The following is a 72,089-nucleotide window of genomic DNA, read 5'->3' as shown; positions in this document are numbered from 1 at the left end:
TCTCGCCCGAGCAAGAGTCGAAACTTAATTTAAAATTGATATATCTCTGTTCTCGAACATGATATATTTCATTTGGTGCAATCATAATAATGTTCATATCTCGGTCTTTCTGGAGGCATATAAGATTTTAGGCTTTATTAGCGAATCTTTGTTAATTACACAATATATCGGCAAGTGCGTAGGCGTCTGCACTCCATGCCCGACAAGCTACTGAGCGCTACTATAAAAACATATGTATCTTCACTTGAGCTATAAATATGTATATTGTAATGTATTTAAAATGAAGCTCTTATTTCTATCTTGCTTAAGACATATAAAACATTTGTGTTTATTAACGAATTTACGTGAAATAAACATTGATCTGAGAGAGAGTTGCTCTGTCGTTCAGTCTGTACGGGGTGGGAGCTCCGTAATTTTTAAAATACATGTATCTTCATTAGAACTTTAAATATGTCTGTTGTAAAGTGTTTAAAGTGAAGCTTATATGTCTGCCTTTCTTGAGACATATAAAACATATATGTTTATTAACGAATTCACGTGAAATAAACATTGTTCTGAGAGAGAGTTGCTCGGTCGATCGATCTGTCCGGGGTCGGAGCTCGGCTATTATAAAAGTACACGTATCTTCGCTTTAAATTTAAATATGCCCATGGTAAGGTATTTAGAATAAAGCTTATATTTCTATCTTTCTTGTGACATATAAAACTCTTACGTTTATTAAGGAATCTGCGTGAAATAGGCATGGTTCTGAGATGAATGCTGCGGTTTTCGAGCTCGACGCGCGGCAATGGACGCCATACACATCCAGTGGGTGCATGTTATTGGATCCCATACCCATTCTTTGGGTGGTTGGAGCCCCATACCCATTCTATGGGTGGTTGGAGCCCCATACCCATCATGTGGGTTGTAGTGGACGCCATACTCATCCTGTGGGTGGTATTGGACCCCATACCCTTCCTGTGGGTGGATGTGATCCCCATACTCATCCTCTGGGTGGATGTGACCCTCATACCCATCCTGTAGGTGGTATTGCACCCCTTACTCACCTAACAGGTGGTAGTGGACAATATACCGATCCTGTAGTTGGTATAGTAGACACAATACCATCCTGTTTATAGTAGTTTACCCCATAGACATTCCAATGTACCATCGTTTTCTGTTAGCGTTCCTACAAAACATCCTTTAAAGATTTGTAAAGCAGAAACTATGGTATATAATATTGATTGCTGAAGGACTGTTATTCTATGTAATCATTTTTAGTGCTTATTATAATTTACTGAGAACAACTAATATTTTTCAAAACAAAACTACGAGCCTTCAATAGGAAGTAGCTGATCTATAATGTATGAATGTATGAATGTATGTACGCATGTATGTATGTATGTATGTATGTATGTATGTATGTATGTATGTATGTATGTATGTATGTATGTATGTATGTATGTATGTATGTATGTATGTATGTATGTATGTATGTATGTATGTATGTATGTATGTATGTATGTATGTATGTATGTATGTATGTATGTATTCCCAATCACGTTAAAGACTCCTCCTCTATCATCCAATTAAAAAGAAAAACAACTATGTACTAAATAATCAACTCCTTGTAACTTTAATTATGCTGACCTTCCTATCTGCATTCAGACTGTGCCTACCATCATTATAGGTGATTATAACGCTAGGCATAGGAATATTGGTAATTCGCAGTTCAATAATCGTAACGGCAACCAACTGGTGTCACTATTAGGTAGCCACGATGATGCACAGATTGTGGGTGACCTTGAACCGACGAATATCTACGGGGGTATTCTTGATCTATGTCTGGGTGTCAACGTCTCCCACACCGTGTGCGCCTCGTCAATAGTGCCAGATATGGCGTCTGATCATCTGGCCATATTAGCCACTGTAAGCATTGGCAGCTCTATCCTCCCTGGTGGAGTGTTCAAGCGGAAGAGGCTGGCTCTGCCCATCGATCAACGAGACAATTTTGTTGCCCATGTGTCAGATTGGTGCAGTTCATCTGAGCCTTCATCAGTTGAAGATTTTAACAATGAGCTCACAGATACTATCGACCAGTTTATAGAAACACTTGATCCATCGTCCAGGCCACGTAACCCAAATTACACTGGTCATAGCACTTATGCTTATTATAATGATTCTAAATTGCATGCACTAAAACGCACTGCCAGAATAATTGGACCAGCTTATAGAAGGACCCGCACTGCTGAAATGCTTCGGCTCTTTCAAGCGGCTCTGGCTAAGGCCAGGGAACGTATGGTGGAGCTGAGGCAGACAGACTGGGAAACTTTTGTCCGTGGTCTCAATTCTCACACGCCACTAAGTCGAGCATGGAAGGATATCAACAAGATCAAAGGGAAAAATGCTGCAGAGATCTCGTACCCTAATTCTCTGCACAGAGCAAATGAGCTTGTTGATGCTTGGGCCACGACTTCCAGCTTTGACAGTCTTCCTCTACCCTCACAGAATGAATTAAATAATAGATATACTGATAGAGCAAGGCTCCTTGACTTTATGCGTCATCAAGAGGATGACTGTGACATGGTTTTTTACTGAATACGAACTAGATTCTGCTCTACATAAAGGCAAAGCTACATCGCCCGGGGAGAATGGAGTTACTTACGGCATACTGCATATGCTTCTGTTAGTTCCAGGGAATCCCTTGCTTCAATTGTATAATATGAGCTATGTAACTGGGGAGCTTCCTAAGTCATGGACCAACAGTGTCATTATTCCCATTCCTAAACCTCACCAGCCGAGTGCTTTTCGCCCAATCTCCCTCACTAGTTGTCTCTATAAGTGTCTTGAGAGGATGTTCTCAACCGTCTCCTTTACAAAATTAATAATATGTTGTCTCCCCAGATATATGGCTTTACGCATGGAAAAAGTGTACATCACTGTATTACCACATTCCTCACCCTGCATACTGATAGGTCATATACCACTTTCCTAGATCTTAAGTCAGCCTTTGACATTGCTAACCCACACGTCATTCTGAGAGAACTTGCTAAAATGAATGTAGGAGGATGGCTTCTACGGTGGATAAGAGGCTATCTATCCAACAGGAAGTCATCTGTACTGTTCCAAGGGCATAGGCGTGTAACGAGAGATTTTGAACTTGGCACTCCACAGGGAGGTGTCCTCAGTCGTACTCTGTTCAATGTGTTAATCAATGCACTTTTAAACTTAGTAACTAGAAGGTCCAGCGAACACATCATTAGCTATGTGGATGATATATTGATCCACACCAATGAGTATACCAACACCCAAAATGTTCTGAACTCTGTATTGTACACATGTCAGGAACTATGATTAGTCATCTCAGTAGAGAAAACAAAGATCTTGAACCGACACCCACCCAGACGAGGTGGGGCCGTTCGCAAAATGCAGTTGGATGATGGCTCTCTGCTCGACTATGTTACCAGATACAAATACCTTGGTCTTGAGGTTCTACTGTACCGCAATGTTTTAGCCAGACTGGGTCGCCAATGTAGAGAGAGGCTCCGTGCTCTCAAGGCTGTGGCAGGCAAACACAACTGTACCGTACAGTGTTATATATTTATTTCAGTTTGAACAATTTTTAACATTAAAGGATAAATCCTTTAATTGGTTGAAATTGGTTTTAACATTCGAAATCTAATTTGTTGATGTTAAATAATATAAGGTTCAAATTTATTGAACCATTGGAGAAGCCGTTATTGACTAGGACCTGCCTTACCCTACAGAGTTCTTCGTCGACTTGCTTCCATTCTGAGCTGTGGCTGAGAGCACGGTCGACGTATGCGTTAACAACACTCCTCTTGTACCTGTCGGGGCAGTCGCTGTTGGCATTTAGGCACATTCCTATGTTTGTTTCCTTAGTGTAGACTGCAGTGTGGAAACCTCCGCCCTTTTCCATGACTGTTACATCTAGAAAAGGCAGCTTCCCATCCTTTTCCGTCTCGTAAGTGAAACGCAGCACGGAACTCTGCTCAAATGCCTCCTTCAGCTCCTGCAGATGTCTGACATCAGGTACCTGTGTAAAAATATCGTCAACATACCTGCAGTATATGGCCGGTTTCAAGTTCATGTCGACTAAGACTTTTTGCTCGATGGTACCCATGTAGAAGTTTGCAAACAGGACACCTAGGGGAGAACCCATGGCGACCCCATCTACTTGCTTATACATGTGCCCATCCGGGCTCAAGAAGGGTGCCTCTTTAGTACAAGCTTGGAGTAGTTCCCTCAGAATACTTTCTGGCATGTCAAGAGGAGTACAGGCTGGATCACGATACACTCTGTCGGCTATCATTCCGATTGTCTCGTCCACAGGTACGTTGGTAAATAGCGATTCTACGTCCAACGAGGCTCTTATCCCTGTGGCCCGTGTGCCCCGCAGTAAGTCCACAAATTCCTTTGGAGACTTCAGGCTGAAGGCGCAAGGAACATAAGGAGTCAGCAGGCCGTTGAGTCGCTTCGCCAGTCTGTACGTGGGTGTGGGTATCTGGCTAATGATTGGCCGAAGTGGGTTTCCAGGCTTGTGCGTCTTGACATTTCCATACGCATATCCAGGTTTATATTCCCCAATGATCTTTGGCAGGTGGAGTCCGGATTTCTTGGCGTTCACAGTTTCGATCAGTTTGTTGACCTTTGCTTTTAATTCGGCTGTAGTGTCCTTCGTTACCCTTTGGAACTTAGTTTGGTCAGAGAGTATGATGTTCATTTTCGCCAGATATTCGTCTTTTTTAAGAATGACATATATTGGCGACTTGTCACCTCTCCTGACAACTATCTCCTTGTTCTCACGATGGCTTTTAGCTGCCGCTTTAAGCTCGGGGGACAGTATGGTGCTTCTGTAGTTGCCTCGATTCTTTCCTCCTTCTGCAATAAGTTCTGCTTGTAAGGTATCTTTGGTAGTGACCTTCTTTTGTGTCTCGAGGTCGAATATGTCGTCCAACAGAATTTCCAACTCTACTTTCCGGGCCATTTCACTCGGTCTGGACATAACATGACAGTTTATGCCCAGATTTAGGAGAGTGACTTGGTCCTCAGTGAGGTCAATTCTGCAAGGTTCAGGAAGCCATCTCTTGGTCGTGGAATTGCCATAGGTCCTCCATATAATGTTGTTAGTTTCTTGATAATCCTTGTTTCAGTGCTGAGGCGGAAAAGGATGGGAAGCTGCCTTTTCTAGATGTAACAGTCATGGAAAAGGGCGGAGGTTTCCACACTGCAGTCTACACTAAGGAAACAAACATAGGAATGTGCCTAAATGCCAACAGCGACTGCCCCGACAGGTACAAGAGGAGTGTTGTTAACGCATACGTCGACCGTGCTCTCAGCCACAGCTCCGAATGGAAGCAAGTCGACGAAGAACTCTGTAGGGTAAGGCAGGTCCTAGTCAATAACGGCTTCTCCAATGGTTTCATCGAAGACATCATAAGAAGGAAAGTGAAAAGCCATGCAACCTCTGAAGAGACAACTAACACAACACCTATACCCCCTATTAGACTATTTTACAGGAACTTCTTTTCCACAGCTCATAAAACGGAGGAAAGGGTCCTGAAAGATATTGTTAATAGAAACGTTATCCCTACAGACAAAAATCAGAAGATACAACTGACGATTTACTATAAAACCAGAAAAACGGCCAGCCTACTCATGAGAAACTCTCCAGACACAAAACAGAACGCTTTAAAAGAGACTAACGTCGTCTATGCCTTCAAATGCCCACTTGGGGACTGTAAGCTCCAAAAAACCCAGTATATAGGCAAGACAACAACATCTCTTTCCAGGCGTTTAACGATGCATAAGCAACAGGGCTCCATTAAGGAACATATAATCTCTTCCCATAACCAAACCATCGCCAGAGAAATCCTAGTAAACAACACAGAAATCATCGATAGATACAGCGATAGCAGGCGGCTTGACGTTTGCGAGGCACTACACATCAAGAAGTCAACACCAGCAATCAACAGCCAATTATTGCACAACTATATTCTACCCACCTCAAGACTCCGCCCCAATATAGAAGCATCAAGAAATATGGACCAATAGGCTTTCTACAAACACTTCTATTCAATACCCATTGTTTCTGTTCTGTCTTGTGTTGATACTTTTAATACCCTATTAATATCCCCTCCTGTTCGGTCTTGTGTTGATAATGCCACATCATCCTTCCCACCTCACTCAAATGTAGATATAATATCAGAGAGACGTAAGTTCTAATCAGTTGTGTATTTGTGAAGTCTTTGAAAATGTAATAAGTTTTACGAAACGCGCCCGTGTCGCGTCAGACTAGAAATAAAAAATGAATTTTGGAGAAGTGATTTTTGATTTACCTCCAACAGTGAAGCGTAATGTACGAAAGACTGAGAAAATTCGTGTTAGAATTATTAATCTTACTTTTTCGGTCATATTTAATAATATATATATATATATATATATATATATATATATATATATATATATATATATATATATATATATATATATATATATATATATATATATATATATATATACATGTATGTATGAGGGTGTGTACATGTGTATACAACATTGATAATTTTCTAACTAGCGTCATATATTGTTATTTGCTTAGCTAAACGAACTAGAGGGTTCAGTTCCTGAACCGATTATGTGCCTCTGTAATCCTGTACACCACCGCCCACGGGATGGGTATGGGGTGCATAATAAAGAAAGAAATTGAATATGAAGTCGATTTAACTTCCAAACATATATTTTTTATTTATTTATTTATTTATTTATTTATTTATGCATATACAAGAATGTACATAAGGAATGTGAGGATACAATTATGGTAATTACAGTCTTGTAAAGCCACTAGCACGCGCAGCGTTTCGGGCAGGTCCTTAATCTAAGAAAATTTTAAGGAGGTAAATACTTGCAAAATTTATAGACAAAAAAATGATAACAGATTACACGGAATGAAAAAAAAAAAAAAAGATGAGAGAAAATTATAGGTACAGTATATTAAAGCACATAGGTAGCTATGATTGATTGTAATGACAGCTTAAAATGGAAGTTGACAACAAATTGGTAGGCACAATACAGCAGAAACAATATAAGATTGATTGCAATGACAGCTTGAATGGTAGTTGACAAAAATTGGTAGTCACAATACAGCATATGGCTAGCACATAAAAGAAGACAGCAATGAACACAATGATAAGGTTGTTTGATATTACATAAAAATTAGGAGATTGGGTACCACTAGGTACAGAGCAAATTTAAAGCTCAGTGAAGGAAACTAAATAGATGAAGTTAGGTACTTTTTGGTTTTGCTTTTAAATAAGGCAAAAGTTTTACAGTTTTTCAATTCACTAGGGAGTGAGTTCCATAGACTAGGTCCCTTAATTTGCATAGTGTTTACACAGATTAAGTTTGACCCTGGGGATATCAAAGAGATATTTATTTCTGGTGTGGTGAGAATGGGTCCTATTACATCTGTCCAGGGAGAGTTTCAGAGCATGGTTTGCATTTAAGAACAGGGTTTTGTAAATGTAGTTGACACAAGAGAATGTGTGGAGGGAGTTAATATTTAGCAAGTTTAGAGATTTAAACAAGGGAGCAGAGTGTTGTCTGAAAGCAGAGTTAGTTATTATTCTGATAGCAGATTTTTGCTGTGTGATGATGGGCTTAAGGTGGTTTGCAGTGGTAGACCCCCATGCACAGATACCATAATTAAGATAGGGGTAGATTAGTGCATAATATAGTGAGAGGAGAGCAGAGTTAGGAACATAATATCTGATTTTGGAGAGTATACCAACTGTCTTAGAGACTTTCTTAGTTATGTGTTGAATGTGGGTGCTGAAGTTGAGTCTCTTGTCTAGGAATAGGCCAAGAAACTTGCCATCATTTTTCTTACTGATGTTAATGTTGTCTATCTGTAGCTGAATTGCATTTGATGATTTGCTTCCAAATAAGATGTAGTAAGTCTTTTCGATGTTTAATGTTAGTTTGTTCGTTGACATCCATAAGTGGACTTTTTTTAATTCATTATTCACAACATTATTTAGTGTATGTGGGTTGAGGTTTGAGTAGATAAGGGTAGTATCGTCAGCAAACAATATAGGTTTGAGAATATTAGAGACATTAGACAGATCGTTTATATATATAAGAAATAGAAGAGGTCCTAAGATGCTGCCCTGTGGCACTCCAACGGTAATTGGTAGAGTGGAAGAAGTTGTATCATTGATGGTTACATATTGGTGTCTGTCACTAAGATAGGATCGGATGTAGTCAAGGGCAAGGCCTCGGATTCCATAATGCTGGAGTTTAAGTAAGAGGTAGTTGTGATTAACAGTATCAAAGGCTTTTCTTAGGTCAATGAAGAGTCCAATCGGAAACTCATTTTTGTCAAGGGCTGAATAGATAATGTCAAGGAGACTAATGATTGCATCATTGGTACTCTTTTGGGACCGGAAGCCAAACTGGCAGGGGCTGAGTATGTCGAATTTTACGAGGTAGGAATAGAGCTGTTTGTAAATAATTTTTTCAAATATTTTTGATAGAATGGGTAGATTTGATATTGGTCTATAATTGTTTATGTCCGCCGGATTGCCTCCTTTATGGACTGGCGTTACTCTTGCTTTTTTGAGGATATCAGGGAAGGTGTGACACTATAGATTTGTTGAACAGTAGTGCTATGGGTGGGGCAAGGGCATGGGAGGCTCTCTTGTACACAATGGACGGAATTTCACTGGTGTTCCCTGCCTTGGTTTTTAGAGAGTGTATGATGGACACAACATCTGCCGGGCTGATTGGTGAAAGGAGAAGAGAGTTTGAATAGCTGCCTGAGAGATATGTGTTAATATGTGTCTGAGTCTGTGGGATTTTACTGGCAAGATTAGCACCAACCGATGAAAAGAAACTATTAAATTCATTTGCCATTTCTAAATCAGTTGACGGTATATCCCCATCCTTGTAGAGTTTTATTTGGTTATGTGAGTGTTGTTTAGTTCCTAGGATACTAGAGATAGTTTTCCAAGTGTTTTTCATGTTGCCTTTTGCTTCATTGAATCTATTCACATAATATGCAAGTTTTGCCTTTCTTATGATACTGGTAAGCATTGATGAGTACCTTTTAGCTACTTCCTTTGAAACTAGGCCAATCCTAACTTTTTCATATTCATGTTTCTTGTTGATTGAGTTGAGAATGCCACTTGTGAGCCATGGATTGTTTAATCTTTTGTCAGTTACTTGCTTTGTAAGAAGGGGACAATGAAGGTTGTAGAGGCTTAGAGTTTTGGAGAGGAAGAGGTTAGCTAATGAATTTATATCATGGGTATTATTGAATTCAGAATCCCAGTTAATATTGTGAAGTGCCTCTGTAAGATTGTCTAAAGCTGATTCACTGTGTAGCCTAAATGAAAGTTTCTTGCTTTTTGGTGGTGTTATGTCCATGTTCGCTATGAGGAAGGTAGGATAGTGGTCAGTTGTTCTGTCGTAGATTATACCAGTGTGACGGTAACGCGTTGGTGTTCGGCTGTTTAAGGCTAGGGGTATGGCCTCGTCACATAGTTATAAAAAAAAATAGAAAAACTGGAACTTCGTCTGTGGTAAGGTAAGGAGAAGACACACAAAACACAAGTAAACTTTAACAATAAAATTTTAATGACGTTAAATAAATCAAAACATGAAAATAATGCACAAACAAATTCTTATAATAAAATCAATGAATCAAAATAATAAGAATACTTAAATGACACAATGAAAAGTTACGTTAAGGCAAAATAACAAGAAGTGCAATACAAAAGTAAATGGGAGGTGTTGGAATATTGGCTTAAAGCCACCACTTCTCTCAGTACACGCTAGAGTCTAGCTGGGAGGAGTGGTGACAACGAGAGCACTGAACATTCTGAGGTCCGAGGTCGAGGCGACCCCAGACATCAAGTAGTATGGGGGGCGAGAGCAGGTGCAGCCAGACCGGCGACCAATCAGCGCAGCCGGTAGCGATCAACATGTAGTTTGGTGGTTGGAGTTCGAACAGGTGGCTGGCTGCATACGTTTTGCTCACCCTGGCAAGCCTTGCTGGTGTTGTTGTCGTTGTTGGACATTTCTTCCATAGTCGTTTTATATAATTGTGACGACGTAATTATGGAGGGAAGAGCAGGCTCAATCTCTTGAAGGAGATTATCGTCACAACTCTCCCCCGAAGCCTGCGGTTCTGGAAGAAGTACGTCGTTATGTGGTGGAGTAATGGATGGAGTTGCTTCTACTTCATAAACTCTGGAGAGGGCATCGGCTATGGTGTTGTCAGAACCCTTGATATAGCGGATCTCCAGGTTGAAGTCTTGTAAATACAGAGCCCATCGTAGAAGACGCTGGTTGGTGAATTGGGCTTGATGTAGGAAGCGGAGAGGGTTGTGGTCTGAGAAGATGGTGGTAGACCTGGCGCCTTGTAGGTACGGAGCGAAGTGTTGGAGGTTCAGGACGATGGATAGTAGCTCCTTTTCAATAGTGCTGTAGTTCCTCTGGTGTGGTTTCAGTTTGTAGCTGTAGTAGCTGACAGGTAGAACCTCCTCGCCTCGTTGTTGCATCAGGACACCACCAACGCCGGTACCACTGGCGTCGACATGAAGGACGAAAGGCTTGGTGATATCTGGAGAGGCGAGAATGGGGTTAGAACAGAGGAGGAATTTGAGTTGTTCGAAAGCAACGGTTTGCTGCATGGTCCAATTATACCGTTGCTTAGGACTGGTTAATAGAATTAGAGGTGTGGCGACTGTACTGAAATTCCTCACAAACCTACGGTAGTAAGAGGCAAGACCAAGGAAGCGCAGGAGCTGCTTCCTGGTGGTAGGCTGTGGATACTGTAGGATGGCTTGAGTGTGTGAGTCTAACGGAGCTATGCTGCCACTCCCAATAACATGACCCAGATAACGCACTTTACCTTTCGCGAAAGTGGACTTGCCCAGGTTGATGGTGAGGCCGGCTGTCAGGAGCTTGGAGAACAGACGTCGCAGCTGGAGCAGATGTTCACTCCAGGAGTTGGAGGCTACGACGATATCGTCCAGGTAGGCGTATGTGTTATCCAAGCCCTGGATGACACGGTTGACAGCTCTTTGAAAGGTGGCCGGGGCATTACATAGTCCGAAAGGAAGGCGTTCATATCTGAAAAGTCCAAAAGGAGTGATGAAAGCAGATATCTCTTTAGCGCGCTCCGTTAGACACACTTGATAGTACCCCTTAAGCAAGTCCACTTGGGACAAGTACTGGGCACTACCAATGGCATCAAGGATGTCATCTATCCTTGGCAAGGGGTAAGCATCCTTGACAGTGACAGAGTTCAGTTTACGATAGTCAGTGCATAACCGCACCTTACCTTGGGGTTTGGGCACCAAGATACAAGGTGAGGCCCAGGGGGACTCACAAGGTGTAGCCAGTCCATGATCCAAGAGGTATTGCACCTCAGCACGCATGACTTCCTTCTTGCTCGGGCTGATTCGGTAGAAGGGTTGACGAATCGGCCGGGTGTCGGGGAGCAGTTGGATGTCGTGCTGGGTAACATTACACTCTTGGGGATCATCTCGGAACAACTCTTGATGTTCTCTGAAGATCTTGACGAGAGGTGCACTATGATTATCCTGAAAGTATTTGGGAAGATCATTAAGGATTTCGGAATTAGAAAGCGCTGACTCTTTGTCAGTGCTTTCGGGAGGAGAAGCCGGGAAGGTCTCACTGTGGATGTAGGGTTCTGTGAAAGTAGAATAGTTAATCAAGACAGTGGGAGGAGTACCATTATATTGCTTCAGGAGGTTGACGTGGCACAGCTGGGTCTTCCGCCGCCTATCTGGAGTCTCTATCACATAATTGTTATTATTCCTGCACTCTTTGACGCAGTAGGGTCCTGAAAACCTGTTTTGTAAAGGTGAACCTGGGATAGGGAAATAGGCAAGGACGAAGTCTCCCGGCTTGAATTTTCTTACTTTGCTGGTCTGGTCGTAATGAGTCTTCATTCTCACCTGGGCTTTCAATAGATTATCATGGGCAAAGCGGTGGACTCTCTCTAGAATGTGCTGAAGGTTTTGAAGAAACTGGGGCACATTCTGATGCTCACTGAAGGTGGCATCTCTGAGAGAGTCTTTGAAAGCCTTAAGGGGAGTACGGCACTTACGGCCGTAGAGCATCTCATAAGGAGATACTCCTAGGGACTCATTGGGGAGACTTCTGAAAATACACATTATTAGGTCAATCTGCTTATCCCAATCCTTCGAGGTTTCACTACAAAACTTTTTCAAGAGTGCTTTGATGGTCTGATGACTACGTTCACGAGAACCCTGTGAAGCAGGATGATAGGGGCTGGACAATACCTGTTTGATGTTGAACTCCTCCAGTGTCCTTTTGAAGAGATCACTGGTGAAGTTGGTGCCACAGTCACTTTGAATCTCCCTGGGAAATCCGTATTGAGTGAAGATCTTCAATAGATGTTTGATAACCGTAGCAGCCGTGATGTTCTTCACTGGAACTGCTATGGGAAATCTGGTGGTAGGACACAGGATGGTTAGGATGTAGGCGTTACCTGAACTGGTCCGAGGTAAAGGACCAACACAGTCTATTATGAGTCTGTGGAAAGGTTCCGCAGGCACCTGTATGGGAATCAGTGGGGCTCTGGGAATGGAGACGTTCGGTTTGCCTGCCATCTGACATGTATGACACTGTTTTACGTACTGTTTGACGTTGTTTACCATACCTGGCCAGTAGTAGTCTTGACGAATTCCATGGTAAGTCTTGTTGAAGCCGTAGTGGGAGAATGCTCCATGGGCCAGGTGTAGAATAGTGGGCCGCAGGCTGGTGGGAATCACAAGTTGTTCGGTGTTGGCCCAATCGTCCTCCTCCTTCAGTTTACTGGGTCTATATCTGCGGTAGAGCAAGTCGTTCTCTAGGAAGAACCCAGGAATACTGTCGGGTTGAGTCTCAGCCTGGAAAAACAATGGTGTTAAAGTAAGATCTTCCCTCTGCAACTTACGGAACTCCAACTTGGTCAGATGCGGGGGTAGTTTCTGAGGGTCTTGAGGGACAGCGGTAGTTGTAGAGTCAGCTGGCTGTGGACGTGCGGCTTGTGCACGGGTGGTCACGAGAACCGGAGGAGAAACTTCATCACTCTCTTGAACCTCTGCTGGAACATACTCAAGAATAGGGTTTATGGGCACAGAGTTACACACCTGGGGTTTGTCCATTACGATCAGGTTGGTCGGTTGCAGGTCTTCTGCCAAGTCGTTGCCTAGGAGAAGTTGCACTCCAGGCATGGGAAAAGGCTTTTCCCTGACGGCGACTTGGACTTCCCCGTTCACGTAGGGACAATCCAGGTGGACTCTGGCGAGAGGGTATGGAGTGGTAGCAGTGAGGTCAGTGATGAAGACTGTTTCCCCGGTGTAGACGATGTTGGGCACAGCCGACTTCAAGATGATCGATTGTAGAGCCGCTGTGTCCCTCAAGATCTTCAATTTGAAACGTCCCTCCGGATTTGAACCGTTGGCAGAGACAGTTCCAGTATACAGGTGGTTACTGAAAAGAGAAAGATCATTAACATCAACACCAACATTCATCACAGGCTTACCGGACTTAGGAGGAGTTGGTTTGGGTCTTTGTTGGTCAGTGGTTCCCTTGTATTGAGACTTACCACATTTGTCTATGGTATGTCCATAGAGTCTACAATACTTGCAGTACAGTTGTGAACCAGCTTGATCGGGGCTCACCTTCTCGTAACTGTACCACGACTTCTTACTGGAGGATGGTTCGGGTGTCAGCCGGTGGATGAGGCTGTAAGTGTCAGCCGACTTAGCACACTTCAGGTAGTCGGTTTCTTCTTTATCTGCTAAGTAGAGGCGGACAGGAGGTGGCACACGTCTCAAGAATTCTTCAACAAGCATCAGGTTGACGAGTTCTGCAAAAGTAGAGACATGTGCTGCTTCCAGCCATTTCATGAAATACCTCCGTTTCGTGTTAGCAAACTCGAGGAAGGTAGTGGTACTTGCCTTCAGGTGGTCACGGAATTTCCTTCTATAACTTTCGGTGGAAAGTAGGTAGGCGTCCAACACTGCTTGTTTCAGAGTGTAGTAGTCATTCTCAGACGCCAAAGTACTGAGTGTGACTGCAGCTCTACCTGTAAGATGGACTCTGAGAAGTGTGGCCCATTGGTCGACAGGCCAACCGAGTTGATTAGCAAGGGTTTCAAAGGTGGTGAAAAACACATCAACTTCTACAAAGGATGGCATTAACTTACTTGCATGTGATATATTAAAACTGACGGGAAGATTGGCAGTAGCTTGCTGGCGTTGAGTGAAGTGTGAAGTTTCCAAGGCGATTTCGCGTTGACGACACTCTAGAGCCAGAGTCGCTTGTTGTTTGTCATGTTCGCGTTGCATCTCCAACTCTCGTCGTTTGGTTTCAAGCTGTACTCGTTCCCGCTCCTGGAGTAGTGCAACCTCACGTTCCTGGAGGGCGAGTCCACGTTCATGTTCTTCTCTCCTCAAAGCAGCTTCACGTTCTTGTTCTTCCCTTCTTATGACAGCCGCTCGTTCTTGCTGCTCACGTTCAATCTTAGCCAGCTCTAGTTTAAGTTTCATCGTTGCCAAGTCAGTTTTATCTGCAATATAGTAAGTTTCATGAGTTTCAGAGTCTATCTTACCTTGCTCTAAATAGTAATCCAGCAACAGGTTGTGTAGGTCATTTTTGTTGGCTTGGTAGGGAACTTCTAGTTGATACTCTTGTGCAAGAGTTTGTAATTCAGTCCTCTTGGCACGACTTAAAGTCCCTATTTCACCTGCTGGATTTGCACGGAAAGTTTGGAGACGAAACATGGTGAAATTAGCAAATAAAGGTACACGAATATTCAATAGTGAAATGTCAGAAACAGGACAACGTGGCAACTGGTACCTATCCTGTGTGATCTTTAACAATTAACGTTAAGTGAAAGATATTAAATGATTAAATTAAATCAAGGGCGCAGGAAATCTTGTACCCGGTACTCATGTAAGAGAATAAGGGCAAGAAAATCCTACTAACAAATGAAACAGTTTCGAAAACAAATGAAACAGTTAAATGCTTCAAAAGTAAAATTGGTAGTCCAAGGATGTAGGCATACCTTGCCAAGTCTCTATAGGACATAAAGCAAGTTTTTCCTACTGAATTTAATATGATACTTACAGAATTAGCGAACTTTTGTGCTCTGAAAAAATAAGCTAATTCCCTACCGTTGTATGTATCATCATCTCTGACTGACGTGTAGGGGTGCGAGGTGTCAACTGGTGACGAGAACTGCTGCTGAGGTCCCAATTCAGCAACTAAAGTTCGAGCTAGAGGAACTATGGCCCTCTTTATCCTCCTACAGTCAGATTGCAGAAGATTGGGTACTCTTGACCCGGGGCAGACCACAGTACCAGGGTACCAATATGATGATCTGTCAGAATGAGAAATATTCAAGGGACATAGATGGTAAACACGAGTAATAACAAGGAGGGAGAGATGACCAATTAAGAGTATGACTGCGGCCTACAGTCACCACGTAATCCAAAGTTGTCTCACCTTCACTATATGTTACTCTCGTAATGCACAATACACCGCACCTTATAAAAAATGAAATTGAATGAAAAATAGTAAAGCTACGTTAACAAAGTTAAATACGCTTACCATAAATTACCACTTGGCACCAGTACCTGAGTGAAGCTCCTAGGACAGGCCCCCATATAACTTGTGACGGTAACGCGTTGGTGTTCGGCTGTTTAAGGCTAGGGGTATGGCCTCGTCACATAGTTATAAAAAAAAATAGAAAAACTGGAACTTCGTCTGTGGTAAGGTAAGGAGAAGACACACAAAACACAAGTAAACTTTAACAATGAAATTTTAATGACGTTAAATAAATCAAAACATGAAAATAATGCACAAACAAATTCTTATAATAAAATCAATGAATCAAAATAATAAGAATACTTAAATGACACAATGAAAAGTTACGTTAAGGCAAAATAACAAGAAGTGCAATACAAAAGTAAATGGGAGGTGTTGGAATATTGGCTTAAAGCCACCACTTCTCTCAGTACACGCTAGAGTCTAGCTGGGAGGAGTGGTGACAACGAGAGCACTGAACATTCTGAGGTCCGAGGTCGAGGCGACCCCAGACATCAAGTAGTATGGGGGGCGAGAGCAGGTGCAGCCAGACCGGCGACCAATCAGCGCAGCCGGTAGCGATCAACATGTAGTTTGGTGGTTGGAGTTCGAACAGGTGGCTGGCTGCATACGTTTTGCTCACCCTGGCAAGCCTTGCTGGTGTTGTTGTCGTTGTTGGACATTTCTTCCATAGTCGTTTTATATAATTGTGACGACGTAATTATGGAGGGAAGAGCAGGCTCAATCTCTTGAAGGAGATTATCGTCACACCAGATACAAGGGGAGCTGTTATGTTTGTCCATATGTGGTCCAAGGTAGTGGCTGATGTTTGAATGACTCGGGTAGGTTTGGTGATAGTGGGGATTAGCATACAGGAGTTCATGCTGTTAAGGAAATAGTCAACTTGAGAGCAGTTTTGTTGACCCAGGTCAATATTAAAGTCTCCTCCTAGAATGATGTGGTTTTTGTTGAGATTGTTGTTTATAATAAGATTCCTTAGGTTGTCTGAGAAATAAGCTATGTTAGTATTAGGAAATCTATAGATGGCTCCAATAGTCAAAGAGGATTTAAGGGATTTAATTGTAAACTGAGCAAAAGTATATTCACAGTAGTCATCTCAGTCACTAATTGCTTAGCTAAACGAACTAGAGGAAACGAACTAGAAACGAACATTCATTTTAATAAATGTTAAATGTTTTCTGGCTAGTTATGTTAGATTTTATTAAAAATACGTATTCTACTTGTTAACATTATAATTTAAATTTGTGATAATTTGTGCAGAAAAGTGCGACAACTGGATATGCCAACAAACACTTACCAAACAACAATATATCTTGGATAAGTCGTTCCACAACATTGCCGCTTGGACCATCGACTTCCTTTGATGCTACTTATTTCATAATGAAATTACATTAGTTTGGAGTAAATATATGTTTTCTCATCTTCTGCATTCAGCACCCACATTATAGTGAGTAAATATACCATATTACTTCATTACTTAAATAATGCTAAGAGGGGTTGAGTAGCTTTGGGTCTTTAGTGCACAGAATCTCCAATAGATGGGGCGAGAGTCGCCCCATATCTCTCGCCCGAGCAAGAGTCGAAACTTAATTTAAAATTGATATATCTCTGTTCTCGAACATGATATATTTCATTTGGTGCAATCATAATAATGTTCATATCTCGGTCTTTCTGGAGGCATATAAGATTTTAGGCTTTATTAGCGAATCTTTGTTAATTACACAATATATCGGCAAGTGCGTAGGCGTCTGCACTCCATGCCCGACAAGCTACTGAGCGCTACTATAAAAACATATGTATCTTCACTTGAGCTATAAATATGTATATTGTAATGTATTTAAAATGAAGCTCTTATTTCTATCTTGCTTAAGACATATAAAACATTTGTGTTTATTAACGAATTTACGTGAAATAAACATTGATCTGAGAGAGAGTTGCTCTGTCGTTCAGTCTGTACGGGGTGGGAGCTCCGTAATTTTTAAAATACATGTATCTTCATTAGAACTTTAAATATGTCTGTTGTAAAGTGTTTAAAGTGAAGCTTATATGTCTGCCTTTCTTGAGACATATAAAACATATATGTTTATTAACGAATTCACGTGAAATAAACATTGTTCTGAGAGAGAGTTGCTCGGTCGATCGATCTGTCCGGGGTCGGAGCTCGGCTATTATAAAAGTACACGTATCTTCGCTTTAAATTTAAATATGCCCATGGTAAGGTATTTAGAATAAAGCTTATATTTCTATCTTTCTTGTGACATATAAAACTCTTACGTTTATTAAGGAATCTGCGTGAAATAGGCATGGTTCTGAGATGAATGCTGCGGTTTTCGAGCTCGACGCGCGGCAATGGACGCCATACACATCCAGTGGGTGCATGTTATTGGATCCCATACCCATTCTTTGGGTGGTTGGAGCCCCATACCCATTCTATGGGTGGTTGGAGCCCCATACCCATCATGTGGGTTGTAGTGGACGCCATACTCATCCTGTGGGTGGTATTGGACCCCATACCCTTCCTGTGGGTGGATGTGATCCCCATACTCATCCTCTGGGTGGATGTGACCCTCATACCCATCCTGTAGGTGGTATTGCACCCCTTACTCACCTAACAGGTGGTAGTGGACAATATACCGATCCTGTAGTTGGTATAGTAGACACAATACCATCCTGTTTATAGTAGTTTACCCCATAGACATTCCAATGTACCATCGTTTTCTGTTAGCGTTCCTACAAAACATCCTTTAAAGATTTGTAAAGCAGAAACTATGGTATATAATATTGATTGCTGAAGGACTGTTATTCTATGTAATCATTTTTAGTGCTTATTATAATTTACTGAGAACAACTAATATTTTTCAAAACAAAACTACGAGCCTTCAATAGGAAGTAGCTGATCTATAATATTCTAAGAGCATGGACAATAGTAGGTAAATTTCACAACCCATGTGGGACCTGAAAAGTACAATTTTCCTTATAATTGAACCAATCACGACTATTCTGCTATCTAGGTTGACGGACGGGTACTGTGAGACGTAAATTGGTACGTGAGGAAGAGTTTGGGCCTTGGAAAAAAAGTAACTGGGAATATATCACATATTTACTAATTCATATTCAACATATTGACTTTAAGCATTAAGTCATATATGTGCTGTCTTGTGTGAGAACGGGTTGGTTTACATAAGGTGGGTACCAGTGTCCTAGCCTGGGCGAGTGGTGGAGGCCCGGGTAGCTACTCTGTGCTGCGCCTCCTGGCCCGTTGTCATGGCAACCGGGCTCAGTACCAACCTATCTTCTATTGTGCTTGTTAATCCAAGTGATCTCCAAGCAATGGATCCTGAGCCCGTCGCCGAGGAATATGTTGATGCTCGAAGTGAGTTGCAGTCACCCGATGACATGGAACTCGATGCTAATTTGGGTAACGGAAATGAGTGGCAGGTGCAACAATCACGGAATGCGAGAAGAAATTCTAAACGTGCAGACTCTGCTGATGGCGAGGAGGTCATTGGCAATTACGACAGGAACACCGGAACCCGTGTGAAGAAAGTGGAGGTGGGCGGTGGTGGGCCCACCCAGCCAGGGGCACGCCCACCCAAGCCTCCTATTGCTCCCCGCGCTGACTATGTGCGCATTCCCACCTGGAACATCCACCAACGATAAACTGAAATGGTTCGAACAACTTTCTAATACGTTCTCCAAAACATTCCTCAATATAGTCCAACCTAGACCAACATCCCCTTACATCTTTGTGTCACGTAAGCAAGAAACTATCATCACTCAACTGGTTGACGATGAGATTGGTAATATTGTTTTCACCAGAGAAGACATCATTAATCGCAATAAAAAATTTAAGGAATATCTTGTTACCAGTTTTCCCAAAGATTATCCTCTTGAGAGAGCTTATAACCTTGAAGGAGTCTACAAAGCAAGACGGATACATAAGGATGGTCAACCTCTCAACAGGATCATCATTGTTTGGAATGGCAGTGACTCTCCCCCTGAACATTACACCTTCTTTGGACATTTCATCCCATCAAGTCCTATAAAACCTTGGGTATCCCCCCCCCCCTGTTGTTTGTTATAAGTGCCACGGTACTCATCATATCTCTAGGTACTGTCAACATGACCCTGTGTGTGGACTTTGTGCTGAGCAGCACGATACAAGGCAGTGTCCTCACAGGGACACCCCTACCCTTGAGGACGGGGAGGAAGCCTCTCCTCCGGTCCGGAAGTGTCCCAGGTGTTTGTGTCAAGGTGTAGATGTTTGGCATCGTGGCTGCCCTCGACGCCCCGCCCTCTCTAACGCGAGCAGGAAGCCAGTGGCGTCTGGTCCACCGGCAGGAGGCACCCAGCAGGAAGCTCTTGATGTCACCTCTAGTGAGCAGTTTCCAACCATCGGCGGACTAAAGCAAACAAGCAAAGATACAGAAGAAATTGACTGGATAAAAATGAAAATTACTGAATTGGAAATTAAAATACAAACATTAGAGACGAATCTGCCCGGTGATAGTGGTGTAGTGAATCATGCTAGCGATAGTGATCAAGTAAATTCTCCCAGCACCAGCAGTGATGTGAGTGGTAATGTTGCAGCTGTTGAGGCTACTTCACCTATCTCTAAGGAACGTGAGTGTTAAATCTCCGTGGGGAATGGTGTTAGAATAGTCATTGATTCCTCACTGGCACCCCCGCTAGATCATAATGAAACCCTTCAGTTAGTTACAGGTAAAGAGTTTAAGACAACACCAACGCCTACTCTGGTTAAACGCATCCTAGGCAAAAGTGATATTACTCAGGACACACGGGACAAAGTTGCTTATGTTGTCCAAGTGTTTAACGAGCTTAAATGTTACCTTAATTCCCTTGACGCTTAACCATGGCTCATCAAACAAAAACAATTAAGTTTCTTTCTTGGAATATTCGAAGTGTTTATCTTCGGATAAATGACGTAATCTTGTCTGCTAAAATGAGAGACGTGGATGTGATGTGTTTTCAGGAACCATATACGTCCACAACTATCAAGAAGGTCCCACCCAGGATAACTGGGTGTATAGCATACAACAACGATATTGGAACTGGTTTACTCACGTATATTAAGAGTGGATTAATCTGTAATCTAATTAAAAATCACAGGAGTGATAGTATATATTATTCAAAATTCAAATTAAAAACTGCAAATAGCCATTTCCTACTGTATAACATATTTGGACGATGTAATGTACTTAATGCAGACCTGCTACCGACACCTACAGGTAACACAGCTATGTTATGTATGGGTGACTTTAATGCTCGTTACACTGCTCTTGGTGATGTTCAGTGTAACACTAATGGAAGGGTCTTCTTGAAATACCTTAATGATCATAATATTACTGTGTATGATACTGATAAACAGACCCATTTATTGGGAGGTAGGCTGGATTATGTGATTGGCTACAGCCTAGCAGATAGCAACGTCAACGTTAAGCTCATCCCAGAACTAGTAAGTGATCATTTTGCAATATATTGTGACTACAATGTGGCGGATATTAAGTCCAATCCTCATCCTAGAGTTAAAATTAACATTCCAGACAATCTTAAACAGCACTTTAAGGCTTATGTACAGTAGTGAATAAGGAGACAGATTGAGGTAAAAAAATTTCAGACACGGTTGGGCACTTCCATGCCGACTTGACCCTGTTGGGCCAGATCGTTCATTCCTCTTGTTTGGGTGGTTAGGTTAGGGCACAGTCAGCGCGCTCCTGGCTGGCTGGCGGTGGTCGGGTGGTGGTCCCCCCTGGGGTCCCGGGGGGACCACCACCAATGGTGTACCTGAGGAACTGGTGCCCTATCCTAACCTGTTTTTTTGCACGATTCGTCTCGAGCTTTTAAGATGAGTCTAGGGCCTCAATGAGGGGGTCTCTACTTATGAGAGGTACCGAGGATGAATGTTCAATAGTTGGAAACCAAAAAATACACTGGTGAAAGGCATATAAACGTTTTTGGAGTATTTTAATGGCATGAGCAAAAATGGACGATTTGTCCCGGGGGTGTTACGAGAGTACTACGGTATCAATTTGGGGGTCCTTACTTTTGAATGGATCAGAGGGTGAATGTTCAATAGATTCAAACCAAGAAACGCAGTTGAAAGCGAATATAGAAGTTTTTGGAGTACTTTAATGAGGCTATGACTGAATAGTATAGGGAGTCCTTGGACACAGCTCCATTTTCTGTAATGGTCAGAGGTGGATAACCCCAGTGGGGGTCAAGCATACAAGGGGGGGGGTCAAGATTCCTTACAAAGACCAAGTTTGGATATATAGGTGTAGTAAGCCTTATCTTGAATTTGCATGATACTGTGGGGTACATTGACATGAAGGGCGAGTCATAGGACAGGATCTGCATGTAAGATGGGTCATATTGGGGTTAAGATAGCTTTAAAGAGTCCTGTGTGCTTGATAGTGGGGAAATGTTCAGTCAATAATTCTCGTGTTTTGAATCTGAATGAGGGGTCCTAGTTTGCGTTCTAGTCGTAAAATGAGTTCCTTAGTATATTTGCTATGGAAAATGAGCTTTCAGTACTCTATATAATTTGAAATGAGGTCAAGAAAGACATGTTTATGTGCGGGAAGAGTCAGGTTGGAAACTGTTTATTTCAGTCATCCCCCCTTGGCTTTGCCCCGTTTTCTGTAGCTAAAGTAAAGATTCCATTTTCTGTGGTATTCAGTTGAATACTGGTGAAAAAGGCTTACTTGCATTTGTATGGTTCTAACCTGTTTATAGATATATTTTTCGGGCCTCAAATTAGATTTTAATATGAAAAATAGCATCAAATGTATGTCTATCTTTTGTAATAAACGTTACAAGCATTAACAATACCTGTGATATTTCATAGCATACGAAAAGAAGTTTAAATAGTGGGGCCTCAGCCATATTGTGTTGGGTTTGACACTTCTAACATTAATTTGACACTCTTAAATATACTATACCTGGTTGATACCTGGTTGATGGGGTTCTGGGAGTAGTTCTACTCCCCAAGCCCGGCCCGAGGCCAGGCTCGACTTGTGAGAGTTTGGTCCACCAGGCTGTTGCTTGGAGCGGCCCGCAGGCCCACATACCCACCACAGCCCGGTTGGTCCGGCACTCCTTGGAGGAATAAATCTAGTTTCCTCTTGAAAATGTCCACGGTTGTTCCGGCAATATTTCTTATGCTTGCTGGGAGGACGTTGAACAACCGCGGACCTCTGATGTTTATACAGTGTTCTCTGATTGTGCCTATGGCACCTCTGCTCTTCATTGGTTCTATTCTACATTTTCTTCCATGTCGTTCACTCCAGTACGTTGTTATTTTACTGTGTAGATTTGGTACTTGGCCCTCCAGTATCTTCCAGGTGTATATTATTTGATATCTCTCTCGTCTTCTTTCTAGTGAGTACATTTGGAGGGCTTTGAGACGATCCCAATAATTTAGGTGCTTTATTGCGTCTATGCGTGCCGTATATGTTCTCTGTATTCCCTCTATTTCAGCAATCTCTCCTGCTTTGAAGGGGGAAGTGAGTACTGAGCAGTACTCAAGACGGGACAACACAAGTGCCTTGAAGAGTACAACCATTGTGATGGGATCCCTGGATTTGAAAGTTCTCGTAATCCATCCTATCATTTTTCTGGCTGTCGCAATATTTGCTTGGTTATGCTCCTTAAACGTTAGGTCGTCCGACATTATTATTCCCAAATCCTTTACATGCTGTTTTCCTACTATGGGTACATTTGATTGTGTTTTGTACTCTGTATTATGTTTAAGGTCCTCATTTTTACCGTACCTGGAATTTATCACTGTTAAACATCATGTTATTTTCTGATGCCCAGTCGAAAACTTTATTAATATCAGCTTGAAGTTTTTCAATGTCCTCAGCCGAGGTAATTTTCATACTGATTTTTGTGTCATCTGCAAAGGATGATACGAAGCTGTGACTTGTATTTTTGTCTATATCTGATATGAGAATAAGGAAAAGCAGTGGTGCAAGGACTGTACCCTGAGGTACAGAGCTTTTCACTGCACTTGGACTAGATTTTATATGGTTGACAGTTACTCGCTGAGTCCTGTTTGACAGAAAACTGAGTATCCAGCGTCCTACTTTACCGGTTATTCCCATTGACTTCATTTTGTGTGCTATCACGCCATGGTCACATTTATCGAAGGCAACGACTGGCGCTATCTGTACTTAGTCCCCCCTAAACTTAAAACAGTTGCACAATCTTACTTAAACACATTGCTAAACTCTTAAACACAAACAAAAACTCAATTTTTAACTTACACAAATAAACCCAGGGCTTTCACATTCGCGCAAAATACTTAGTCCCCCCTAAACTTGAACACTCACAATCTTACGGTGCTTTAATTTCCAAAGCCTTCCAAACCTGCACTGGGTCCTGCCCTGCTGACTGCGGCTGGATGGATTACAATTGAGCCAAAAACAGTTGGTCAGGGCGAGATACGGCCTCATTTTTAGAGACATTTACTATAGCAAAAGCTTGAACGTCGAGAACTGAATGCGGGCCTGCACGAGAGTTGTTCTTGGCACTCAAATGTTTAGAGATTAAAATACATAGAATCTGCAAGAGCCCACCCTAAGTCGCTCACGCGGCCAATAGACATGTTTTTCGCCCAAATGTATTTATTTAAAATAATACGTCAGACAGAAAGAGTTTCGCATTGCTATTATATTTACCTTATAAAGCCTCTTTATAAAAATGAAATGCCACTGCGTATTATGATTGTTTGATAATAAATATTGCATAAATACTTACACGATTTCATAAACAAAAAAAAACTTTTAATGAGCCATGGTTGGAAGGCTTTATCATTACCATAATTACATACTTTTAAAACTAACTAAAAATATATGTCTCATAGAGGAAGATTTATTCTTCAGGATATATATTATTTATTAATTAAGAGTTTCATTCTGTATAAAAAATGAAAGTTGCCAATATTTTCAAAGCTCTGGCCACTAATTTTTTATAAAGGTTTTCCAAGGGAGTAAATCTTGCTTCCTCTCTTTCTCCCAAATGTTTCCTCATTTGCACAGGAGCAGAGCAACCTTTGTGCGGGCCCTGGTTCAGTTCCCCAACGTCCGAGCTAATGGACATTACAAATTTCACTAAATGATGCAGTATCTTAGCTGTCTCTCTAATTATAAAGGTGTTAATCTTTTTTTTTTAACCTTTGAGTGCTAGGTCTCAAAAAGGTTCTTTACCTCAGAAAGAGAGAGAGAGAGATTCTATTTTTGTCCATATTCGAGCGGAATGTTGAGCAACCTTCGTGCAGGACCCGGTTCAGTTCCCCAACGTCCGAGCTATTGCACATAGCAAATTTCTCTAAATGAGGCAGTATCTCGCCCCCACCCCCCGGATCAATGATTTTAGGGCAGTAAATAAGCAATTGCAATCCATCCAGCCGGCGACTTATCAGTGACTGTGGAAAGAATGTGTGTTCTTAGGACCATTATGGCCTCTTCGCGCATTTTCATTCCCTCACACATTTGAGTATTTGTTTCCCACATCAAGAATTTTGTCAAAAAACGTTCAAGGAAATACGAGCTTATTTATTCCAACTTATAGATAAAAAAACAAAAAAAAATAAACTGGCGACCCCTGGCAGCAAGTTCAGGTCTCGGCCTATATCTGGCTGGGGTGGGTGTGGGGTTCTCAGTGAGAGATCATACGACCAAGCTGTGATGGAGACTATAAATGGTATGCATAAACCCTAATACTTTACAGGACTTGTCATGGTTTGTGCCTCATTGATAATTCGTTCCAAGTAGTTAAAAGTTAAATCTAAAAGAAATCCAATAAAGTTCAACGATTTTTTTCTCTCTCTCTATGGGCGTATGCAATTAATTTTTTCTGTTATATCTTTTATCAGAGCTCGGCCATCAGGCTGTAGATGTTGAGGAAAAGAGGAAGATGCAATGCAGGGAATCGCCCCTGGTATTTATTTCACGAGGTCATTGCGTCGTGGAGTATGAGGAATTGCCCAAGTTCATCGCACGCGTCAAGGCTTTGGCGGCAATTGAAAAGCAGTATGAAGGCGCAGATTTAGAAGACTCACATGTTCAAAGACAGAAAACAAAAAAAATTAACGCCGTTGAGACCGTATATGGCGGTTTTTGTGACGAAACAGAAATAAGACTACCTGTCGAAATAGGAATAGGCTTGATTAATGTGGCGTATAATGGAATACCCAACTTTATCGAGTGGGTGCAAGCCCAAGGTGAAATAGAAAAACAGTTTGCGGGGATTGATTTTAAACAGCGTGAAAACTGGTTTATTTATCATGACAAAGTTCGAGCGCAGAATGCATTTAGAGAAATTTTCTTTGGGGATTATGGGGATTATTGTTCCACCTCCGAAGCTGAGGAAATTGCGCCAGAGGATGAGGTTTATTGGAGGGAAAATTTGCATCCCGTCATTAAGGCAGATCTAGATAAAGCTCCACCCACAAGATAACTCTTAGGAACTAATGATGCAAAGGGGACATACTACAGGAACAATGTGCAGGTGGCCTGATGGGGGGGGGGGGGGGGTTATCCCCAAATCCCGAGACTTTGTCCCCCAACCCAGACTCTGTTCAATCAGAACATTATTTTGTTTGTATATATATATATATATATGTGTGTGTTTTTTACCTAAATAAAAAAAAATCATGTATCATTATTATTATTATTATTGCACACTCCCCTTGAAGATGAAATATGTTAAAAAAAAAAATGTCAGGTAGTATTTGCTAGAGTACTTGTCATGGGGGTGAATAAGTGATGAGGTCTCTCTTATTTTTAAAAACTACTTTAACAGATAAAAAAAAAAAAACTTGACATTTATACAATTTTTTATTTTATTATGAGTACATATACAAAAAAAAAACAAGCACTTTTTTATTATTTGTCGTTAGTGTAATAAGATCTAAGGTTCCTCCTTTTACTCGATGGTCTCTTCACTACTTGTGGCGGTACTTGACCTTTCCCTGCTCCATCTTGTTTAGGACGCACCAGCACAAATTCTTTTTTGCATTTTTTCATTACATGGGCCAAATGAGCCAGTGTAGGGTAGTAAGATGCCAGCCATTCTTCTTCTTCTTCACCTGCTCTAGACCAACCCACCCCAGAATTACAGCCTATACCAAATGGCATAACTATCCGTTTGATAGAATTATTACTCTTGGCTTCGCTCATAATGCGACTCACGGCCTTTTTAAAACACCATCGTCTGTTGATAGTTGTATCTCTCCGCAATCCCGCTACTAAATCAATATCTTTACTGTGCTTAATATGAAATTGGTTAATGTCATTATTTTCAATAGACGCACCTACACTATATTGACATATGAGGGCTAAGAGATAAGGCTGCACATTAGGTTCTGGTGGCGGGGAGAGGATTATATTTCCTGGAGTGTCACGATCCGTAACTACAGCACAAAGCGTTTCAGGACATATTTTCTTTTCAACCACCCCATAAGGATATTTTTCCCACAGCTGTTGGGAGTAACCATTAGAAAACTGGTGTAGGGCAGGAAGATCATAGACAATACAGTCCCCGGGTTTAAATATATCATCGTTGGGGAAATCCACTTCAATAATAGAATCTTTGAGTCTCCGTAATTTGGCTCGCATGTAGTTGGAACACATCTCGAAGCGATTAAAAAGGTTTTTTAACATAACCTTCGTCTTATATACACCTTGTCACATAGAGTTGTTAGAGGCTTTTATAATATGTAATTCATAGTTTTTCTTTTTGTACAGAGAAATTAGGAAACAATAAATAAATAAATGTGTGTGTGTGTGTGTGTGTGTGTGTAGAGAAATTAGGAAAAGTAAATAAAAATACAGGTTAACATTTCTTTTTTTGTGGTTTAATTTGTATGAAATATTACAATATAGATTCTACAGCTTTTCTAATCTCATCTTCATTATATTCCATTTCCATTTTCTCTTTGTCTTCATTGTCGTCGTCTTCCACAATAGTGAGCACTTCATCTCCTACAGTAACAGACATGGCGCCGGTAGATGGATCATCTTCCACAGCAACGCTCGTGGTATCTTCCACGACAGCTGACCCGTCTTCTCTCACGTCAGCGGCAGGTCCGACAGTAGAAACAGAGTCTTTATCATTCGTAGAAACAGGTGGAATGGCCATACGTGGAATCTTGTGTCTAAAGATGCCATGGGTTGGAGAGCGAGTTGGCGTGTCATTATTTACAGGACATATCATTAAAGTGTCTATACCACGTTCTTGCAGTTTCTGAGCTAATTTGCACATCACAGGGAAATATTTAGTCTCCCATATGTTGCGTTCGCCACTTGTGAGATACTGCCCGCAAGCCTTGCCCAACCCATATGGGAAAATAATCCTTCCCACTTGTCCTCTTCGGCTTCTCTGAAGAATATGTTCAATGGCTTTTCGCAGAGCTTTGTCAAACCAACGCCATCTTTGGTATTCGGTATCATTTTTCAGGCCGTCATAAAAATGCTCATCCAAACTCCATGCTTCGTACCTGGGCTTTTTGTAAGAAGATGGCGTCGCTGGACCGTTGGTAAACTGGGTGATTAATCCAATAAGGTGCGGTAAAACAGCATAACTTTCATAGGGGTCGTCATCCATCCTATTGCAGAATTCGGGTGCTTCGCCAACAAATATGAGGCCGGGGATATCTCTATCAGTTCTAACAGCACGATTTTTGTACGGCAGGTTTTTCCGATGCAATCGAGCATAGGGGTATCGTTCCCATAAAGTGTGCACCATTTCGCTCAACTGCACGCTTGTTGCATCCAAATCATAGAGCAGACAATCACGATTGTTATAGATGGGCAAAGAGGCAAAGTCGCCAATCAGGGAGGGGAGCTCCATAGTGCTGGCTTGTGAGGTAGTGACTCGGAAGGGGGTCTATATACACTTTTCACGCCGGCGCGGGGGACAACTGCGCATCGTAGAGTTGCCAGGGACATTTTTTTTTTCCTTGGAGCTCTGGTCATTACGCACCAATATAACATTAACATCGTAATGTTTTAAGTTTTCATACAGATCTTCGATAATTGGAAGATATGTTTCCTCCCAAACTTCATCTCTTTGAACATAGGTGCGACCAATACCCACAGGTAATACAACTCGTGCGATTTCCGGAGAAGACTTGATGAATCTCGTTATGGCTTCTATAGCCTTTTTGAAATAGATGAGGCGATTTTGCGTTGTATCTTCTTTTAATCCGGTGAGCATATCACGATCTTTGGATTTTTCTATATGCGACTTGGCGATCTCATTGTTCTCTACAGGCGCCCCTATACCATATTGCACTGCAGCAGCAATAATGCAAAGGAGATTTTCAGCTCGACGATTGGAGACATGAATTGAACCGGGAATTGGGCGATCATGGGGAACACATCTCTTGAGATTATACAAAGGCCTGCGTTCACCATAGGCGCTTGCGTGTTTGTATTTCACTGATATGTCCTTCGCCATCCCGTACGGGACGCAAGATATGCAGTTTACAGGATACACAATGCAAGTTTCATTATTGCAAAATTCTTCATCGGTTAAATATCCGGTGTGCGTTTCCAGCCACGTCTCCATTTTTCTTTTCTTTTTTTACTTTCCCTTATGTTTTGGATAAAGCCTAGTCAACCGCCCTGTGTCGACCCTGCGAATATTCGTCGTGGGGGCTTTGCGCCCTTATATCTCCATCCCTGCTAGTGCGTGTAAAAGTTACCACGTACTGAGCAAATATTTATATTATTATTATAAGGGCCTCGACCAACAAGAAGCCCATAGGAACATTTTTTTTTCACTGACTTAATTAGCATAAAAAAAAACACCTCAAATAGCAACCCGTTCTCACACAAGACAGTACATATATGACTAGTGCTTAAAGTCAATATGTGGAATGTGATTTAGTACATATGTGATATATTCCCAGTTAACTTTTTTACCAAGGCTCAAACTCTTCCTCACGTACCAATTTACGTCTCACAGTACTCGTCCATCAACGTAGATAGCTGAATAGTCGTGATTGGTTCAATTATAACGAAAATTGTAGTTTTCAGGTCCCACATGGGTTGTGAAATTCACCTACTATTGTCAATGCTCTTATAATATTACAGATCAGCTACATCCTATTGAAGGCTCGTAGTTTTGTTTTGAGAAATATTAGTTGTTCTTAGTAAATTATAATAAGCACAATAAATTATTACATAGAATAAGTGCTTCACCAATCAATATTATATACCATAGTTTGTGCTTTAGAAATCTTTAAAGAATGTTTTGTAGGAACGCTAACAGAAAACGATGTTATGTTGGAATGTATATAGGGTAAACTACTGCAAACAGGATGGTATGGTGTGGATTATTGGAAACTATAGGATTAGTATAGGGTCCACTACCACCTGTTAGGTGGGTAAGGGGTCCAATAACACCCGCAGGATGAGTATGGGGGTCACATCCACCCACAGGAATGGTATGGGGATCACTTCCACCCACAGGAAGGGTATGGGATCCAATACCATCCACTGGATGTGTATTGCGTCCACTACCACCGACAGGATGGGTATGGGCTCACAACCACCCACAGGATAGGTATGGGGTCCAATACCACCCACAGGATGAGTATGGGGTCCACTATAACCCACAGGATGGGTATGGGGCTCCAACCACCCACAGAATAAGTATGGGGTACAATAACACCCACTGGATATGTATGGCATCCATTGCCCCCACAGGATGACTATAGGGTACAGTATCGCCCACAGGATTAGTATATAGGGTTCACTGCCGCCCACAGAGTCGGTATGGGGTCCACCGCCACCCACAGGGTCGGTATGGGGTCCACTACCGCCCACAGGGTCGCTATGAAGTCAACTACCGTCCACAGGGTCGGTAGGGGTCCACTACCGCCCACAGGGTCGGCAGGGGGTCCACTGCCACCCACTGGGTCGGTAGGGGGTCCACTGCCGCCCACAGGATCGATAGGGGGTCCACTGCCGCCCACAGGGTCGATATGGGGGGGGTCCACTACCGCCCACAGGATCGATAGGGGGTCCACTGCCGCCCAGAGGGTCGGTAGGGGGTCCACTGCCGCCCACACGTTCGGTAGGGGTCCACTGCCGCCCACAGGGTCGGTAGGGGGTCCACTGCCGCCCACAGGATCGATAGGGGGTCCACTGCCGCCCACAGGGTCGATAGGGGGTCCCTTACCGCCCACAGGGTCTCTATGAAGTCAACTACCGCCCATAGTGTTTGTATAGTGTCCACTATCGCCCATAGTGTTATTATGGGGTCCACTACCCCTCATAGGGTCGGTATGGGGGTCCATTACTACCCACAGGGTGTGTCTGGGGTCTATTTTGGCAATACTGCTTTTCCAATCTCATTTGTTGTTCAATGTAAAATATTTGTTGCTCGACTTGCAACAATTTATATATATATATATATATATATATAGTATAGTGCCTTTGCAATAATGTACCAATGTATGTATTTTCATAACTCGTTTTAAATTGTTGAAAAATAAATAACTACATTGTGAATGCAAGTCAATGTTTACATGCTAAATCAGAGTTGCCAGATTCCGCTTAAAATAGCAAATTGTGCTTATTTTCAAAGCTTGAGAATTTAGCTTTAAAGTAGTTAAAAAACTACGAATTTCGCAATTTGCTATGTACTTTAGTGTACTATTTTAAAATAAGATTGGTTTTTAAGCTGCAAGTCATATGAATCTCAAAAAAAGTATATTATTAACAATCTTATCTCCATAGTTCACTAGTTTCTGTAAATCAGATCTGGTAACTGTAGGCCAAGTACTGGAAGACTCAAGACACAATGTGTTGAAGCTATTCTCTTTGAAGAAGTCATCTCGACAGGATCTTCCAGCTCCAGCTATAAAACTTCACCAAACATGGATCTACCTAGTACATCAAATGGTAAGGAATTACTAAACTGTACAAAGTTTTATGCTAGAACATTTGTTACAGAATTGTCCCTGTCAGGGACAATTCAGTCCCTATTCTATGTGTACTCCATCACATAGTGACGGAGTATGTGGGAATAATTTTGTTGACACTGTCCATTTTGTCAATTCTACAACAGCAGATAATATGAATTCCCAGAGATATTTGTAACTTGAGATACTTGGTTTGGTTTGGTTAAGTTAGGTTAGGTTAGCCTAACCCAGTAAATCCTCCCCGGCTAGAATATAAACCCCGGACAAAGTGCTCGTGAAATGCCAGGCATTTGCAAATATGAGGATGTGGTTGATTAGATTATATTCTTTTCTATATCATAGATGTTCAATATATGAAAAATATTTTAGACTTAAAAATGGACCCCTGAGGTACTCAACTTAACACATTTCTTCATATTCATTCCCATTTAGTATGACCTTTTGCTCTCTTTGTTTTAACTATTGTTTTGTGCACTTTACAATTTTTTTCATGAACCTGTAATTTCCTTGCTAGTCTTCCATGTGGTACCTTATTAAAGTCTTTAGCATAATCCATGTATACTACATCCACCGGAAACCCTTTATCTGAGTACCATGTTACCATGTCCCAAAAGTGAGGAGGTTTATAAGGTAGCATCTGTTTTTAAGAAGACCATGGTGTGTCGATTGAATAAGATTTTTCACTGAAAGATGGTAAATGATTCCCTCCCTTAGGATTTTCGCCATGAGCTTGCAGATGTGTTATACCTAGCTGATCGGACATTAGTTTTGTGCTTAACTCTTTCTGCTTTTTTTTTAAATACTGTAAGGGTGAAATTTTCATATTTCAAATCTCGGGGTACTATCCCTTGGTTCAGATATTTTGTGGAAAGTATTTTCAGCAGTATTCATAGTTCTTCTGTCAGTTTATTTTCCTTTATAATTAAGGTTTGTTTTCTTTTGTACCATAGAAAGTACCACAGAAAGGTGTTATAATGTTGTGTTAGCTTTTCTGTACAATTTTTCTTTTTTGTTTGTATAAAAGGCTATGCAATGAATTCAAATATTTACGCTACCAATCAATTTTTCAGATAGATCATCGGATTTTGACAGTATGCTGTACATACCAGATGTTCCAAAAATAACTACAGACAACAATAATGGTACTGTGTTTACTATTTTTATACTTTATATATAGGAAGACAAGTTCAATCAATGAGCATTTTAATATATCATCAAAATTTTCATACATTTCTTTCACTTTGTTACACTTGTAAAAACTTATTCTTAGCTATATTTATATAAATGTTAATACCACTGTTAAATGAACATATTGATTTGTGTCCTTATTAGTTATAGCTTATTTATGTTGACCCAGCACCTTACTAAAGGGATTACCTTAACTTGTGTCACTATCTCTCTAGGGGGCTCCAGGTAGGCAGTATAGGTAATGCCACTAACATGCATATCATTATGGGAAAGTCCATAATTTAACACATAATTATAAGTAGGTAATTTGTAGCAAATTTTAAGATTATTAATAGGTACATTGTAGCATAATTTTGCATAAGCATAATTTTCTTGTTTTGTTCTTGTACTTTTCCTTCGAACACTATTATTTTCTCTTCAGAATTTCACCGGAGAATAGCAGTGATGACTAGAGAACATCTTGAACGTGAGTACCAGAAAGCACGTGCTGCAATGATACAAAGAAATGAGTACTTGAAGAGACTCTTAAACGTGGAGGAACCAAACTCAATAAAGGTGACAAACAAGAAACAAAAAAAAGATAACATACAGGATGTATCACACATTAATTCAAAACAAAGACCAGCTGCACCCCAATCTGATGGTAATCTTCTATTATTTTTTTAACAATATTTCTACAGCTGTTATTTGTGTACTTTCCAATAATATTTGTTGCCTATTTTTAAGTGTATGCTAGACAATTATGGAGATTAAATTACTATAACACTGAACAACTTGGTAGCATAAAGTTAGTTATAGTAATATCTTGAGATTTGTCTGAAAATATTAATACTTGTATACAATTTGCAATTATGTACCATGCTTAAATCTTCAAATGTGCCACCCAGACATTCTGCCTGCTATACTTTCACCACCACACATTCAAAATGCGGGCTATTCTACTAGTGGCAGAACGTACACTCAAAGTTATTTGGCAGCTGGTGAAGAAACTTTGGAATCATTTGATGTTGGTATGTCCCAACATCATTTGTTGGTATTTAAATGAGGGTTTATTTAATGGACACACGTCATAAATATTATGTACCAAAATTGTGCTTAATGCCTATGAAATTTTGTTTAACATATTATACTAATCATTCCTTTCACTTACAAATTTTTCTTACTAATTTTTAATCCCATATTTCAAAGTACTTGCTGCAGAACTTGAACAAATTAAAGATTCTCAGCCAAGTGTTTCTGACTGGCAAAAAAGAAGAAAAAATGCAGAGATTAATTGGGGAGAAAGCAGGGCAATGCTGTTCGATTGGACATTGTCTGAGTTGGGTGTTCCAGATAAAGGTAAATTAAATATTGCTGTGTTCATTAAGGTTATACTGTATAATAAGCATCATATGCAAATTAATGACACTCTATTAATACATTTAGACTTCAGATTGTTTAAAATGTTAGGTATACAGTATTTAAAATTAGTATAAATAATTACCCCTTTTTTCATCAGGTAAAGTTTGTGTACAATGTACAAATTGTGAGGCAAGCATCAAATGTGAAGACTGTTTTGCATTTTTGTGTCACATTTGTGACCAAATGCAACATTTTCTCATGCCTTTCCACCACAGATTATATTGGAAAAATGGCTTTTATGAGCCATTAGACCCGACACAAACTGTGTGCCCTGAAGGAAATATCTTTCACTGGAGTAAGTATACGATACCTGTATAAAATCCGTACTTTGTTCCGAGATTACTTCTACTTCCCAATCCCAGTCTAGAGCTACGATTATCTTGGTATAACAAATAAAATGAATAAATGTTTCATTTCAGTCATTACAACATTTGGAGAAGTCTTAAAGTTTAAACCTGACACTTGGTTTTATAGATTGATTTAATCGTCTGATTGTTTCTTTTCTGTGAATTTCTCAGTCATTATCTGGAGAATAATGTCAATATTTTGTACAATCAAGAAACAATGAAATATTCAGTCTGAAATTCTTTTCCATAAAACTCATTTTGTCAAACTGTCTTCCTTTTCTTTGTTACCAGAACCTGTTGTACCAGCCCAACCACCAAATTCTTGCCCCAACTGCACAGATTGCAAGTTTAAAATTTCAAGCTCCAGCAATCTCTGCATCTTCATCACTATAATGGGTAAATAAACTTTAAAATTTACCCTTTTATTTCCATTACCGGATATTCCTGAATCACAATACATTTTGAAATTTTTGTTGCTATAAATGTTAATTTTTACATCACTATTTTAGCAAGTCGCCACACCACTCAATGCACTGTATTTTAAACTACAGGAAGGTATGACCTCTATACTCCAATCTATACATGCCACTGTGGATATGAGCATCAACAACTAGGCAAGACCATGCACAAGTCTGGTTTCTATTCATCATTAGGAAAGAGCAGCACATTCTACAGCACCAGTCTGCTTGAATCATGGCACCATATCAAAAGAAATTGTCCCGGAACATCATTTCGGGCATTAGTCACTGCACTGGAATCCTTTGGTGCTTCTCGTGGGCGTGTATGTTTTGATACCGTTATTCTTAATATTTTCAGTTTTATATTTCAATACAAAAATTATCAAAATTTTGTAGTAATGTATATTCATTTATTAATAATTAGTTTTTAATTTTGTTCAAACACAAAATGGAATGTTTTTTTTGTTTATTTATCTTATGTCATAATATGCATTTTAAATGTCACCATCTAAAAAATTCTATTCCTAGATTGGACCCATTAATTATATAACTTCGAAGAGAGTGTTCTTCGAATGGCGATTCCAGCAATATGAGCTGAGAAAAATTAGAGGAGAAGCTGACAATGAGTGTCCTGCTTGTGATAAAACCCCTTTAGCAGTACATATTGATGGCAACAAGAAGCTGTATCGCTACAACAAAGTTGGGAGGTAATAAAATGTGCTTTACAGATACTTAATGTATAGTATTCTTTTGTTCTCTACACACACTATATTATAATGAATTATATTGTCTTCAAATTAATGTTCTTATAAATAAAGTATGCACATATAAATATACATTGTCATATGACATATTTTTTAACTGAGTATGTCTTTATAGTTTGCCTTTCAATTGCATCCATATCATCATTTTATTTATCTAACACCATGTAAATTTTTGTTTTATGTAAAATTTAGCAGTGCATCAGAATTCTTCATATAAAACATTTTTTGATACCCCATTACCCATTGTATAATGGGTATAATCAGTATAATGCGATTGGTATTCAGTATTCAATAAGTATCAACTCCCTCAAATAATCAATAAAAGAATGAAAACATATTGGTCAAACTTGAGTTGGTCGTGGTGAGTAAAGGTATGTTATGAAACTGTTATTAATCTATGCTCTTCAAGATGTTCATTGCTATAAATATTTTTCTCAGAAAGAACAGAAGAACTCACAGAGGGTGCAGTCTTTTGGAACCATCGAAAAATTGATGGACTGGCTCGTGCATTAGTTACTCGACTCAGAAAGGTACTAAAAATAATATATATTTATTTTATTTATTTGTATTTATTTTGAAACTTATTATAATGCATTTATATGTGAAAGGTATTATAATGCATTTATAGGTTAGTTATGTGTTCAGATCATGTACTACATATATTTTCCTTTATAAATTAGCGACCATTTCCTTGAATTAACTGCTTGAACTTTTTCAATATATCAATAAGGTTAATTTGTATAAAGTATATAGTATTTAATTAACCTAAATGTATGATTCCGAGATATATCAAATGTGTTCACAGAGAAATCACAGTATCGTGATATATCACGGGAACTGTGATGAGGGTTTGAACCCCATGCACTGAGTGCTCTCAGATGCATGCTCTAGTTCACTACGCCACGACATGGTCAGATGAATTGCAACTTGGAGTACTACTGCACCCACAAGGATCCCAAGGCTTCCACTGAAGCCAAACCAGGTTTCACACAATTCCCCCATGAACTCGGTCTCTGTCATTCAGTAGTTCTGCCTTTGATGCCCCCATTTCAATGTCTTTCTCCATGTATTGATATATCACAATAATATGAATTCTATGTGTATTGAAAGGGCCATCAGAGGTAAAACTACTGGAGGACACAGACCAAGTACATGGGAAACTGCATGCACAACCGCCCATGGAATGGGTATGGGGGTGCATAATTAACAAAAATTGAATTGTGGGTTCATTAGTACCCTAGGTTGCAATTCTTTTGACCATGTTGTGGCGCATTCAACTACAGCAAGCATCTGGGAATGCCAAGCCCATAGGTTCGAACCACTCATCATGGTTAATGTGATTTGTTCATTAAATTTATTATATTTTCAAATAGGCCAGAGAGACGGAAATAACAGTTTCAAATGAGATCGACAAACTTGATGTTCAAAAGTCATTGATTCAAGAATGGCGATCTGACCTACAAATGATTTGTAAGGAGTTAGAGTTAAACACTGGAACAACCTCGAAGAACATAAAATATTCTATCGAGGCAGTTGCAGACTCTATATCAGGCATCGCAAAAATCTGATTGCCACTGATGCAGGTAGGCTTACTATTTCTTTGTTAACTCTGAAGCAATTTCTATTTAGCTCTTGTCTATAATTTCTATGTAGGTAAATGATGAGGAAATTTTTTTAACAACTTTAAAACTTTCAGCCAAAAAACTTTATTTGCAGCATCCAGTAAAATGCGCTCTTCACTCCGGCACAGAAATGAGTGTGATAGGAAAAAGCTTCAAGGCTTCATAAAAATCTACAATAGTGAAAACTCTGAAATTCTCAGTGAAAAGGATGCAATAGAAGGTATCCTGCCATGGCACAATTTATTGCCTCATCATAGCCAAAATGGTATGTAACTACATCTCATTTTATCAGGGGTTACAATTCGGCCTTATCAAGATAACTAACATTTAGCATGCATAATGGATAAGCTTTACTTATTTTTGAAGTAAAATATCATCACTACTGTTTGTAAAATAGGTGCAGTATCATAATCCGTAGGTTTTTATCAGGTTGATACTGCACAATAAACTATGTATAGTATGTATAATGCAAGTACCTAAACTGTAATTACATTAAATTGAGTTGTAGTTTACTTGCAGTAAATATAATTTTCCTCTTTTATTAGTGTCCCTTGCTCAAAAAAAGTTTTTTGTGTGTTTTACATATATTTGAACTTTTACCGAAAACTTTATTTATTTATTCTAATTTCTTTAGTATTTTCAGGGAAATTTGTAAATGTCTTAAACCCCATTAAATAGTCTATATATTACAGGATCCTAACAAGTACACTACAACAAGACAAAAGTACAAGTACAAAAAGTGTTTTACATATATTTGAACTTTTACCGAAAACTTTATTTATTTATTCTAATTTCTTTAGTATTTTCAGGGAAATTTGTAAATGTCTTAAACCCCATTAAATAGTCTATATATTACAGGATCCTAACAAGTACACTATTGAAGAGAAGCACCTATCAACCAAAAATAAGAGTGGAATCTTGGCTCTTTTGAAGCAAGGGCAAAAGTTGTGTTCTGACAAGCTGAGTGATGCAAAGCGTTTATTTGGATACCAGGAAGAGGATGTTGATGTTTCCGAGCCCTACCTGGAGCTTTGTGACAGTGAAGATGATGATGATGAAGATGAAGAATTACTACTAAACTGATGATACAAAAGTTAAGTATAATAAATTTTACCTGATTTCTCTTGCTAATTTCTCTTACTTAATTTCTCTAATTTCTAATTATCCTAGCCCTAAGATTACTACTGGCCTCCATTGCCTTGCCTGCACTTTGTTTCCCCCTTAACCATATCACTCATTCTTACAGGTGTGAGACAGAGAGGTACAAGATCATCCAAGAGGAACAACACCTGAAGCACCCAACATTTGGGTGTTTTAATTAATAAAAACGCCCTTCATGGCTTCACTCATCCTGGCTGGTTTAATTAAAAAAACCTAACCTAAACCTAATATATATACCTCTAGAGTCAAGGGAGTTAAGTTTTAGGCTGCACAATGAAACTGCTATTGACAATTTTATAACTGCTGCTGATAATGTCTGTCCTGTGACTTTTTTGTAAGCATAACCAAAAGGCTTAACAATCCCTTGCTTACAAAGGGAATACTTAAACCCATTAATAAAAAACATGACCTTGAGAAGAAGTATAGGTTAGGAATTGTCTCCAAAGAATTCTCATGCTCTTCAACAGGTCACTTGAACTCCAAACCTTTCCAGTTATCCTAAAAAAAGCGAGTTACCCCTGTACACAAATGTGGTGATCTCACAGATGTTAACAATTACAGACCTATATCAATCCTGCCTAACTTGTCAACATTTTTTGAAAAGCTACTTGAACTTGAACTCCAAACCTTTCCAGTTATCCTAAAAAAGCGAGTTACCCCTGTACACAAATGTGGTGATCTCACAGATGTTAACAACTACAGACCTATATCAATCCTGCCTAACTTGTCAACATTTTTTGAAAAACTAATCTACAAGCAGTTTTACTCTTATCTAGCCAAACACCATATACTTAGTACTAGGCTGTACAAGAATATAACAACTCTTGTATATATCTCAAAAAAAAAAAAAAAAAAAAAAAAAGCACAAGACGAAGCTTGAAAAAGTTTAGTGGTATGCCAATAGGCTAGTCCCAGGACTAAGAGGCATGAGTTACGAGGACAGGCTGCGAGAAATGCAATTGATAGGGTACATAAAGATAAACTGTTTAACACGGGTGGTAGGCGAACAAGGGGACACAGGTGGAAACTTAGTACCCAAATGAACCACTAGGATGTTAGAAAGAACTTTTTCAGTGTCAGAGTAGTTAATAGATGGAATGCATTAGGCAGTGATGTGGTGGAGGCTGACTCCATACACAGTTTCAAATGCAGATATGATAGAGCCCAGTAGGCTCAGGAATCTGTACATCAGTTGATTGCCAGTTGAGAGGTGGGACCAAAGAGCCAGAGCTCAACCCCCCGCAACCACAACTAGGTGAGTATACACACACACACACACACGTACACACACACACACACACACAGACACAAACATACACACACTAATGCATCTATTCACCTTGCAGTAAATAGGAACCTGAAAGTCAGGAAGCTGCTAAAGGCTGCATCTTGGGGATGTGTGAGTGTGTTAGATAAAAATATATGTTGTTTAGATATGATGGAGGAAAAGAGGCCGAGAGTCGGTACATTAGACAACCGACGCTTAGAAAGGCGGGGTCCAAGAGCTAACAGCTAAATCTTGGAAATAATAAATTAAAATATTTAATACACCCACATACATGTTTCACATTATTTTGGCTGAGGGCACACTGAGGGCTGATGGCCCCGTCGACGGGGCAGGAAGTCGGTGGTTGATCAAAGGCCTCCCACATCCTCCACATACCTGAGGATTATTCCGGCTTAATTTTAAACGGAAGTAATGTCTTGGCATTTACGGCTTCAGCGGGTGGGTGGGTCCGTGGGTTTATTACACTGTGAGTGAAAACAATCGCCTATTCTCTATTTTATATTGCGGCTTGTAGAGCTAGAAGCTGTTGCCTCTTGTGTGCGTTGCACAAGGGGATTAATATCTGGATTAATAGCTTTCAATATTTCCAGTATTTTTAAGGTAACGCTTAAATACCGAAGATACTGCTATTGGACACCGCTTAATTGACAATGTCTCAACAACGCAGGCTAAAGATGTGCGTGGCTCCTGCTATTGCAATGATGCTCATTTGTTTTTCAATGATGGGCCTTAGTTGCCCCCTCTCTAACTTACCGTTCTAAATACCCCTTCTCCATCTTCCGCAAACATTTCCCCTCATACATCTCCCCCCTTTCCTCCTGTCCCCCTTGTCCATCTTTGTCCCCCTGTCCATCTTTGTCCCCTGTCCCTCACTTTGTCCCCTTGCCCACATTTTCTGTCCTCTGTCCCAGATCCCTTTCCCCCTCTCTGTCCCCCTGTCCCCCCTTTCCATCTCTCTGTCCCCCTGTCCCTCTCTATCCCATTGTCCCTGTCTCTGTCCCCCCTGTCTCTCTCTGTCCCCCTGTTCTTCTCTGTCCTCCTGTTCCTCTCTCTGTCCCCCTGTCACTCTCTGTCCCCCTGTTCCTCTATGTCCCCCTGTCCATCTCTCTGTCCCCTGTACCTCTCTGTCCCCCTGCCCACTCTTTCTGTCCGCTGTCCATCATCTGTCCCCCTCCCTTTCCTCCAGTCCCCCTATCCATCTCTGTCCCCTTGTCCCTGTCTCTCCTCTGTCCCCTCTCTCTTGGTCTCCTGCCCCCCTCTCCTCCCTCTGTCCCCCGGTCCCCCTCTCTGACCCTGTCCCTCTGTCTCTGTCTCTGTCCATGTCCCCCTCTCTGTCCCTGTCTCCCTCCCTGTCCCACTGCTCCCCCTCTGTTCCCCCGTCCCTCCTCTGGCCCTGTCCGTCTGTCCCTGTCCCTCTGTCTCTGCCTCTCCTCGTTTCTGACATTCTCTGTGTCAGCCTATCTCTCTGTCTCTTTCCTCGCTCTATCTCTGTCATTCTCTCACTGACTTTGCATATCCTTATCTATACGTCTCTGTGTCTAACATTCTCTCCCTGACTCTGTCTATATCTATTTCTCTGTCTCGATCTTCATCTCTTTCTCTCTCTCTCTCTCTCTCTCTCTCTCTCTCTCTCTCTCTCTCTCTCTCTCTCTCTCTCTCTCTCTCTCTCTCTCTCTCTCTCTCTCTCCCTCTCTCTCTCTCCTTACATACATACATACATACATACATACATACATACATACATACATACATACATACATACATACGTACGTACATACATACATACATACATACATACATACATTTATTTAACACATGTGGTACACGCACAAGGGGACACAGGTGGAAGCTGAGTACCCAAATGAGCCACAGAGAGATTATAGAAAGAACTTTTCAGTGTCAGAGTAGTTAATAAATGGAATGCTTTAGGCAGTAATGTGGTGGAGGCTGATTCCATACACAGTTTCAAGTGTATGGAAAGTGTATGTATTCAAGTGGCGGGACCAAAGAGCCAAAGTTCAACCCTTGCAACCACAACTAGGTTAGTACATACATACATACATAAGATATAAAACAGTGGAGGATTCCCAGGTAGAACAATCAACCACAATGCCCATTACCCCTTTACCCTGATGTCCTTAACTACACAACTATACAAGAGTCATTAACACGTGTAATGGCTGATCCCCCATCACGATAGCATAAAGACCAATTGCTTGACCCGCAGTCTGTCTTGCTCCTCAAATAATTTTCGGGTTAACATGAAAACGTCTCTCGAGTTTATCTTTCTAATGTTGTTTTCCCATCTTTCATTTTATCAGCTTAGTTCCTTTATTATGCCCCAATTACTCATCCCTTGAGCGGTAGTTAAACTGAACCCAAATTTAAAAAAAGTTCCTTGCTAAGCAAGCTACAGTCTTGATAAGTCAGATATATTGTTTGTTAACACATTTCTCAACAATGAACAGTCAGTTTTATCAAGCTAACATATCCTAACACAACGAGTGAGAGTATTAACTGGTATAATTATTTTATTAGACCAGTATATATTATTAGATTATACTGGTATAATTATATATATATATATATATATATATATATATATATATATATATATATATATATATATATGTATATATATACATATATATATATATATATATATATATATATATATATATATATATATATATATATATATATATATATATATATGTATGTATGTATGAGTGTGTGTGTACATGTGTATACAACATTAATAATTTTGTAACTAGCGTCAAACATTGTTATTTGCTTAGCTAAACGAACTAGAGGGTTCCGGTCCTGAACCGATTATGTGCCTCTGTAATCCTTTACACCACGGCCCACGGGATGGGTATGGGGTGCATAATAAAGAAAGCAATAGAAGAAATTGAAATTGCATAATACGGTTATTGACATTCAATAATAGTAAGATAAAGCAATGAGGACCAAATGGGAGACCAGTGATCAGTGTCTTGTATCCCCTGCAATACCTCAAATCCTACGTACCTCACTGACAGGCTCCAGTATGTTTCTGTGAATAATTCAATTTCTCCCACCCTACCCATCAACATTGGTGTTCCTCAGGGCAGCATACTTGGCATACTTGGGTATCCTTTGGAGGTGCTTATCCAGTTCTCACTTGAACACTGTGAGGGGATTGCCAGTTATGCCATGCAGTTATGCAATGTATGAATCTATCTATAAGTCCACCAATCTTTGTAAAAATTTCTTGTATGGATGTACCTTACCTAAATAAACATTTATTTATTTATTATTTATATTTAGGATTCATCAACTGCCAAAGATATTCACATGTCAGTATAATTCTGGCGAGAGAGAGGTTTGGGAAAAGCCGTTATACCAACTAGTCAGCAATAAGGGTGATATTTGTGGGGCACAGGCACACTCGGCCTGGCCCATTAACCCCCAACTGACACTATAACTACTAGCTACTAGGTACATGAACATAATTACATAATTTACGTACATAATTTAAGGTACATAATTACTAGGTACATGAGGACTGGCCATTGTACTATATAGACCTGAAAAAGTGTAACTTAGCGACAACAAGAAAATATTGAATCACAAGACCAACGACGACCATTCCCTTACCCTGCCATAAACACTGAAATTTGACACCCTACCTCTGGAGCCACCCTGACCACAGGTCCACCAACTACATTTCCCTCCCTCCAACTCCCTCCCTCCAACTAGTACACCCAGAAACAAGATATACTAGGTGAATACACACATACAAGGTATACTAGGTGAGTACTAGTTGAGTACTTACACACAAGATATTCTAGGTGAGACTAGGTGAGTATACACACACACGCAACATATACTAAGTTAGTACACCCAGAAACAAGATATACTAGGTGAATACACACATACAAGGTATACTAGGTGAGTACTAGTTGAGTACTTACACACAAGATATTCTAGGTGAGTATACACACACACGCAACATATACTAAGTTAGTACACCCAGAAACAAGATATACTAGGTGAATACACACATACAAGGTATACTAGGTGAGTACTAGTTGAGTACTTACACACAAGATATTCTAGGTGAGACTAGGTGAGTATACACACACACGCAACATATACTAAGTTAGTACACCCAGAAACAAGATATACTAGGTGAATACCCTAACACCAACCTCCTACAGTACACAACACCAACCTCCCACAGTACACCTCCCACAGGTAACCCCAACACCAACCTCCCACAGTACACAACACCAACCTCCCACAGTACACCTCCCACAGGTAACCCCAGCACCAACCTCCCACAGTACACAACACCAACCTCCCACAGTACACATCCCACAGGTAACCCCAGCACCAACCTCCCACAGTACACAACACCAACCTCCCACAGTACACCTCCCACAGGTAACCCCAGCACCAACCTCCCACAGTACACAACACCAACCTCCCACAGTACACCTCCCACAGGTAACCCCAGCACCAACCTCCCACAGTACACCTCCTACAGGTAACCCCAACACCAACCTCACACAGTACACCTCCCACAGTAACCCCAGCACCAACCTCCCACAGTACACAACACCAACCTCCCACAGTACACCTCCCACAGGTAACCCCAGCACCAACCTCCCACAGTACACCTCCTACAGGTAACCCCAACACCAACCTCACACAGTACACCTCCCACAGTAACCCCAGCACCAACCTCCCACAGTAACCCCAACACCAACCTCCCACAGTACACAACACCAACCTCCCACAGTACACATCCCACAGGTAACCCCAGCACCAACCTCCCACAGTACACAACACCAACCTCCCACAGTACACCTCCCACAGGTAACCCCAGCACCAACCTCCCACAGTACACAACACCAACCTCCCACAGTACACCTCCCACAGGTAACCCCAGCACCAACCTCCCACAGTACACCTCCTACAGGTAACCCCAACACCAACCTCACACAGTACACCTCCCACAGTAACCCCAGCACCAACCTCCCACAGTACACAACACCAACCTCCCACAGGTAACCCCAGCACCAACCTCCCACAGTACACCTCCTACAGGTAACCCCAACACCAACCTCACACAGTACACCTCCCACAGTAACCCCAGCACCAACCTCCCACAGTAACCCCAACACCAACCTCCCACAGTACACAACACCAACCTCCCACAGTACACATCCCACAGGTAACCCCAGCACCAACCTCCCACAGTACACCTCCCACAGGTAACCCCAACACCAACCTCCCACAGTAACCCCAACACCAACCTCCCACAGTACACAACACCAACCTCCCACAGTACACATCCCACAGGTAACCCCAGCACCAACCTCCCACAGTACACCTCCCACAGGTAACCCCAACACCAACCTCACACAGTACACCTCCCACAGTAACCCCAGCACCAACCTCCCACAGTAACCCCAACACCAACCTCCCACAGTACACAACACCAACCTCCCACAGTACACATCCCACAGGTAACCCCAGCACCAACCTCCCACAGTACACCTCCCACAGGTAACCCCAACACCAACCTCCCACAGTACACAACACCAACCTCCCACAGTACACCTCCCACAGGTAACCCCAACACCAACCTCACACAGTACACCTCCCACAGTAACCCCAGCACCAACCTCCCACAGTACACAACACCAACCTCCCACAGGTAACCCCAGCACCAACCTCCCACAGTACACCTCCTACAGGTAACCCCAACACCAACCTCACACAGTACACCTCCCACAGTAACCCCAGCACCAACCTCCCACAGTAACCCCAACACCAACCTCCCACAGTACACAACACCAACCTCCCACAGTACACATCCCACAGGTAACCCCAGCACCAACCTCCCACAGTACACCTCCCACAGGTAACCCCAACACCAACCTCCCACAGTAACCCCAACACCAACCTCCCACAGTACACAACACCAACCTCCCACAGTACACATCCCACAGGTAACCCCAGCACCAACCTCCCACAGTACACCTCCCACAGGTAACCCCAACACCAACCTCACACAGTACACCTCCCACAGTAACCCCAGCACCAACCTCCCACAGTAACCCCAACACCAACCTCCCACAGTACACAACACCAACCTCCCACAGTACACATCCCACAGGTAACCCCAGCACCAACCTCCCACAGTACACCTCCCACAGGTAACCCCAACACCAACCTCCCACAGTACACAACACCAACCTCCCACAGTACACCTCCCACGGGTAACCCCAGCACCAACCTCCCACAGTACACAACACCAACCTCCCACAGTACACCTCCCACAGGTAACCCCAGCACCAACCTCCCACAGTACACCTCCTACAGGTAACCCCAACACCAACCTCACACAGTACACCTCCCACAGTAACCCCAGCACCAACCTCCCACAGGTACAAAATGAAGCCATGAGAATTATCTTAGGATGCCCAAGAAATGCTATGATTGAGAAAATCAGGATGGAGTTGAATCTGCAGAGTATTGGGGATAGAATTGCAGAGATAAATGTAGCTTCTGCCATTAGATTAATGAGAGGTGGGGGAGCTAATGAATTGGTCCTCTCAGTTCAAAAGGTGGGAAGTACTGAACAATGTATGATGAAGAAAAGAGCATATATGAATACCTTATGTTCTAATGTTATTAAGTATGATGTTATTTCAGAGTGTATTGCTGTGCCCAAGAGAAAATTTACACCACCATGGGAGGATTGTAATGTAGATGTAGTAATTACTCCCTTGCAAAAGAAAAAAAGTATGTATGAAATAGGAGAGCTGAGGGCAACATATGATTGTATAATTAGAAAATTGCCTACAGAAAACACTCTACTACATGTATATTGTGATGGGTCAGTAGCTAGGGATGGGAAGGCAGGATGTATATTGTGATGGGTCAGTAGCTAGGGATGGGAAGGCAGGATGTATATTGTGATGGGTCAGTAGCTAGGGATGGGAAGGCAGGATGTATATGTTCTTAACATTCTGAAACCTATATTGTTTGCTGATGATACTACACTCATCTACTCCAACCCCAACCCACATACACTAAATACTGTAATGTTGTTAATAATGAACTAAAAAAAGTCCACTTATGGATGTCAACCAACAAACTAACACTTAACATAGAAAAGACCTACTACATCTTATTTGGAAGCAAATCTACAAATGCAATTCAGCTTCAGATGACAATGTAAACATTAGCAATAACAATGATGGAAAGTTTCTTGGTCTATTCTTAGACAAGAGACTCAACTTCAGTACCCACATACAATACATAACTAAGAAAGTCTCTAAAACAGTTGGTATACTCTCCAAAATCAGATATTATGTACCTAACCCTGCTCTCATCTCTCTATATTATACACTAATCTATCCCTATCTCAACTATGGTATCTGTGCATGGGGTTCAACCACTGCAAACCACCTCAAGTCCATCATCACCCAGCAAAAATCTGCTATCAGAATAATATCAAATTCTGCTTTCAGACAACACACAGCCCCCTTGTTTAACTCCCTAAACATGCTAAACATAATCTCACTCCATAAATTCTCTTGTGTCAACTACATTTACAAAACCCTGTTCTTAAATGCAAATCCTGCTCTGAAACTCTTCCTGGACAGATGTAATAGGACCCATTATCACCACACCAGAAATAAATATCTCTTTGATATCCCCAGAGTTAAACTTGTATAAATAAATAAATAAATAAATAAATATGTTTATTCAGGTAAGGTACATACATACAAGTAATGTTACATTAATGGATCGATATATAGATAGAGCTAGTACATACAATGCCTAAAGCCACTATTACGCAACGCGTTTCGGGCAGGAAAAACATTAATATCTAGAACTTAATACTAATTGAGCATAAAGAATAAAATGTGTTGAGAACAAATACAAATAAAGATAAAAAAAAGAGGGAACATGACTGAAAAAGCAGCACAAATACAATAGGTTGACAAACAGTGTTGATTAAAAAAAAAAAAAAAATAACAGACATGGGTTGACAATAGAGGGGTAAGGTAGGTTAGTGAATTTATTAGGTAGTGTTTAGTTTTTATCTTAAACTGGTTGAGAGAGGTACAGTCTTTAACATGGTTGGGAAGATCATTCCACATTCTGGGTCCCTTGATTTGTAGAGCATTTCTAGTTTGATTAAGTCGTATTCTTGGAATATCAAAACTGTATTTTTTTCTGGTGTGGTGCTCATGGGTTCTGTTACAACCTTCAATGAAGCTTTTGAGCTTATATGTATGTATTTGTAATGTATGTATGTAAACAATGTATTTATTATCATTTATCAATTCTGATAGAAATTACCTACTTAAAATTATCTGTTAGATTAAGGACCTGCCTGAAACGCTGCGCATACTAGTGGCTTTACAAGATTGTAAATACTGTACTATTCAATGTATTCTCACAACCCCAATGTACCTACTTGTATATATATAAATAAAATAAAATAAAATATTGTGATGGGTCAGTAGCTAGGGATGGGAAGGCAGGATGCAGTATGCCAAACTGAATTCGTGCGCCCCTTGAGGGACTTGAAGTAGAGGGATAGGGATCACAGGATAAGTATGGGTTGCACAAACTACTGGTAACAGGATGAGTATGGGTTGCACAAACTACTGGTAACAGGATGAGTATGGGTTGCACAATTAATTACTACAAAGTGGTTGAGTATGGGGTGCACGTAAATGAAGACTCCCAAGAAGCAAATCAGAGATCAGCCCAAGCTTCATCTTGAGGCAAAGCTCAATGCCTTAAGCCATATTGATGCTCTGTCCACAGAGCATTCTCTCTCTCAAATCATAATAGTACACTAATGGTTCCCTACACCACCCCTCAGGTGCAGCTGCAGCAGGCTTGGGTGACATGATGACTATGGGGTGCACAATAAACTAACACTCACAGAATGAGTATGGGCTGCACAATAAGCTACCTCTCACAAGATTAGTAATAAAGAAACATTAATTTTTTGGGTAGGGTGACTGAAACTCATCCTGGGGTAAAAATGTTTATTTAAATTTATTATAGTTAAATGAATTTAGTAAATTATTCCATATATTGTATTATAAGTGAATTGACACTAAACTATAAATGATACTAATAAGGTTTTAAAAATGAAAAACAGTAAAAATCCTTCATGTAAGATATGGAAGTTGAAAAGTAAATTAACTGTAAACTAAATTATAAACTGTAGACATAATATAAAGTATTATAAGTAAAATACCTATAAACTACCAAATAATGTGTAAGGAACCATTTCTATTGTTTGTCCTTTTTTACCTGTTTCCTCAGGTATTTTAAAATTCCCATTCCGTTGTTACTACACTGTTTTCCTGGTGTAGTTCCCTGTGGTTCAAATTTTACTACTTGTACTTCTTGCTGTTTCTGAAGGATTGCTAATGGTAGCCCTTGTTGCACCGGCGGAACTTTTTGTAAATGTTCCACCTGCGGAACTTTTTGTAATTGTTGAATTTCTTGCACCTGCGGTACTTTTTGGACTTTATGCACCTGCTGCACTTGTAGCTCGTCAGGATTTTTTTCCAGGGCATTATCGCTATCACCTTCTGATCCTAATGTAAGTTTATCTGCATCAAGCTTCCTTGTGCGTGCTGGAAAAAAAATAAAAATAAAAAATAAAAAATTTTGAAATGGAAGATCCTGTGTAACAAATTTAATCAGTTACTATGATCGAGCCGCAGAAATTTTACAGGAAAGATATGGTTGGGTTGACTGCATCTATCTGGACCTAAAAGAGGCATTCAATAGAATTCCACATAAGAGTTTGTTCTGGAAACTGGAACATATTGGAGGGGTGACAGGTAAGCTTCTAACATGGATTAAAAAATTTCAAACTGATAGAAAAATGAGGGCAGTAATCAGAGGCAATGTATTGGACTGGAGAAATGTCACGAGTGGAGTACCACAGGGTTTAGTTCTGGCATTCATGGATAAATAATAAATAAATTGTTCATGATTTTTTTAGACAAAAGCTAGAATATGCAGCAGTTGTATGGTGCCCATATCTTAAGAAGTACATGTACAAACTTGAAATGATACAAAGACGTCATGGGTGTCATAGGGGCACCAGCACACTGGTTTGCTAAAGGGCCCTTAATGCTGTCGAGACCTTATGGGCCCTTGGACCCATTACGTTAAGACATAGTGCTGTATTGGGCCACACACTTTTTGCCATATACATCAACGACAGAGATGATTGAATTGAAATTATATATATATATATATATATATATATATATATATATATATATATATATATATATATACATATGTATATATATATATATATATACATATGTATATATATATATATATATGAGAGAAAATAATAGGTGGTGATATATTTATATATTATGTGAACTACTTACACAAAAAGAAGTTAGTGGTGAAGATCTTCTTGTCCTCTTCTTGTATTACGTTGTTTGGTAGGATACCATGCGTCACCCGTGCTGGTCCTTTCTTGTAATAGATAACGATTGATTCATACCCACAGCCACGCAGATATGTTAGCTGAAAAGCAAATAATATTTAAACAATAACACTATCTGGGAAAATGCAACAAAATAAATGTTTGAAGCATAGCTGGGCATGTGCAATAGAACCCATAATAGAATCACAATACCAGAAATAAATATCTTTGATATCCCCAGAGTCAAAGTTATTCTGTGTAAATACTCTATGCAAATAAAGGGACCTTGTCTATGGAACTAACTTGCTAACAAATTTAAAAACTGTCCAACTTCTGCCATTTTAAAAAATAAAACCAAAAAGTACCTAAATTTTTTCTTGATAGTTTCCTAACTAGTGTATTAAACTCGCACTGTATCTTATGAAATCCAATGCCAGAATATATGTGCCTAAACCATACAACTTTTCCATTGTAATCATTGCTATCACCTTATATCATGATTGTTATATTGAATGCATATCTTACTATATTATACCTTGAAATATTCCTCAAATTATGCTACAATTTATATGTTGATAACCCTCAAATTTTACTTTAATGTACATAGTAATCTTTGTGATACTTTCTTACAATGTACCAGCCAAAAAAAGAATATAATCTAATCAACCACATCCTCATATTTGCAAATGCCTGGCATTTCACGAGCACTTTGTCCGGGGTTTATATTCTAGCCGGGGAGGATTTACTGGGTTAGGCTAACCTAACCTAACTTAACCAAACCAAACCAAGTATCTCAAGTTACAAATATCTCTGGGAATTCATATTATCTGCTGTTGTAGAATTGACAAAATGGACAGTGTCAACAAAATTATTCCCACATACTCCGTCACTATGTGATGGAGTACACATAGAATAGGGACTGAATTGTCCCTGACAGGGACAATTCTGTAACAAATGTTCTAGCATAAAACTTTGTACAGTTTAGTAATTCCTTACCATTTGATGTACTAGGTAGATCCATGTTTGGTGAAGTTTTATAGCTGGAGCTGGAAGATCCTGTCGAGATGACTTCTTCAAAGAGAATAGCTTCAACACATTGTGTCTTGAGTCTTCCAGTACTTGGCCTACAGTTACCAGATCTGATTTACAGAAACTAGTGAACTATGGAGATAAGATTGTTAATAATATACTTTTTTTGAGATTCATATGACTTGCAGCTTAAAAACCAATCTTATTTTAAAATAGTACACTAAAGTACATAGCAAATTGCGAAATTCGTAGTTTTTTAACTACTTTAAAGCTAAATTCTCAAGCTTTGAAAATAAGCACAATTTGCTATTTTAAGCGGAATCTGGCAACTCTGATTTAGCATGTAAACATTGACTTGCATTCACAATGTAGTTATTTATTTTTCAACAATTTAAAACGAGTTATGAAAATACATACATTGGTACATTATTGCAAAGGCACTATACTATATATATATATATATATATATATATAAATTGTTGCAAGTCGAGCAACAAATATTTTACATTGAACAACAAATGAGATTGGAAAAGCAGTATTGCCAAAATAGACCCCAGACACACCCTGTGGGTAGTAATGGACCCCCATACCGACCCTATGAGGGGTAGTGGACCCCATAATAACACTATGGGCGATAGTGGACACTATACAAACACTATGGGCGGTAGTTGACTTCATAGAGACCCTGTGGGCGGTAAGGGACCCCCTATCGACCCTGTGGGCGGCAGTGGACCCCCTATCGATCCTGTGGGCGGCAGTGGACCCCCTACCGACCCTGTGGGCGGCAGTGGACCCCTACCGAACGTGTGGGCGGCAGTGGACCCCCTACCGACCCTCTGGGCGGCAGTGGACCCCCTATCGATCCTGTGGGCGGTAGTGGACCCCCCCCATATCGACCCTGTGGGCGGCAGTGGACCCCCTATCGATCCTGTGGGCGGCAGTGGACCCCCTACCGACCCAGTGGGTGGCAGTGGACCCCCTGCCGACCCTGTGGGCGGTAGTGGACCCCTACCGACCCTGTGGACGGTAGTTGACTTCATAGCGACCCTGTGGGCGGTAGTGGACCCCATACCGACCCTGTGGGTGGCGGTGGACCCCATACCGACTCTGTGGGCGGCAGTGAACCCTATATACTAATCCTGTGGGCGATACTGTACCCTATAGTCATCCTGTGGGGGCAATGGATGCCATACATATCCAGTGGGTGTTATTGTACCCCATACTTATTCTGTGGGTGGTTGGAGCCCCATACCCATCCTGTGGGTTATAGTGGACCCCATACTCATCCTGTGGGTGGTATTGGACCCCATACCTATCCTGTGGGTGGTTGTGAGCCCATACCCATCCTGTCGGTGGTAGTGGACGCAATTAATACACATCCAGTGGATGGTATTGGATCCCATACCCTTCCTGTGGGTGGAAGTGATCCCCATACCATTCCTGTGGGTGGATGTGACCCCCATACTCATCCTGCGGGTGTTATTGGACCCCTTACCCACCTAACAGGTGGTAGTGGACCCTATACTAATCCTATAGTTTCCAATAATCCACACCATACCATCCTGTTTGCAGTAGTTTACCCTATATACATTCCAACATAACATCGTTTTCTGTTAGCGTTCCTACAAAACATTCTTTAAAGATTTCTAAAGCACAAACTATGGTATATAATATTGATTGGTGAAGCACTTATTCTATGTAATAATTTATTGTGCTTATTATAATTTACTAAGAACAACTAATATTTCTCAAAACAAAACTACGAGCCTTCAATAGGATGTAGCTGATCTGTAATATTATAAGAGCATGGACAATAGTAGGTGAATTTCACAACCCATGTGGGACCTGAAAACTACAATTTTCGTTATAATTGAACCAATCACGACTATTCAGCTATCTACGTTGATGGACGAGTACTGTGAGACGTAAATTGGTACGTGAGGAAGAGTTTGAGCCTTGGTAAAAAAGTTAACTGGGAATATATCACATATGTACTAAATCACATTCCACATATTGACTTTAAGCACTAGTCATATATGTACTGTCTTGTGTGAGAACGGGTTGCAAATAGCGCAATATGTATCTCAAATATCTTGCCATAAAATATCAATATACGTCAGCTTAATACCCAAACACTGGCAACCTTTTTTTTCAGAAGCAGAAAAGGTCAAACACAGTGCGACATGTTACAATTTTTTTTTAATGTTCCCCCCCCCCCCCCCCCCCATGAAAAAACCGTAGTCAGACCATATTCCCTTAATGAAATATATATAAAGTCATGGAGGCCACATCATTATTGGAAGGTTTGTGATAACTTATTGACATTAGGGATACCTTATGTAGTTAATGACATTTCTCGATAATTATCACAAAAAATAAGTACTTGGTCACCTTTCCTAGACTACCAACTGCCATCTTTTTTTTTTTTAATTCACTGCATTATGCAACATGATTTAGCACATTTGCGAGTCATTTTTTCCTTTCCCTGTTTCCTCATAATTATGCCATAAAAAAAAGAGTAGCGGTGGCTAGAATTGCCAAACCAAAAAAAAAAAAAAAAAGAAACTAGCACATATGTAGCGATCTTTGACACTTATTTCGGGGAGGGAAAGGACGGGCAATATATAGCCTAGGATCTTGCCTCCATTCGCCAGTGTCGCACCAGTACACAATGGAACCTTCCCGTACTAAAACGTTTTACTCCAGGGACAGTCTTAAATGTGCCCAAATGCGTTTAGACACCTTTATAAATTGGCCTGTCGAGTGGCTAAACCCCCAAGACCTGGTGAATGAGGGATTTTATTATCTGAGAGTTGCGGATCATTGTTCCTGCGCCTTTTGTTGTAAAGTTGTGCATGCTTGGATTGAGGGCGATACGCCCCGTAGTAGGCATGCGAAAGTGTCGCCAAATTGTTCCTTCATAAGAGGCGAAAAGGACAATAACGTTCCTTTGGAAATCACCAAACTGGCATTCGAATATGGGCTGGATTTCTTTTCACCCCTATTCGAACCAAAGAATATAGCAACATCTGATCGTGAGTATATTGTATAAATATAATTTACTAGTTTATCTGTGAATAATTAGTATTGGCGATGTGGAGGGAGGACAAAAAAAAAAATAAGTATAAACGCAGTAAGTCTTTTCAAATAATTTTTCTTTATTTTTTTTTGTTTTTGAAAGAATTGACTTAGAACCTGTGTCTTATGCATATATGTGATGGAACATCTTTGTTTTTTTAGAGACCCCACCCCGCGAGGAAGAAACTAAAATGACTGGAGATGATTTGCAGGTTCTGGGGGTAATTCCATACGCTAAACCTAGATATCCAGGCTTGGCAACATACAAACAGCGTTTGGAAACATTCGACCTCAGCTGGACTGGTTGTGTCAAGCAAACATCTCACGAATTGGCAGAATCAGGATTTTTCTTCTGTGGTAAACAAATATTGTTGGAGTTTTTGTTATTTTTAGTGTGTGCGTGTGTATCCTCCTGGCCGGGGAGGATTTACTGGGCGCAAATCCTTAACTGTAGCCTCTGTTTAACTCAACAGTAAAATGGGTACTTGGTTGTAAAAAACGATTCTTCGAGGTGGGGATCGTATTCTAGGGACCTGCCCGAAATGCTAGGCCGTACAAGAATGTAACAACTCTTGTATATATATCTGAAAAAAAAGTGTGTTTACTCCCCCAATTGTGCTTGCGGGGGTGGAGCTCTGGCTCTTTGGTCCCGGGAAGTGTGTGTGTGTGTGTGTGTGTGTGTGTGTGTGTGTGTGTGTGTGTGTGTGTGTGTGTGTGTGTGCGCGCGTTTGTGTGTTTTTGTATTACAACATTGCCGGATGTGAGCTATAATAATAATAATGAATGGGAATATTTTTTTTTCTTAAATTTACAGGCCTAAGTGACCACATGCGCTGCTTTTTCTGTGGGAATGGTTTTCGTAATTGGGAACCCGCTGACGACCCTTGGACACTGCACGCGCAATGGTATCCTGAGTGCACCTTTGTCAACATTAAAAAGGATGCACAGTTCATTAAGAATGCTAGAGAATCTTCGCAGCGTCGAACTATAAAACCCATAGATGAACATCTTTTAACTGGTCTGATGGAAGGTTTGGGTTTTTTCCCAGCATTAATTGAACATTTTGGATTTCCTGATGTCTGTGTGAGACCTGCCTTAAGGCTATATCTCAAAAGCACCAAAGATTTATTACCGTTTGTTACTGAGGCCAGATGTATAGAATTAATGTTGTGGTATATGCAAGAGAGCACTAAAGCCGAAATGGGTTTAAGGGGAATTCATCATGAGGATGTGGAAGGTAGGGTAGAGCCTGCGAATCTGGAATGGCAATCCGGGCCCTCTGACATGGAAACAGTCGCCACAGCTAATGAAATGGATGTCGACGTTGTTGGATCAATGAGCGGGTTCATGAGCACTAATCTTGGTTTGCGGGCTTTGCCTTCTCCTGTTGAAACAGAGGCGGAAGAGACGACTATAGTCGCTAATGAAATGGATGTTGAAACTGGCGAAGAGGCCACAGACTTTGATGCGACATCCCATGTTGAAACTGTGATGAACACATCTACGCCAACGTCTTGGGCTGCTGATATTTTGTGTAAGGTGTGCTTTAACAATGCGTTGAGTGTCGTACTGCTGCCCTGCAGACATATGGTAACATGCAGTAATTGTCTTGTATCTATGAGAAACTGCCCCATTTGCAGACGCACCATTTCGCATGTCCTTCGACCGATTATTTCCTAAGAAGACAAAAAAGGCATAGAGACTAATTTATTTATGTAAATAAAAATTGTACAAATGTCGAGTTGTTTTTTTATATTCATAAATTAGTATAAATAAGCTCACATTTTCATGAACAGTATTTTTTTTTGGGGGGGGGGGGGATTAGATTGCAATTGCTTATTTACTGCCCTAAAATCATTGATCCGGGGGGTGGGGGCGAGATACTGCCCCATTTAGAGAAATTTGCTATGTGCAATAGCTCGGACGTTGGGGAACTGAACCGGGTCCTGCACGAAGGTTGCTCAACATTCCGCTCGAATATGGACAAAAATAGAATCTCTCTCTCTCTCTCTCTCTCTTTCTTTCTGAGGTAAAGAACCTTTTTGAGACCTAGCACTCAAAGGTTAAAAAAAAAAGATTAACACCTTTATAATTAGAGAGACAGCTAAGATACTGCATCATTTAGTGAAATTTGTAATGTCCATTAGCTCGGACGTTGGGGAACTGAACCAGGGCCCGCACAAAGGTTGCTCTGCTCCTGTGCAAATGAGGAAACATTTGGGAGAAAGAGAGGAAGCAAGATTTACTCCCTTGGAAAACCTTTATAAAAAATTAGTGGCCAGAGCTTTGAAAATATTGGCAACTTTCATTTTTTATACAGAATGAAACTCTTAATTAATAAATAATATATATCCTGAAGAATAAATCTTCCTCTATGAGACATATATTTTTAGTTAGTTTTAAAAGTTTGTAATTATGGTAATGATAAAGCCTTCCAACCATGGCTCATTAAAAGTTTTTTTTTGTTTATGAAATCGTGTAAGTATTTATGCAATATTTATTATCAAACAATCATAATACGCAGTGGCATTTCATTTTTATAAAGAGGCTTTATAAGGTAAATATAATAGCAATGCGAAACTCTTTCTGTCTGACGTATTATTTTAAATAAATACATTTGGGCGAAAAACATGTCTATTGGCCGCGTGAGCGACTTAGGGTGGGCTCTTGCAGATTCTATGTATTTTAATCTCTAAACATTTGAGTGCCAAGAACAACTCTCGTGCAGGCCCGCATTCAGTTCTCGACGTTCAAGCTTTTGCTATAGTAAATGTCTCTAAAAATGAGGCCGTATCTCGCCCTGACCAACTGTTTTTGGCTCAATTGTAATCCATCCAGCCGCAGTCAGCAGGGCAGGACCCAGTGCAGGTTTGGAAGGCTTTGGAAATTAAAGCACCGTAAGATTGTGAGTGTTCAAGTTTAGGGGGGACTAAGTATTTTGCGCGAATGTGAAAGCCCTGGGTTTATTTGTGTAAGTTAAAAATTGAGTTTTTGTTTGTGTTTAAGAGTTTAGCAATGTGTTTAAGTAAGATTGTGCAACTGTTTTAAGTTTAGGGGGGACTAAGTACAGATAGCGCCAGTCGTTGCGCTATATGAAGTTATTGGGCCCCCACCACAATAGCTGAAAACTGTTATGATGTTAAAAAATGAAATTTAATACAGAATACCACTCAACTACTTTCCTTTATACACAAGGGAGGGAGCAAAGCATTGGCAAAAAATTATAGACCAGTTGCACTAACATCGCACATCATAAAAGTATTTGAGAGAGTGATTAGGAGTCAGGTCACCAATTTCATGGAGACCAATGACCTTCACAACCCAGGCCAACATGGATTTCGAGCGGGAAGATCGTGCCTCTCACAGCTACTTGAGCACTACGACAAAGTCACTGAGGCATTAGAAGAGAAACAGAATGCTGATGTGATATACACGGACTTCGCAAAGGCCTTCGATAAATGTGACCATGGCGTGATAGCACACAAAATGAAGTCAATGGGAATAACCGGTAAAGTAGGACGCTGGATACTCAGTTTTCTGTCAAACAGGACTCAGCGAGTAACTGTCAACCATATAAAATCTAGTCCAAGTGCAGTGAAAAGCTCTGTACCTCAGGGTACAGTCCTTGCACCACTGCTTTTCCTTATTCTCATATCAGATATAGACAAAAATACAAGTCACAGCTTCGTATCATCCTTTGCAGATGACACAAAAATCAGTATGAAAATTACCTCGGCTGAGGACATTGAAAAACTTCAAGCTGATATTAATAAAGTTTTCGACTGGGCATCAGAAAATAACATGATGTTTAACAGTGATAAATTCCAGGTACGGTAAAAATGAGGACCTTAAACATAATACAGAGTACAAAACACAATCAAATGTACCCATAGTAGGAAAACAGCATGTAAAGGATTTGGGAATAATAATGTCGGACGACCTAACGTTTAAGGAGCATAACCAAGCAAATATTGCGACAGCCAGAAAAATGATAGGATGGATTACGAGAACTTTCAAATCCAGGGATCCCATCACAATGGTTGTACTCTTCAAGGCACTTGTGTTGTCCCGTCTTGAGTACTGCTCAGTACTCACTTCCCCCTTCAAAGCAGGAGAGATTGCTGAAATAGAGGGAATACAGAGAACATATACGGCACGCATAGACGCAATAAAGCACCTAAATTATTGGGATCGTCTCAAAGCCCTCCAAATGTACTCACTAGAAAGAAGACGAGAGAGATATCAAATAATATACACCTGGAAGATACTGGAGGGCCAAGTACCAAATCTACACAGTAAAATAACAACGTACTGGAGTGAACGACATGGAAGAAAATGTAGAATAGAACCAATGAAGAGCAGAGGTGCCATAGGCACAATCAGAGAACACTGTATAAACATCAGAGGTCCGCGGTTGTTCAACGTCCTCCCAGCAAGCATAAGAAATATTGCCGGAACAACCGTGGACATTTTCAAGAGGAAACTAGATTTATTCCTCCAAGGAGTGCCGGACCAACCGGGCTGTGGTGGGTATGTGGGCCTGCGGGCCGCTCCAAGCAACAGCCTGGTGGACCAAACTCTCACAAGTCGAGCCTGGCCTCGGGCCGGGCTTGGGGAGTAGAACTACTCCCAGAACCCCATCAACCAGGTATCAACCAGGTATAGTATATTTAAGAGTGTCAAATTAATGTTAGAAGTGTCAAACCCAACACAATATGGCTGAGGCCCCACTATTTAAACTTCTTTTCGTATGCTATGAAATATCACAGGTATTGTTAATGCTTGTAACGTTTATTACAAAAGATAGACATACATTTGATGCTATTTTTCATATTAAAATCTAATTTGAGGCCCGAAAAATATATCTATAAACAGGTTAGAACCATACAAATGCAAGTAAGCCTTTTTCACCAGTATTCAACTGAATACCACAGAAAATGGAATCTTTACTTTAGCTACAGAAAACGGGGCAAAGCCAAGGGGGGATGACTGAAATAAACAGTTTCCAACCTGACTCTTCCCGCACATAAACATGTCTTTCTTGACCTCATTTCAAATTATATAGAGTACTGAAAGCTCATTTTCCATAGCAAATATACTAAGGAACTCATTTTACGACTAGAACGCAAACTAGGACCCCTCATTCAGATTCAAAACACGAGAATTATTGACTGAACATTTCCCCACTATCAAGCACACAGGACTCTTTAAAGCTATCTTAACCCCAATATGACCCATCTTACATGCAGATCCTGTCCTATGACTCGCCCTTCATGTCAATGTACCCCACAGTATCATGCAAATTCAAGATAAGGCTTACTACACCTATATATCCAAACTTGGTCTTTGTAAGGAATCTTGACCCCCCCCCTTGTATGCTTGACCCCCACTGGGGTAATCCACCTCTGACCATTACAGAAAATGGAGCTGTGTCCAAGGACTCCCTATACTATTCAGTCATAGCCTCATTAAAGTACTCCAAAAACTTCTATATTCGCTTTCAACTGCGTTTCTTGGTTTGAATCTATTGAACATTCACCCTCTGATCCATTCAAAAGTAAGGACCCCCAAATTGATACCGTAGTACTCTCGTAACACCCCCGGGACAAATCGTCCATTTTTGCTCATGCCATTAAAATACTCCAAAAACGTTTATATGCCTTTCACCAGTGTATTTTTTGGTTTCCAACTATTGAACATTCATCCTCGGTACCTCTCATAAGTAGAGACCCCCTCATTGAGGCCCTAGACTCATCTTAAAAGCTCGAGACGAATCGTGCAAAAAAACAGGTTAGGATAGGGCACCAGTTCCTCAGGTACACCATTGGTGGTGGTCCCCCCGGGACCCCAGGGGGGACCACCACCCGACCACCGCCAGCCAGCCAGGAGCGCGCTGACTGTGCCCTAACCTAACCACCCAAACAAGAGGAATGAACGATCTGGCCCAACAGGGTCAAGTCGGCATGGAAGTGCCCAACCGTGTCTGAAATTTTTTTACCTCAATCTGTCTCCTTATTCACTACTATGTACATAAGTGGTACACTGGGTATACACCTGTATCAGTGGACCACTTTTACAATGATCTTGTCAGTATCATTACCAGTTATTATGATACCTGGGTTAAATCAAGGAAAAAAAAGAACACACGTTCTTCCTCATGGACAGAGGATCCTATCATTATTGCAGAGCGAGCTAAAGTGCTTCAGCTGCTGACTCTTATAAACGATACAAAGCAGCTGACAATTTACTTGCATTCCTTAATGCCAATAGAGATTTTCGCGAGCTTAAGGGTCAAGTTAAGGACACATATTGGGAACAATTCCTGCAAGGTATCAATAGAACTACAACATTACCGGAAATGTGGAACACTATTAAAAATATTACCAAACTTTCAGCCCCAGTTTAGCTTCATCATACTCCTGCAGAATATGCTGACATGCTCCTAGCTCAATGGTCTAGTGTCTCACAAATTTCTTCCTTACCCCCAGATATACAGAAGCATTTAAATCACGCCAATATTAACAGAAACTTTAATATTGAAATAGCACGCTCCTCACCAGATTTAACAGATCAGTTTGCTATAACCCCCTTTGAATTAACATCAGCATTAGGAAAACCTAAACAAACTGCTCCTGGTGAGGATGGTATAACTTATAACACCTTGAGCTTACTGAATGATGTCCTTAGCTACCCTCTGCTTGACCTCTATCAAATGAGTCTCTCACAAGGTATCTTGCCAAAGAAATAGACACAAAGTCTCATAATACCAATTCCTAAACCTAACTCTCAAAAACTCAGACCCATTTCCCTTACATCTTGCATGTGCAAAGTCTTGGAGAGAATTGTTCTCAATCGTGTCATGTTTCAGGTCAAAGAAAACCTGGCTCCTAACCTATATGAATTTATGCCCAAGTGTAGCACACAAACATGCTTTGCTGAATATTTTGTAAACTCCCAGGATGGGACACAGGCAGCCTTTATTGACCTAAAGTCAGCTTTCGATGTAGCGAATAGCGAAATAATATTAGAGCAACTTGCTGATTTTGGAATCAAAGGTAATCTTCTGAGTTGGATAAAGAGCTACCTATCCAACAGGCGTGCAAGTGTCCGATTTAAAGGAGTTAAAAGTACAAGAACAGATGCATTCGAACTAGGCCCACCTCAAGGTGGTGTCCTAAGCCCTATGCTCTTCAATATACTTATGCACAAACTTATCCATGACATATCTGTACAACCTATGGAAACTGTTATATGTTATGCTGATGATATTTGTATTATGGCACACAGTAAACCAATTCAACAAGTGTTACTTGATGCATTCTCTAAGAAAGTAGTAGAATGCGGCCTCATAATCTCTGTTGATAAAAGAAGGGTTCTTATTCCCCATTCTCTTCATGTTAACTATACTATTAATGGAGTGCCCGTGGAGACTTGCGAGTCTTATAAATATCTTGGAGTCGAGGTTAATGATACAAACCTCATCAGCAACCTGCGCATGAAAACTAGTTGAGCGTCTTAAACCTATCAAAACTCTTGTTGGCAAAGGATTTGGCATTAACATAAAATATGTTCGTAGTTTTTATATTGCCTTTATACGATATGTTGTTATTATGCCTTGCATCTTCTTCATTTTTCTCCTAAACAGTTACAAGGCCTAGATGTAGTACAGAATGATGCCATGCGCATCATCCTGGGTTGTCTTAGAACTGTCAGAATTATTAACATGAGAAAGGAACTAAACTTACCTTCCATTTACGAAAGAATATTCTACTTAGTACTATGTTTTGCGCCAAAACTTTGAAAAATGATGGTCCCCCCAGCTCTATTCAAATTAAATTGAGATCCATTCTAAACAATTCTGACTATTCCCTCAATCCGCCGCAAAAAGCTCCTTACAGTGTGTGGCTCAGTTGTTTGTGCCTATAATCTTCTGAAACTGAATGTGTCTCTTAACCCTGATAAAACTGTTCACTATATTCCACCTTGGAAAGATGTGGAGGTCTCTCTGCATTATACCCCCATCAGTGTAAAACAAATGTATAACACTGACATTTTGAGATGTATAACATTATAAGCTATTGACAGTTATCTTCAAATTCTCAAACCGACTGAATCCTATGCCTTTACTGATGGTTCTGTGCAGTTAGGCACTGGTAGAACAGATTGTGCATGTGCAGTGTATAAAGGGAAATAAATGATCATGTCTAGCACACAGAATTTGAACAACTGGGCAAGCACGACACAGATCGAGCTACTGGGCATTTATCTAGCCACTGAATACCTTAAGCTCAATGGTGGTGGAGTTATTTTTTGTTACTCTAAAAGTGCTCTGTAGTCCTTAAATTCACAATGTATGTCTGAAGTAGTTTGTAATATTAAATGGAATGTAATTTTTGCCAATGATAATAACTCTTTTATAAAATTTGTGTGGATCCCATCCCATGTTGGAGCTGGAAAACATGACGTTGTAGATCGATTGGCCAATGAGGCTTGCAGGAAAGAAAACATTGATTATGACTTTGGACTATCTAATGCAATTATTAGAAACATACAAATTAAGGAAATTAATTCAGATTTAGAAGAACTAAGAAATGCTCAGAGACCTGAAAGCTGCAGTATTAAAAGTTATGACAAGTTTTGTAATAATAGGTATTTGTATGGTCAGCACAGTAACCGGACCAGGCAATGTGATGTAGTCATTGCGCGAATTCGCCTTGGCTATAGACACATCTGGCAGGTTAGTGAGGCTGAGCCACTACCAGAATATTCAGATTGTAAACTCTGTGATAAACCTTTAATGCATTCACTAGAACACTATATTGTTGAATGTGAAACCGTAAAGGACTTTAGACCTCCTGGCCTCTTGTGCCACCAACTGTGTAACTATTTTATTGACTCAGGTGTTCTGGACGACATCCTAACAATTTATCCAAAATTTGCTTGTCCATTTTAAAGAATGAGGAACAATTTTTATTTATATTACTTCTAAGCTACATCACTTATGAACCCATCCCTGCTATTGTGTGGCAGTGCACAATAGAAAGTTGTTTTCACATATTCATACATTAAAACATTGATTGTAACCATGATATATATGTGCTTCCGTCTACTGTTTAGACCTATTGTCTTATGTATTACCCTCTGTCCTGCGTGACAGTGAATACCAGCATTTTCCTCACTTTAATAAGACTATCAAAATCCTCAGATTAGGCAAAATTGTAATTAATTTTGTGAACAAAGATGTTAATAATAATAATAACTTACTCTAATAATCGACAGTCCTAGCGCACAATTATCTATCACTGAGGCAGACCGACTCTACCATTTCCTCACCACAAATATCTCTCTTACTGTTTGCACAGAGTAATGTGTAGCTTTTATGCCCATTGGGCATCCAAAATATATTTTATTCATATTTTTGCAATTTAAAGGTCAAGAGTTTGGGCAATGATTTTATTAAAAATTGTAAAGTATAATAAAGTATTGTAGTCTCATTTATTATAATATTTTTACCTAATAATTATTAAAAAAATATTCATAAATCTCTTTCCATATTTAGATTGTACAATAAGTTATAAGTAAAGATTTTTATTTCTTTTCTATGAAAAGAAAATTTCGAATATTTGATTTAAAAACTTTAAATTCAAATTTGACTAAGAAAATGAAGTCTCCTTTCATGGCAGACTCAAGCGTACCACGTTAATGATCGCTTACCATCGTTTTCTTTATCCGTGGCGATGCTTGGGCGTCCACCGCCAACTTTGGTAATCTTCCACCAGACTCACAGTTTATGTTTAAATGCTGGATACGGCGATAGAGAAATGTTCATTGATTTGATATTTCACAAGCAAGACATATGCAACGTGCTACTATTAACTGAGACTGAGTTACTCTCGGCCCTGAACAAAGGTACAGCGTCACCGGTGAGAATTTATTTATTTATTTACTTATTTATATACATGAAGGTAATTGGGGGTTAAGAGAGAACGTAGTAATGATGATAATTTTACATTCTTGTAAAGCCTAGCACGCATAGCATTTCGGGCAAGTCCTTAAACTAACAGATAATTTTAAGTAGATAATTTACAGTAAAATTTACAAATTTTTTTTACATGTACACTCAGCTTTACTTTACAGGTACAGGTAATTTTAAGTAGGTAAATTACAGTAAAATTTAAAAAAAAGTGTTTACAGATACATTGTAAGAAGTTTTGACACAATAAACAAAGATTAGATTTATACACAATAATAGCAATACACTATAATTACAATACACTATGATGAACAAGGATTACTAAGTATATTAGGATAAAATTTCAGGGTAATACAAAGGTTCACTGTAGCACAATTTGAGGATCATTTCAAGGAATAATGGAGTAGAATATGCACTCAATATAGCAACCATGATATCAGACGAAATCAAAGATAACAATGGTAAAGTAATATGGCTTAGGTACATATATTGGGGGATTGAGTAGCATTAGATACAGTGCGAGTCAAAGCACTGGGTAGGAAACTGTGAAGATGAAATTAGGTACTTTTTGGTTTTATTTTTGAATAAGGAAAAAGTTGGACAGCTTTTTAATTCATTAGGGAGTGAGTTCCATTGACTAGGTTCCTATATTTGAATAGAGTTTTTACTCAGATTAAGTTTGACTATGGGAATAATATAGAGATATTTATGTCTTCTACGGTGAGTAAGTATTCTGTTACATCTGTCCAGGAAGAGTTTCAGAACAGGGTTTGCACTTATGAAAAGGGTTTTATAAATATAATTGACACAAGAGAATGAATGGAGTGTTATGTTAAACATGTTTAGAGATTTAAACAGGGAGTTGTGTGTTGTCTGAAAGCAGAGTTTGTTATTGAACTTCCATCAAAAGCTGGAGTGGACGGTACGTCGGGCTAAGGAGTGTTTTGAATATGAACCACTATTCAAGGAGGGTCTTCACCAGCTCTACATAACAGGCAGAAAGATTCACTACAAACGACAAGGAAATGTGCGAGGAATTCAATCAGAAATTCCAGGAAGTCTTCACCTCAGAGCAAGGAGAAGTCCTAGAGATAAGGGAGGGAACATCAAACCAGACACCACTAGAGGAGTTTGTGATTACCAGTGGGGAGGTGAGGCAGCATCTGCTAGATTTGGACGTGACAAAGGCTATAGGCCCGGATAGAATCTCGCCATGGATTCTGAAGGAAGGAGCAGAAGCTGTGCCTACCACTCTCCATGGTGAACAACAAGTCACTGGTAACAGGTGAACTGCCAAAAATTTGGAAGACGGCTAATGTAGTCCCAATATACAAGAAGGGGGATAGGCAGGAGGCACTGAACTACAGGCCAGTGTCCCTAACTTGCATTCCATGCAAGATGATGGAAAATATTGTGCGAATAAAGCTAGTGTAACATCTGGAGCGGAAGAACTTTGTAACACAACATCAGCATGGGTTCAGATATGGCAAATCATGCCTAACAGGATTAATTGAGTTTGATGACCAGGCAATAAAAATCAGGCAAGAGAGAGAGAGAGCTGGGCAGACTGCATATTTCTGGACTGCCAGAAAGCTTTTGACACAGTACCACATAAAAGACTAGTGCACAAACTGGAGATGCAGGCAGGAGTGAAAGGAAAGGTACTCCACTGGATAAGAGAGTACCTAAGCAACAGGACACAGCGAGTCACCGTGAGGGGTGAGGTCTCGGAGTTGCGGGGAGTCACCAGTGGAGTCCCACAGGGATCAGTCCTTGGACCTATACTGTTTCTGATATACGTAAATGATCTCCTAGAACGAATTGACTCGTTCCTCTCGGTGTTTGCTGATGATGCAAATATTATAAGGAGGATCAGGACAGAGGAGGATAGCATGAGGCTACAAGATGACCTAGACAAACTGAAGTAATGATCCGTCAGATGGCTACGAAAGCTCAACCCAAGTAAATGTAAGGTAATGAAACTCGGAGGAGGAACTAGGAGGCCAGTCACTGGATACCGAATGGGAGATGAAGTCCTTCACGAAACGGGCAGAGAGAAAGATCTGGGAGTTGATATCACGCCAAACCTGTCTCCCGAAGCCCACATCTAAAGAATAACATCAGCGGCCAATGCGAGGCTGGCTAACATCAGAACTGCTTTCAGAAACCTGTGTAAGGAATCCTTCAAAACCTTATATACCACATATGTAAGGCCAATCCTGGAGTATGCAGCCCCAGCATGGAGTACGTATCTAGTCAAACTCAAGACGAAGCTGGAAAAAGTTCAGAGGTATGCCACTAGGCTAGTCCCAGAACTAAGAGGCATGAGTTATTAGGACAGACTACGTGAACTGCACCTCACGTCGCTGCAAGACAGAAGAGCTAAGAGAGACATGATCACCACATACAAAATTCTCAGGGGAACTGACAGGGTAGACAAGGATGGATTATTTAACATAGGTGTCACACACATAAGGGGAAACAGGTGGAAGCTGAGTACCCAAATGAGCCACAGAGACATTAGAAAGAACTTTTTCAATGTCAGAGTAGTTAGTAAATGGAATGCACTCGGAAGTGATGTGGTGGAGGCTGACTCCATACACAGTTTCAAATGTAGATATGACAGAGCCCAGTAGGCTCAGGAATCTGTACATCAGTTGATTGATTAGACGAGAACTCCTAGATGGATTTGAAAAAAGTAGAACAGTGCAAACTGGAACTAGTAGGTCCATTGTTCATCACAATGAAATGTGTGAAGTAAAACATGTGTATGGGGCAAGTAACAAAGTCAGTAGACTAACAGATGTTGTCACAGCTCGTATAAGACTTGGCTACAAGTATCTCTGGCAGTTCGGCGTGTATAGGGATCTAGATGAAGTAAAGTGTAAAGTGTGTGGACATAGGCAGGGACACACTCGAACACTATATCTTGGATTGTTGTAAAATTGAGCCTTTTAGAGATAAATCTAAGCTCACTCTGTATGATATGGCAACCTATCTTATTACCATGGATAAATTACCTGAAATCCTTGCACTGTACCCACATTTTGCTTCCAGTAGATGAACGACATATGAGATTCAGAAACAAGTAGTGTATTGTGAGGACTAATAATAAACAGAAGCTCCCCTATGACTCTGTAATATCCCCATTGGCCAAACTATTATGTATTAACGACAAGACCTACCATTAATGTATGATGACTTACTGTAAATATGTAGCTCTTGTAATAGCACTCTCTCTGTAACTAGCTGACATTGTATCTATAAGGTGTGAAGGATTGAAGAAATTGTTTATGTAATAATCTAAGATGAGGTCTGATAAAGACCTTTTGTGCCCTCTGTAATGCTTTTGCGCTACCGCTCACAGGATGAGTATGGGGTGCACAATAAACTAGCCGCCTTCGGCGGCAACAATCAATCAAAGTTGATTGACGGTTGAGAGGCGGGACCAAAGAGCCAGAGCTCAACCCCCGCAAGCACAATTAGGTGAGTACTGTTGGGACAGAAAAGGCCGTGGAACACCTAACGACAGTTGGGTTCGAGAATGTTGTGATGGTTACTCCGGAAGAAGGTATGATGCACACCAAGATCATAGTTTTTAAGTATCCAACTTATTTGTATCCTGATTATCTTCTTCTTAACAATGATAGTGTTGTTTGGACAAAGAGGAACAGTGTTCGTGGTGAAAAACAAAGCCAGGTTGTTGCCTTGGTAAAGGGTGAGGCACCGGAAAGAATTTTTGTGCAAGGACTAGGCTACAGGAAAGTTGCAAAATACATTGAGGAGCCCATATTATGCATGAAGTGTTCTCGTTGGGGACATATGGCATGGAAATGCCAGTTTGACCCTCAGGTGTTGGTATTGTGGTATGGAACACGACTCGCGAGGGTGTAGAGTCATGATTGAAAAAAAGTAAAAAAAAATCTTCCCATCATGTTGTAATTGTCGAGGCAGCCACAATGATGGTTCCTATCCCATGAAGCCTCATCTGAGAGACTCCAGGACGGGTCCTACAAGCAGGATAGATGTATCCTCGAAGGAAGGAATGATTGTGCAGCAGGAACATAGAGGAAACAGTCGGAAGCTAACGACAGCCCATATGAACAATGTGTGGGAGAAGGGAACGGAGACGGTTAAGGCGAGATTAGGGAAAGTAGGTAATGAAGTTGAAAAAAACTCTAGGACTTCTCCTTGCTCTGAGGTGAAGACTTCCTGGAATTTCTGATTGAGTTCCTCGCACACTTCCTTGTCGTTTGTAGTGAATCTTTCTGCCTGTTATGTAGGGCTGGTGAAGACCCTCCTTGAATAGTGGTTCATATTCAAAACACTCCTTAGCGAGACGTACCGTCCACTCCACCTTTTGATGGAAGTTCAGTTGGCATGTTGCAGGGAACAACAGCCGCTTCCTTCTATTAATCTGCGTCTCTTGCGTCCTGCTGGTTAGGGTTGCCTCTTCCTTTTATTAATCTGCGTGTCTTGCGTCCTGCTGGTTAGGGCTGCCTCTTCCTTCTATTAATCTGCGTCTTTTGCGTCCTGCTGGTTAGGGTTGCCTCTTTCTTTTATTAATCTGCGTCTCTTGCGTCCTGCTGGTTAGGGGTTGCCGCTTCCTTCTCTTAATCTGCGTCTCTTGCGTCCTGCTGGTTAGGGTTGCCTCTTCTCTTAATCTGTGTCTCTTGCGTCCTGCTGGTTAGGGTTGCCTGTTGAGAGTTCCTGGGAGTTTGCATCACCGGTTTTTTCTCTCGTGGATCCCAGCAATTTTTCTCTTTTTTTTTTCGTTTCATCTGTACTTGAAAATCATCCTCACTAATTAATAATCGTCAGTCCTAGTACACAATTGTCTATCACTGAGCCAGACTGCCTCTACCATTTCCCCACAGCAACTATCTCCTACTGTCAGTACAGATAGTAGAGTGTAGTTTTTATCCCCGACTGATTGATGAAGATTAAGCAACCCATATGGTGGCACGGGCATGAATAGCCGGTAAGTGGTGGCCCTTTTGAGCCATTACCAGTATCAATACTGAAGATGTGTGGCGTTGCGACATCACCCTACGTGACAGGTAATGTCTCTCGTATTTTATGCCCATTGGGCATCTAAAATATCCTTCAAAATACGTTGCTATACATCAATAATAGGTGCATGGACACTAATTTAGTTAAAAATTATCATGAGTAATAAAGTATTGCAGGCTCATATATTATAATATATATTATATAATAAGTAAATACAACATTTCCTAACGTTTTTTTCAAATTTAGATTCTACAATTAGCTTTAAGTAATGTTTTATTTTTTTTCTAAGCAGGAGAAAATTACGAATATTTAATTTAAAAACCTTTAATTTTAATGTGACTAAGAAAATTAATTTTCTTTTATGGTAGACTCAAGCGTACCACTTAATGATCGCTAACCATCGTTTTCTTTATCCGTGGCGATGGGCGATGCTTGAGCGTCCACCGCCAACTATGGTAATCTTCCACCAGACTCACAGTTTACCTCAACCCACATACACTAAGTAATGTTGTGAATAATGAATTAAAAAAAGTCCACTTATGGATGTCAACGAACAAACTAACTTTAAACATCAACAAGACTTACTACATCTTATTTGGAAGCAAATCATCAAATGCAATTCAGCTACAGATAGCCATTAACATCAGTAATAAAAATGATGGCAAGTTTCTTGGCCTATTACTAGACAAGAGACTCAACTTCAGCACCCACATTCAACACATTACCAAGAAAGTCTCTAAGACAGTTGGTATACTCTCCCAAATCAGATATTATGTTTCCAACTCTGCTCTCCTCTCACTATATTATGCACTAATCTACCCCCTATCTTAATTATGGTATCTGTGCATGCGGGTCTACCACTGCAAACCACCTTAAACCCATCATCACGCAGCAAAAATCTGCTATCAGAATAATAACTAACTCTGCTTTCAGACAACACTCAGCTCCCTTGTTTAAATCCCTAAACTTGCTAAATATTAACTCCCTCCACACATTCTCCTGTGTCAACTACATTTACAAAACCCTGTTCTTAAATGCAAACCATGCTCTGAAACTCTCCCTGGACAGATGTAATAGGACCCATTATCACCACACCAGAAATAAATATCTCTTTGATATCCCCAGGGTCAAACTTAATCTGTGTAAACACTCTATGCAAATAAAGGGATCTAGTCTATGGAACTCACTCCCTAGTGAATTGAAAAACTGTAAAACTTTTGCCTTATTTAAAAGCAAAACCAAAAAGTACCTAATTTCATCTTCTTAGTTTCCTACACTGAGCTTTAAATTTGCTCTGTACCTATAGTGTTACCCAATCTCCTAATTTTTATGTATTTAACCCAAACAACCTTATCATTGTGTTCATTGCTGTCTTCTTTTATGTGCTAGCCATGTGCTGTATTGTGCCTACCAATTTTTGTCAACTACCATTCAAGCTGTCATTCCAATCAATCTTAGCTACCTATGTGCTTTAATATACTGTACCTACAATTTTCTCTCATCTTTTTTTTTTCTTGCCATGTAACTGTTACCATTTTTTTTTATATATAAATTTTGAAATTATTTACCTACTTAAAATTTTGTTAGATTAAGGACCTGCCCGAAACGCTGCGCCTACTAGTGGCTTTGCAAGACTGTAATTACCATTTTATGTATCCTCACATTCCCAATGTACCTTCTTGTATATGCATAAATAAATAAATAAATAAATAAATAAATAAATAAATAAATAAATTAGATTAATACACAATAATAATAATACACTATAATGAACAAGGATTACTAGGTACATTAGGATAAAAAACTTCTGCCCGAAACTCTATGCGTAATAGTGGCTTTAGGCATTGTATGTACTAACTCTATCTATAAATTCATCAATATTTGTATCACCCCTTGTATGTATGTACTTTACCTGAATAAACATTTGAATTTGAGTTTGATTTGAAAAATTTCAGGGTAATACATTGGTTTATTGTGGCACGATTTGAGGATCATTTCAAGAAATAATGCAGTAGAATATGCACTCTATATAACAGCCACGATATCAGATGATATCAAAGATAACAATGGTAAATATGGCTTAGGTACATATATTGGGGAATTGAGTAGCAATAGATACTGTGCGAGTCAAAGCACTGGGTAGGAAACTATGAAGATGAAATTAGGTACTTTTTGGTTTTATTTTTGAATAAGGAAAAGGTTGTACAGCTTTTCAATTCATTTGGGAGTGAGTTTCATAGACTAAGTTCCTATATTTGCATATAGTGTTTACACAGATTAAGTTTGACTTTGGGAATATCAAAGATATATTTATGTCTGGCGTGGTGAGTATGTGTTCCATTACATCTGTCCAGGAAGAAATTCAGAACAGGGTTTGCACTTATGAAAAGGGTTTTATAAATATAATTGACACAAGAGAATGAATGGAGTGAATTTATGTTTAGCGTGTTTAAGGATTTAAGCTGGGAACTGTGTGTATTGCCCTGATGGCAGATTTTTGCTGGGTGATAATCGCTTGAGATAGTTTACAGAGGTTGAACCCCGATGCACAGAAACCATATGTAAGATAGGGGTATAATAGAGTGAGAGGAAAGCAGAGTAGGGTACATAATATCTGATCCTAGAGAGTATACCATCTGTTTTAGAACTTTTTTAGTAACATTTTATATGGG

General features: G+C 40.3%; 1 protein-coding gene and 2 long non-coding RNA genes across 3 annotated transcripts; 2 read left to right on the top strand and 1 right to left on the bottom strand.

The window, feature by feature from the left end:
* Positions 1 to 33,223: 33,223 nt before the first annotated feature.
* Positions 33,224 to 34,085, top strand: LOC138352369 (uncharacterized). The gene is made up of 3 exons (XR_011222785.1): positions 33,224 to 33,440; positions 33,685 to 33,807; positions 33,986 to 34,085. It is a non-coding gene; the product is annotated as an uncharacterized lncRNA (long non-coding RNA).
* Positions 34,086 to 48,892: 14,807 nt separating this feature from the next.
* On the bottom strand, positions 48,893 to 50,425 carry LOC138373564 (uncharacterized). Its single transcript, XR_011231183.1, has 2 exons — positions 50,284 to 50,425; positions 48,893 to 49,506 (listed from the first exon to the last, which is right to left on the bottom strand). It is a non-coding gene; the product is annotated as an uncharacterized lncRNA (long non-coding RNA).
* A 4,132-nt stretch (positions 50,426 to 54,557) lies between these two features.
* LOC123750215 (baculoviral IAP repeat-containing protein 8-like) lies at positions 54,558 to 56,169 on the top strand. The gene is made up of 2 exons (XM_045732336.2): positions 54,558 to 54,788; positions 55,246 to 56,169. The coding sequence occupies exons 1-2, from the start codon at positions 54,623 to 54,625 to the stop codon at positions 56,109 to 56,111; spliced, it is 1,032 nt and encodes a 343-aa protein (XP_045588292.2). The 5' UTR covers positions 54,558 to 54,622; the 3' UTR covers positions 56,112 to 56,169.
* Positions 56,170 to 72,089: the final 15,920 nt, after the last annotated feature.

The sequence above is a fragment of the Procambarus clarkii genome, chromosome 5 (assembly GCF_040958095.1).
Source record: "Procambarus clarkii isolate CNS0578487 chromosome 5, FALCON_Pclarkii_2.0, whole genome shotgun sequence".
Classification (NCBI taxonomy): domain Eukaryota; kingdom Metazoa; phylum Arthropoda; class Malacostraca; order Decapoda; family Cambaridae; genus Procambarus; species Procambarus clarkii.
This window is presented reverse-complemented; position numbering and strand designations above follow the sequence as displayed.

What these genes read in the sequence shown, in the direction of transcription:
- LOC123750215 (XM_045732336.2), top strand. Translation starts at nt 54,623, where the DNA reads ATGACTGGAGATGATTTGCAGGTTCTGGGGGTAATTCCATACGCTAAA. An exon ending in ATCAGGATTTTTCTTCTGTG is followed by an intron (nt 54,789 to 55,245) that starts GTAAACAAATAT and finishes TTAAATTTACAG; the next exon opens with GCCTAAGTGACCACATGCGC.